Genomic DNA, 72,089 nt, shown 5'->3' on the forward strand with positions numbered 1-72,089 from the left:
GGCTGGTAGTACAGTCCACTTGTTCAGCATTGGGATTACTTTCTCTGCTCTTTGGCAACCCATTAGTGCCTTGCAGAGTGTCGGAAAGAGTATGTTTTCTCCTTCTCGTCTCGTTTTAGTATATATTAGTTCGATTACATGGTTGATCTTAGACGTATTATTCTCCCTTTATATTCTTAATGTCGAATTCATTGATCTGTGATGTGTAAGTGTGTGTTTATAGATCAATTATTTTGTTAGCGTGGCTGGGTAAACAGCTTGATTAAGTGTTTTTTGGATAAGTGTTTATTATGTTAGCACGTATGGAGTATGTACTTGTTGTTTCCTTTATCAACAAGTAGAGAAGACTAAGTTGTTTTCCTTAAGTTGTAAATTGTTTTTGTAAGTTATCCTCAAGAGCTTTTGAAATCAGCTAAAACTAAATTAAGCACGCATTGTCAGCTATTTTTATAAAGTTTTACAAATATTATATAAGTGCTTATGGCTTAAGAAAAACTCGAATAAGTTGCAAATAAGTTTCTCCAATGCACCCTTAGGTCCTGTTCGGTAGAGAGAAGATAAATTGGGTGAATGAAATAAAAAGAATGAGTGAGAATATGTGAAAAATAAAATAGAAATTAAAGGTATTTTTTGAAGAGAAATAGAGAAGATACGAGGAGAGGGATGGCTGGAAATAGGTGAAAAATAATATAGTGGGTGGGTTCCACCAATTTCAAAATTAATTGTCCTCTAAATCCCCTAAACCAAACTAGGCATTAATTGAAAGCTTCCTAAGAGAAGTTTGAAAAGAAAAAAAAAATTAAAAGCTTTGAAAACTCAGTATTAATGATTGGTTAACTTTTATTTTATGGTGTTCTTTCTTCTGCATGTTCCCCTTATTTTCAGACTTTGTTTGTTAGTTGTTCTCTGGTATTTGAGCCTTCGATGGTATGGAAGGAGTGTTCTTCTGGAATGGCTGATACTTTTAACTTCCTTTGGTCTTATTACATTGACACAAGATGTCCCATTAGTGAATGTGTTTTCGGTCTTTAGGTTTACTAGCTTTTTTATTGGCTAGAACTTCATGAAACATCAACTGGGGAACTTCTCTTTGGTCTGGGATTGTTAATGCATTCTATTGGTTTTTGCAGTTTTTGAGCCCTACAAAGACAATAAGGTGGAGCTTCTTGGACCTAAGCTGTTATTTATAGCCCTTAATTTGGGTGGCTTGGCACTAGGTGTTTGGAAGGTAATATATGTAGTCATTTTTTTCCTCAGTTGTCGTCTTGAAACTTGTATTTCAAAATTTCAAGTAAATATATGTTCCATTGTTGTTGTCAAACTCTTACAGTGTTGTGCGTTTATGATCCCTTGACACAAAAACAAGTTAAATTGCTTGTAAGCTCTTCTGTTTATATCTCATGTTCAGGCAAAATTGTTACAAATTTGGATAACTCTGTTTTACAAGCAAAGTTTGCAAGCCTAGATTTGTGTGGTTTGGCCTCAAAATGTATACCTTTGGTTGATTTTGTTTGATACTTGGATTAAATTGCTTGTGTTCTGTAATATATAATTTTATGTTTTCATTATTATTTTATTCTGATTTGTAAAACTACAACAAAAGTGTAAATGCCTGAATATAATATAATATGGGTCAAGTGTTGAGTTATGTTTTTACTTTGTTACTTATGTTTGCTTTTTATGGAGTTCAATTGTTTGATATTGATATGAATATGCTATTGAATTGCGTTTGAGTAATAGAAGCTGTCTTTTATTAACACTTTTGAAGATTGATTTGAGTTTACTAGGATTTCACAAGTTTATCTAGACTCTCAAGTTCGACAACCTTGATTTTATGAATTTTTTTTTAATAATTCTTATGTGATTATCCTGTTGTGCAGCTCAATGCATTGGGGCTTCTTCCTACACACACATCAGACTGGGTCTCATCCTTGCCACCTGCTCAGGTTTGATTTCTGTTTTTGATACATTACTTATGTTTGAGATATGATTTGATTACATTAAAAATAGGTAGATAAGATATGATTTGATAGGGAAATATCATACCAAATATTTCCCATTACTAGATATTGTGTTGCTTATTATTGTATCTCTTCTTCATTATAAATAAGATTACTCATGTGTAGTGTACCCAACACATGAAATGTTTTGTATTCCTTCTCGGTTTTTCTCTTTTCAACATGATAGCCGAGTGATACTGTATTCCGTGACCTGTTTTTCCACTAATCCTTTCAAAAACTTACAAATTTGTGTGTTTTGTTCTAGGCTTTGTAATATTTGAGCTCTGTTCAAACAATAGTTAAAACCTAGACATATTATCTTGCGGGCTCCATCGTATTATAACAAAAATCCTGAGCATGTTCTAGCTCCACTTCTGACTATTCAGTTAGGGAAATAGATTGTTTTAACACTTTGATGTTTTATCTCCCAGGTTACAGCAACACGCTTTAGAAGTCTGAATTTAATTTGATAAAAATTCATCTTGTCATCATCTCATGTGAAATTGGCGTCCAATGTTTTTCAAATTATGTGAAAAATAATGAATTTCGGTATTATGAAGATGCTTTTAGTGACAAATTCCATATCAAAGAGTTTATTATTCACAACCTGCTATTCAAGTGGCCTATGGGGATTTTATTCGATGAATCCACATTTCTTGTACACCTTTTTCTTAATATTCTTCCCATGATGAAATCAATAATCTATCGTTTTTATTGTAGCACTGCTGCTTACAGCCGTTATTGCTTCTGGTTCTTGATTTTTCCTAACTATAGTCCCTTTCGTACTTTTCAATTCTATAAGCTGGAATTACTCTTGACCTAGTATTTTTTCTATACTTTGGTCTCAAATTTAAATACCTGATCTTCCTATTTTTATGGTTTGAGCAACATTTCTTTCAAAACCATAAAGGAAAAAAGAAAGGCAATGATTTATGTTAGGTAGCCGTACACTTGAAATTGCACGCTCATTGATAATTCAAATCTATTCATTTTTCATTTATTGAACTGAAACTCGTATCAGAGGTGGCAAAAGAATCCTTGCAAGTCATTCTATGGTATTGATGTCATAGTAAATATAGAAGAATGTGTAAAAGAAACATAGTAAGAGTTAGTGCATTGGTGTTAGATTCTAACCAAAACACAAACATACTCTTTAAATTATCTTTGTAGTGTAAACAAGATACTGTGAAGGTTTATTTTAAAAATAATTCTACAACTGATTTTCACAGAAAAAGAAGAAAACATCTATAACTGGTTGACGTGTCTCCTGTTTTTTGTCAATTTAAAGATCTGATGATTGGTTGTCATTTTCGTAACTATGAGGCTATAACTTATTGACGTGTCTCCTACTTTTTTCTTATCTTCAGGAGGTGGAGTTTTCAGGTGGTGGTGTAAATTTGGGTTGATGTCCGATTTCTTTTCATGCCCAACTTGTCTTGGAGGCACTTTGAGTAAACATTGATACGGATTCAGGCTTAACAGCAAATTCTAATGGTTAGATGGACCACGTGAGGCATGACTTGTTTCCAATTTTAAAATTTGTTAGATAGCAATGCATTAAAGTTGGAAAGAGTTTGTAGTAGTAGACCGGGGGTGCTCCAAATAATCAAGAACCGTTATATTTTTATTTAGGATTCTAATATTTGCGCATTATAATTTTCTACATCTCTTTCATCAGGTTGGATATAAAGAAAAGTGATGTATAAAAATCTCCCTTATATTTAAGAAGCATTAGTTAATGATTTCTTTTATGTTCTTATGTTGATTCACCTTTCACCACTTGCATATATATAGGTTGTGTATTTATCTGTGCTTTCCTGCCTTTGCTATATAGCCTGCTTTATCCTGGAGGTTTCTGAAATTATGCAGTATGTTGTTAGTCGGAAATTAGCAAATATACTTTGTCTTTCTAAATGCGTTTCTCTATGAGGACTTCTAAGATAAAAATAAAAAATAAAAATAAAAGGAACTTTTGTATAAGATACAAAAAAAAAAACGTCATTGTGTCAGTTAAAGTGAGAGGATTCATCGAAGTGCTTTTAATTTTATGCAAGTAAACTCATAAGCTCATATTGAAGCAGTATCAAACTAAGCAATGATAGTACCTAAAATGGAGTCATGGGGTCCTAGTGATAGAATTTCGTATTAAAGTACTTTTTAAAATTTTGTTAGAAACAACTTAATGTTTTAGAAGGAACGAAAATAAGTTTTCATTTTAAATTGAGCTGATTATAACTTTCATTAAAACGAATTAAATTATTTAAATGGTACTTGATAAGTAAAAATATTACCAAAATAAAACAATATTAAAAATAAATAAATAAAAAAATCCACTGTTCTCATCCCCTCCAAATTAAAATTCATCTTTCAAATACAGTCTTTTAAAACATTACAAACGTACCATACTTTATTCCTTCAGTCATTTTCCTTCATATTTAGAATACAATCACCTAAAAAAACAAATTGTATGCCAACTTAATTCCTTGCAAAAAAATATTAGTTGTACAAAATAGCTTCTGATAATAGATGAACATACTCTCCAAAATGTGTATCATAGATGAACAATTGTGATAATAATATAACAAGGAGGTGTTCAAGGGCAATCTATTAGTATGAAAAGAACTGTACTACACAGCATATGCCATAGGAAACAGAACATGTAGACGTGATTCTAAGTTGAAACCTTGAAGAAGAGAAGAAATTGGAGTGCTCTCTTACATGTTAGTTGCTACATGCTTATCAGAAAATGTTCTCGATATTCATTTCTTTCATTTGGTAATGATTCCAAACTTAAATATAATATAGATTTTTAGAATTATTTTTATTTTGTCAATATACATATTTAAAGATACTAATAGGTGATTAGTTTAAATTGTATATGCTTAATTCTCCTTAGGCAGCAACTTCAAATGGATGTTTCATACTCAACTATACATTTTTTATAGCTCATAAAATATATTTATAGTCTAAACAAAACAACATTTAAATACACATAATTTTATTAAGTCTAGATAATTAACTGTTGTTTCACATTTTTGTCAGTATGTTGTCGAAAAATTTAAATAATCAGTGGACCAAAAAATATTTTAAATACAATTCTGTAAAAGTATGCTAAGGTGCATTGGTCAAAAGCTTAGCTCATATTTTGATACGCAATATGGTACACTAATCTCAAAAAGTATTGGATATCTTTGACTATATTGATTTAAAAAAATTATCAATCACAGAATCTCGTTTAACAAACACATGGGTTTGAGATTTTGAATTTTTTAATTGAATCTTTAAGTCAGTCCATGTCTAAAATACAATAAATATATGGTGGTAAACTTGTTTTGCCCTTATCGTAGGACAGATATTATTAGTAACTCCACTAGGGTTTTACAATAAGAAATCATACATTATAGAAGGCTGGTCATGGTTTTTTTATTTAGCTATATATGTTTGTAATCTGATTTAGGAAGATGGAAAATGATAATACGACACCCCTCCAAAAAAAATACCTATTTCTCAATCCACTTTAATAATATAATTGTATGTTAAAATTTTAAGTTAAATATAAAATAAATATAATTAAAATATAATTATTTAGAATTATTAAGTTGGTATTTTTTGTTTAGTGAGTGTCAAAATATATAACCACCCTTAAAAAGATAAAATAAAAGAGAAACGTGTTTCCTTAAATAATAATGTGAGTGATTGTTTATAATTTCGTTCAACCAGTTTCTTAGGTAATTTATCAAAGAAAAGTGGAATTAATTTTGATATGTTGATATCAAACAGTCACAAAGGAGTAAGTGGTTGAACTATGACACTTAGTTTAATTTGGTTAGTTTGACACCATTCAATTAATTTTTAGGTTTTTTATACTTTAAATTTTAAGATAATATTTAGAGTAAGTTTTTCTTTGTCTTTTTTCTTTACTTGTTTCATGGTTTTGCATGCAGATGTTTTCTAATTTGTATGTGATATTTCTTAGGTAAAAATAAATTTCTACTAATTTAGGATAGTAGTGGTATATTTTTTATAATTTTTAGGATTTTCTATAAGTATATTTGAGCTTCTAATATTAAACAAGACTTGTTAGAGTGTAGAAATAACTTGTTAAATTTTTTGTAGAACTTTAAGGTGGAATATCTTAATGTTTGTGATTTGATCACAATATTTATATTTAATGCAAGGATATTGTATGGTTAAAGATTACTTCATGTTGTGTTGTTGGTGGGTATTAGATTGATTTATATTGTCAATAAAAATCTTTTATATTTAGTTGAAAAAAATGGATAAAGCTATTTTGAATTGTTGTTTTAATTAACATTTGATATTATGAGTTCTTCTATTATGAGAGTTGTTCGGAAGGACCGAAGGGTTGATGGATTAAAGATTTATTTAGTATGTTTTACAATTTTGGTTTTGGATCAAGTTTAAAACTTATATATTATGTTTGATTGTAAGAGATAGATTTTATGTTTTAATTTGTAGATATTTTGTTTATTTTTATGTACACAAATTTCTATAAAAATAATAAATGTTTTGAATAAAATAGATTAGGTATATAGTTTTATGAGAAGTTAGAATGGTTATGTAAATCTTATGATAACTACTAAATTAAATTAGTTATGACTATTACATCTCAACCTCGATAAGTTATACATACTGATACTAATTCATTCTTTAGTACTTTAATTCATTTCCTTCGTGTTTATTTGTTAATTTTTTTTAATTGAACTTTTCATTTTACTGCAATAACATATATTTATATTGATAAATTGTATTTATTGACAAATAAATATTTGTTGGAAATAAGTTGTTGCTAAAGATTGTCGAAGGATATAAATATTTTTTAGTAATTATTGATCGTCTCAAATTGGTCGATAAAATACATGATAGGGTTTCTTCTTTCTCATCCTTTATCTTTTTTGTTTCTTTTCTTTTTTTAGATAGGTACTGGACAATCATACCATCACCACCAATACAAGTCATTTTCATCATTTGGATCTTATCCTTTTTTGTTTGTCTTCCTCTTTCTTCGTCTTCTTTTTTAACTCAGGTTATCACTATCATTATCATTGGCAACTCTCACCAGTTATGATCACCAGTCATCTTAAACATCACTGATGTGTATAACTAGCGAGCCTTCTCATGGATTATTACCTTTCATATCACCTTTCAATTTGTCCAACCACCACAACCTCTCCCTCTTCCTCTTTATCTTTTCTTTTTCTTTTTCATCTCTTTTTAATATAAATAAAAACTTTAGCAAATTAGACGAGAAAATATTTGTCAATTGTTATAGTAAGTTAGTGACTAAATAAAATCATTAGATAAAATATTGATGAAACTTTTCAATAAATTTTACAAACTTCCTTTTGAAGAAAAATTTAAATATAAAATATATTAGTAACATTTATTGATAAATTAGAGTTTATAAACGGAGTATACATCATCATTAATATTCTGTCAAAAATAAGTAAAACTCTTCTAATGATTTAATTTTTGGTAATTGATTTTGGTCTGTAATCAATTTGGTTTTTGGCACGTGATAATGATGATTAACAGAAAATAGATTTTTAAGAAGGGGTACGGTCCTAGGGTAATAAAACAAATTATTTCAATTTTTTTAAAACATTTTATTTTCTTAAAAATTCTAAATTAAGTTGTGAAACTTATTATGGTGTGCGTGTTTCTCTAAACATGGCTCATCCAAACATATATAACTAAAACTTATTATTGGCAAAGAAAAGAGAATGTTATTATACTGTGAAAACTATATTTGTACAATTGAACTTTGTTATTGGAAAAAAATGTTATTTATTAAAAAAAATCAAGAAAGAAAAAAAGTGAAAAAATGACTTAATTTAAATTTTAAAAACAAATTAAAATTTAATTGATATGATAGAGTAAAATAATACTTCTTAATCATAAAATTATAAAATAACTACATTATCTTTATAAAAAAAATTATATTTAATTAAATATTAAAAAATCTTAGATACTCTCATTTACATTCTGTCACGTACCATTTTATAAGAGATTATTTATTTTATACTATTAACGTCCGTAATTTTTGTATAAAAACCTGATAAAAAAGTAAACCATTTTCATATTTTTAAAATAAAAGGTATAATTTTTAGTATAAGCCTACAAACAATAAAGTTTAGTTTCATTATACGAGTGTTTAAAGAAAAATCTTTTGATAAAAATGCAGAAAAATATGTGATGTTATTTTCTAATGCAGTTTTATATTATTTTGAATGATTTAGTTGTTAATAAAAGGTTTAAATGTACTAAGAAAAAGTATGGAAAAAAAGAAATGATTTGACATGACCGTTATGGAGGAAAGAAGGTAGGGTTAGGTAGGTCCCCACTGATAAATATAGGGCAGAGCTGATTTGGCCGTACGATTGGAAGACTGTAGAAATTTACTCTCTCCGATCTCACATTCTTACTGTGTCTCTCTGCATTCAATCTTCATCTTCTTATTCCCAAATAAGACATAAACACGTCAATTTCAAACCGTCATTTCATTTATCCTTCTCTGCCACCAAATCTTTCGCACAAAATCACCAAAATCCTTCACTTTGACCACCTTTTGCTTCATCCATCCTACAAAATAAGCAACTCTATCATTTTACTCTGATGCATTCTTTCAGCTAAAAATGAGTGAAGAAGTATCTATGAAGGATAATAATTTTGGATTCGGCTTTCTGTGTGGATAAGAAAGCCAAGACATGAATTTGTGAGGATTTGATGTGCTTTGCATATCCTCAAAGCATCAAATGGAGAAGAAATGGGTGGATCAGAAAGCAGATGAAGTAGAAGACAAGTAAATAAGAATCAGAATGAATATATATTTTTTTAAATAAAAATAATTTGATTTAAGAGACACAAACATACATTTTAAAATTAATAAAAAAACATAAATATTTAAAAAGTACTAATAGTTAAACCAAAATTACAATCCTAAATTCATCTCAAACCACATATGACATATTTCATCCATAAATAAAACTATTATATAATCTCTAATTTGAATATTAAAAAATTTCAATAAAAAAAATCGATATTACTTATAAATTTTTTAGATTTATTTTTAATTATATGTATCAACTTCTTAAATTGAAAAATAGAAAAAATAAAAGTAATTAGAATTTAAAATTTATTATAGTTTCTTATTTTCCAAATCATTCATATAATTACAGTAATAACAATCACTTTAACAAAAAATTACATACAAACTACATAACCTAAACAATCAAATCCAAAGAGAAAAACTATAAATTCTAAAAAAAAAACTTCAATCATTCTTACAATTGTATAGTAATAGAACATTGAAAGAATAAATGAGAAAAAAATTCAACATTGTTTACACACAAAGAACACATAGAGTACAAAATCACACCCCTCTTTCAAACATGCAAATCAATTAGTAAACCATCATATAACAACTTTCAAAGCACTAAAGTTTTAGGTAGTGGCACAACATTCAACCAAATCAAATTCACCTTATCCATATATTTCATGTTAGAATAGTAAAAGTTTTTAGTAACTTTTTGAGAAAGTACACCCATATCATCTAGAATACAGACATATCATCATCCTCATTAACCATCAAAGAAAAATCACATAAATTGGAAATAAAAGAAGGATAATTAAATATCCTTAATTTGGTCATCGGTAAATATTCACCGGTAAATATCACAACTTCATCTTCCTCCTCCTTATCCTCTTTTCTTTTTCTTCCTTTTATTTCTTCTTTCTCCTTCTTTTTTCCTCCACCTCCATCGTCACCATTGTCACGTTTGTCATCATCATCGCCTTTGACTCCTTCTCCTCTTCTTTCTCCTCTTGCATCGCCACCAACTTTGCTTCTGCAACTGCCATCATTGCTACTACCATAATTGTCGTTGTTGTTGTCATTTTCTCCTTTTCCACCTCCACCTCCTCTTTCTCCTTCTCCTTCTCCTTTTCCCCCTCCTCTTGCATTGTCACCGAGTCTGCCTCTGTAGCTATCATCGTTGTTATTGTCACCATTGTCATTATCATCACCTCCTTTTCTTCTTCCTCCGATCTCATCCTCCTTCTTTTCCTTCTTCCTCCTTCTTTTCCTTCTTCCTCCTTCTCATCCTCCTTCTTTTTCTTTCTTCCTCCTTCTCACTCATTTCTAATTAATTATAACAAATATTTCATCAAACTTGATAAAAAAATTTGATAATCATTTTATCAATAGAATTAACAATGAATTTACCAATAAATTTTAAAACAAATTAAATAACGAAAAATTTACGAATGCATTTTCAAAAAGTTCAAACAAGTTTCTTGTGAATTTTAAAATAAAATATATTATCGAAGAAATTTCTGACATATCAAAATTCAAAGCGAGTACTTTAACATCCATTTTATTGATGAAATTTATCAATAAAAATATTTATTAGTGATAAACATAATAAAGTAACAATAAATTTTACAAACAAATATTATTAACTAATCCATTACTGACAAATATTTTTGTGGATAATAAAACTTCTAATTTATATTATAAACAAACTTTACGGAATATATTACCAATAAATATTTTGATTAATGATTAAAATTTCAAAATTTATAATAATAAAATCCATCAATAATATTTGTTTTAAAAATAAATCATGAAAAAAATTTGTAATATCATTGTTATGCTTGAATAAGATTCAATTTCTCCAACAATATTATTAAAATGGGTGTCTTTTGACAAGTCAAAATTGTGAAAGTTCGATGAAACTAATTATAAAATGGTGTGAGACACACATTTAAAAGTCTTCTCAGTGGGGTTGAAGTTAAGTGGTGAGTTCAATTTGACAATAGCTAGTAGTGGAACAACAACAAGAAAAGTATAATAATCCAATATCACAAAGTTGACAAAGTAAGAACATTAAAAATTTACAAATAAAAAGTATGTTGAAAATAATTATGATGAATCTAAGATAAATTAACGAGAGAGACGTATATTTTTTCAATTTTAAATATTTTCTATATTATTTATAATTAAAAACATTATTCGATTTTAATGAGACAGTATTATATATTTGTTGAAAATAGATAATATCAAATGTATTATTGAGTGTAATAATTAATTGAATGAAATTGAAATTAATTAATGGTGGAATTGTAGCTGAAAGGGTTATTGTTGAGTGTTGAGTTGTCCTCATTGCAGACAAGACTTTTCATTGTTGACTTGGTGATAATGCAGTGATGCCATGGCATTAGGAATCAAGACAAGTGGGAAATAGCAACTTGCGAAGTGACATTAACGTTTTTAATGGGTCTGTGCCAAGTGACTTTCACAGCACCGACATCTTACTGTCTATCTTCTTTTTCATACTATTTTCTTTTATCAATTTTATATTTCTGTATCCCTTGCTTAATGCTAAGTGAAGAAGATGCATTCAAAGACCAGAACAAATAAAGCAGACAACACTGTGACCCACATCAGTTTTCTCTCCGTCTCAATAATTACTCCAATCATACTTTTTCATCCATAATCTAATCATATGCTTCTACACAAATTTTTACTTATCAATTCTTAAAAATATTGCTTTATATAATTCAAATCTACAGTTTAAATAAATTTTACAAAGATCAATAAATGATTTAATATTTTTGGTTTGTTATTAAATGATATTTATTTATTCTTGTAATTTATGGTTGGAGTGGAACCCATGAGGAGTTAACGTTGAATACATTGGTTTTGAATGAGAATTTAGATAATGATAAATGAATAACGTGAGACAAAGAATGAGAATAATTGTTGTATTTAAGTATATCATGAACTTTGACGGATAATTGGAATGAGTGAGTGTTGGAGTTGCACTTGAGTGTGTGGTTGATGAGTATAAGAGTGAGAGATAGGTCCAATTGTTGTATCTAGTAAAGCCTGAGACTATCGATCGTCTGATACGAGATAACGACTCTCTTTGGCCTTGTGTGCAAAAAAGGGATGCTCGAGTATTGAGCCTTCTTTGTATGAGGGTGATAGTGTTTGCCTTGTCCTTGTGTGGAAACATGTTCCTTAGACAAGATGGTGGGACTACTCGAGTAGACATGTAGGGGAGGCTACACGGGACTTGTAAGGGAGGCTACAGGTTTATGAGGTAGGGTACAAGAGTGTGACTGATTCTTTTCACTATGGAGTTATGGTATTGTGAAAGCTCATGGTGTTATTCATGATGAATGATTCATGATGAGGTTAGTTTTGATGGAGGTGCATGTGATGCTGATTCGTGGTGATTGTGTTTGGAAATGATTAGTTAATGAAAATGTTAACGATGATCATGGTATACAAATGATTATGTGAATAAGGGTAGCACCTGAGATGAATGATTGTTATTGGATTTTACTTTCTTGTCATGTACATCATTACACACACACACACCCACACGCACACACACACACACACGCACACGCACACACACACATAAATCTGATAAAAGCATCATCACAACAAGTGAATTTTTACTCACCCAACAAAAATTATGTTCATCAAACAACTAACCATTAAAAGATTTTACAAACAACTTCTCAGAGTTGTGAATTCCTCACTTTAGGGCAAAAACTCCTAGGTTTTTACTTGAATGAATTTCATCTAGTGAGAGAATGACTCACCTAATGACCCAAACAAAGTCTTAGTTAAAGGCTCACTCAATGAGATTTTGGCTCCCAATATTCTTTAAGCTCTTGAATTTTTAAATAAAACAATTATCGTCGTCTAGTGAGAGATTGACTTGTCCAACAATTTTTCGTATTTTAGAAAATAAATTGGATAGATCAAGTGATCAAATTGGTTTAGACCGATTTTTCTCTTCAGTTTGTATGCCTAATCTAATAGATTTTGTTCTAAAATAATATCAAACTAAATCAATTCAACTCATTTAATATATTTTGATTGTCCGCTACTCACTACAAAATACTCTTAAGCATATAACAATGATAATGTTCTCATTTAACATTCAAAATATTCACCAAATACACAATTCAAACAATATCAAAAAACATGCACATAGACAAATATGGTGACCACATCACCTCCATTTTCAAATCTTCTAGTACTATTGGAAGTAAATTGGCTTCCTTTACCTGATTTAAACTTTTTGGGTCAAGTTAGATCTCTAAAAACTATCACTCAATCTCAAATAAATTACAGTTGTACACATAAAACTCTGATAACAAATTCAGACATACCCTTACGGTTCTTGACTAACAAAGATTTTTTTATGCCTCTAGAAGAGTCAAATGAAAACCCAGTCCTTTCCCATACATGAAAAACTCTTCAAAATTAACTAAAAAAAAGACAAAGAAAAACTTACTCAAAAGAAAAATTTTGATTAAAAATTGTTTTGTATTACATCGTGATCCCAACGATGGAGTATGTTCAAAATGAGAAATGTTAGGGAAAAAAAATAGAAAAAAGTTTAGAAGGAAGATAGTTTTCTAAATTAAAAATTGAATAGTCAGATTTTTCTATTTATAAGTTTTTAACTTTAATATTAGAATATTCATATTTCATCTTAGATATACAAATTCTATTCTTAAATTATTTTTTAGATAATTACATTTATAATGAAGGTGAGATAATTGTTAAAATAATTGTACCACATGACCATATAGTCGTGGAGTAGGTTTGTACGATCAAGATCACTGAAAGGGTTGACCGGTTCGAATGATCAATATCATTATGCATCATCTAATTAAGATTATCGGTAAGTGTTATTTATTAGTCAATGGACCATGATTAGAAGTCCGTTAATCATAAACACATTTTGAAACCGATTTTAATTAAAACCGATTTTAATTAGCATAAGTTAAGTCAATAAAGCTGATTTTTAAATTAATTTTTTTAATATTAGTTTAAAACTTGACAAGATCATCAACACAACAAGTGAATTTTTACTCATTCAATAAAAATTATTTTCGTCAAACGACTAACCATTGACAGTTTTTACAAACAATTTTTGGGAGTTGTGAATTTACTCACTCCGAAACCAAAACTCTTAGGCTTTCACTTAAATGAATTTCATCCAATGAGAAAATAACTCACCTAATAACCCAAACAAAATCTTATTTAAAGACGTTCAATGATTTATGATTCACAATATTCTTTAAATTATTGAATTTTAATAAAACAAATATAGTATAGGGAGAGATTAGCTTGTCCAACAACTAATTTAAAAATTAAATTAGATAGATTAAGTAATTAAATTGATTTAGACTGATTTTTCTCTTCACTTTTAATACCTAATCTAATAGATTTTATTCTAAAATAGAATCAAAGTTCATCAATTCAACTCATTTTATATATTTTGATTGTCCACTGCTCATACAAAAAATACTCTAAAGCACACTACAATGATAACGCTCTCATCTAATATTCAAAACAATCACTGAATACCCAAAGTTGAAACAACATAAAAAAAACCTGCACATAGTCAAATATGGTGACCACATCACCTCCATTTTTAAATCTTCTAGTATTAGAAACAAATAAATTTCCTTTACCTCATTCAAACTTTTTGGCTCAAGTTAGATATTCAAGAATTATGACTCATTCTGGTATAGATCGCACTTGTCCACAGAAAACTCTAATACAAAATTCAAACACAGATTTTTTTTATATCCCTAGAAGAGTCACATGAAAACCTCTCTTTTCCATGCGTGAGAAACTCTCCAAAATTAACTAAAAAAAAGACAAGGAAAAACTTACTAAAGAAAATTTTGATAAAAAAATTCTAATGATGGACTATGTTCAAAATGAGAAAAGTTAGGGAAACAAAATAGAAAAAAATTTAAAAAGATGATAGATTTTCTAAATTAAAGTTTGAATAGTCAGATTTTTTCTATTTATAAGTTTTAAATTTTAATATTAAAAACTTTAATATTAAAATATTCATATTTCATCTTAGATATACAAATTCTATTCTTAAATTATTTTATAGGTAATTACATTTATAGTTTCACTGTGATGAAGGTGAGTTAATTGTTACATTAATGTATTTGAATGTGAGATAAAATTTGTTTTACAGTTTCTTAAAAAATATAGATGTAACTTTTTTCTAATAGAAAAACTAAAGTCCTTCGGCTTTGAAATTATACACTTACAAAGTAAAATCATTTTCAATATCACAAAGTACTTTAATTTATTTTTATAATAATTACATTATTATGTGTTGATTATATATATATATATATATATATATATATATATATATATATAAAATATAAATAATAAAATATAATATAACACTAATATTACAATTTAATAATTAAATAAAACAATTTTATAAATTAAAATATTTTTTTTGAACTGATTACTCATATTCTATTTTAATTTAATTTTAATTGATTATATTTTATTTTAAATTAATTTCATCAATTATTTTTTTATTTTAAATAATAACCCATATTTTATTTTAAATTCATTTAAACTAATTAAATTTTGGTTTAAATTAAAGTAGAATTAAAATCTTACAATTTTATTGATTAAAATATTTTTTTATCTGTATGTCAAATTACTTAAAAAATAATTTTTTCTCCTTCATTTCTCTTCACGATCCACTCTTTTTTTCTTAATCTCTTCATTATTCTCTCCTTGTTATCTCATTTTCATTCTTTTCTACTCTGTAAAATTCATATTCAAATTCAAAGAGAGTTGGATTTGTAAAACTTATATTTGAAAGTTGGAGTTACATATTAAATTATCTCGTTTAAGTTTTTATTTAGCTTGCAAGAATATATAAATGAAAAAGTATTCAATTTTTAAGAAATGGTTAAGTTAACTTCTATCTAACTAAATTATACCAAATTAAAATATCTTTTTTAATTAGTTACTTTTCCGTGTGAAGCAGCATAGTCCACAAATTTGGAGCAGCCTGAAAATTCTCCCTATCTAATAGAGCGAATCTACGTGGTTTAAAAAATCAGTGTATGATATTAACAAAATAAATAATATAAATAAAGTAAAGATATTTTGAATGAGAAAAGTATATTTAAATATTTGGCATGAGAGTGATGAAAGATAAAGGAAAAGATAAAAGAAATAGTTAAATTAATACGGAACCAATCATTGTCTCTGGAGCAATCCAAATGTCTTATGAGTGGATGAGTGAGTCACTTCAAGATCGAAGGGTTGAGGAGGGTTCTCCGTCTGATTGACATCAACGGTTCAGATTTGTTTGGATGTGTCGAACACTTGAAATATCTTCAATCAATGGCCACATATGCGTCTGTGATTGGACACTCTGTCTGTCTGCACTAAAGGCGCACACAATCACAGATTCTCTTTTCTTCTTCACACCTATTTCTATTTCTACATCAATACAAACACGTCCAAATTATCTCTTCCATCAAAATAAAAAAGTAATTTTTTTATAATAATAATGGTAGAATAATGAATGTTAAATAATCATACAATTTTATTATTGACATATTAAGATATCATTGTTCCTTTGTATAATATATTTTAGAATTATAGCCGCATAAAAATGAAATTAAATTGGTATGATTTTTATTATAATTGAATAAAATAACTGAATATAAAATGATATCATGTTATATAATATTTTGAAATATATAAGTTGATAAAAAAATTTATTACACATAAAATAAATAAATAAATTGTTTCATATTAATATTAAAAAATAAGCATATCTTGAATAGATCTGGGAAATTTCTTGCACCATCTATGGATAAAGACATATCTAAGAACTGTTCATAAGAGATAACGAACACATCGTGTTTCTTGTACTTTCGGAGATTATTCCAGATTATACATCTTCTTCCTGACTTTTTTAAACCCTCGACGATTTATTTTTCCTGACTAACACAAATTCTTTTTAAAATTTATTAAATAATATACACAAATAACATAGTTTTTTAGATTATAATTCGATTCTGAGAGTCGAATTTTGACTTTCTTTTTTGGAGAATAATAATTTGAATATCAGTCAGGAATTTGGTTTCGGAGAATTTCTGAATTGGTTTTTTTATTTTTATTTTAATTTTGAATTTTATTAGAATGAGAAGAGAAGGAAAAATAAATAAGTTATAAGCTTTTGTAATAAGAAAATATTTATTTATATATTTGATTTTTGTTAAATCATATTCTTGAAATAATACTTTTTTATTTTCATTTATTGGAGATGAGAATGAAAGTTAAGAAATGAAAAATATATATGATGAAAAAAATTTGTATATCAAAATTTTATAATGAGATACAATGAAAGTTAAGTTGTATTGTTGTAATTGTTATTATTAAAGTTGGAACATGTTTTTAAAAAATTGGAACATAATACTTTAATTTCATAGTCTTAAATATCTACTTATTTAACATGTTGTGAGTTTAGTGATTGGACAGTTTTCCTTTCATCTGAATTAATTGATCGGACTAAGTTGATTACAAACTAACGAGCGATCTGACATGATAATCAGATGGATCAAAGTAGTCAAAATAACTGAAAAAGCTGAGATAAACAAATTGATAGGATAATTTGGATGGATCAGAGGACTGGTTTTTATTCCAATTTATTTATCCCGTTCATTTCCTTCATATCCTGTTCACATGCAACATGGAGGCCATGACCAGGATAAAATAACGTAAGCTCGTGACTTTGGCAACAACGAGGTTCTCGGAACAGGTTTTGTCCTTTAGTACGTGAAAATGTTTCTTTTCTTTCTTCTTCTTATTTTCTCCTTTGATCTTTGATTACTAATGGTGAATGTGATTACTGGTGATGGAGGTAACAAATCTTTGGACATTTTCTTCCTTTTTTTCTTCGACAAAAAATTGTTATTTTTGTTCTTCGATTGAGCTTTTAGAGCTTTTTTTTTTCATTTTATTATATCTATGTTTTGTCATTCTTGACTGGTGTTCTGACATTTGGCCATGGATGTTTTTCAGTTTTCCCTTTTTTAGAATGTGATCATGAGTGTCACGGTCAAAAAGCAGAAAAAGACTGAGAGGTTTTTTTTGTTTTGAATTTTTTTGAATATTATAGTGAGAATTTTAATGACAATACAAATTATTTCAATAAAAAAATATTTTTTTTTTACTATTTTTAAGTGTAAATTTTGTTACTAAGTTGAATTAGTAACTTTGTCACTTATAAATGGAAGAAATAATTTTAAAACTTAAAAAGTGTAGTGAAATTAATTAAAAGATAAAAGACCAAATTGAATTAAAATAAAAGAAATTAAAATTTGAAAAAATACTAAAAAAAGTTAGTTCAATCCGTTGTTAATAACAATAATTTGTCATAGTTCAAATTTATTAGTATATTATTCACAGTAAAAAATTTGTTGATAAATTAATTGTCAATAAACTTTTTTTTTATGAATGACTAAACTTATTAATAATTATTGATAACAGTTGATTTGTTATAAATATTTATCAATAAGTATAATTTGATAATTACATTAAGTAAATAAAATTAATCAATAAAACATGTGATTAGGTATTTATTTTTTTTCTTTTTTTTTTCTTTTCTTCTATATCTTTCTACTTCTCACAGGATCATTATCATCGACGGTTACTTTCAACTCATCCACCTCTTTCTTTTTCTCTTCTTATTTTTCTTCTTCTTCCTTTTTCTTCACCTTATTTTCTAGCTCTAAGAACCACCGTCATCGAACTTTCATGTCAGTAACATGCCTTAGGTTACCATCGACTGTTTTTTTCTTATTTTTTCTCAGTCATCTTTCTTTAATATAAAAGTAATAATTAGATTTAAAAAAATGTGTGTCACCCAAAATATTGATAGATTTATCGACAAAAAAATACCATTAGTAATTATAAATATAAACTACAACAAATTTTACTGATAAATTAATTAGCAACGAAAATATGATATATTTAAGCTTACTAACGAATTTATTACCATTAATATTAAATTGTTGATAGAATACTATTTTTCTTGTAAATAAATATACAATAGTGTTCATACCTTATATCTTAACATCAATTTTTAAGATATGAATAAAAAGAAAAATTAAAGTAAATAATTTAGTAAATTAATAATAATATTAGTCACTTGTTATATTTTTTTTTTCTTACTAAATTTGCGTTACAAAGAATATATATTATTTTAGCCATATTACACTTTTCCTCGATTCTACCATAAACACAATTTAATATTTTTTTCATATAACGATTAATATGCCACTTTTTTAAGACATTTTTGCCAACATAGTTATATTTTTTAAATTAATGTATTATTTCGATTAAAAAAATTTGAGATTAAATTAGTTGACAAACTAATATTTAATTAAAAGGCGACAAACTTAGGTAATTTAATTTTTCAAATAAATGATAGTAAATTTTGAATATTACTTAATAAGGATCGACTTTGTAAGGTTGGAGACATATCTTTCATGAAGTAGGTAAGCATTTCAATTATTGACTCTTCAACAAGTTTCATTAATATTATGTTTAGTTGAGGAGATGAATTATGGAATGATTTATAAGCGGATGGAAAATGAAGTGGTTTGATTTAATGGAAAGAAAGTAAATTTGATTAAAAAAATCTATGGGCATATGATATTAATTTGATTGAATTAACGAAGGTTGGTAAGTTTTTTCTTAATGTAATTTCAAATTTGTCGTTAGATATATTTTTTCAACTTTTTTTTTTATTTTGGATAAAAAAAACCATTGAGTAGATAAAAATAAATTATTCCTTAAAAATATTATTTATTAATTTTCAATGATATTTATAAAAAGAAATTAAAAAAAATCAAATAAATGAAAGTATGTAAAAAATATATATTACATATAAGGGTAAATTAGTAGTTCACCACAAATAAAATATTTTCTACTTATCTCATGCTTCACTCTTTCTTCAGAAACTCTTTTTGTTCAAATCATAACAACTCACCTTCATAGAATAAATAATGAGTTATATAAATTTTTTTCGAGGCGAAGAAAGTAAGTAATGAATAAATAAGTAGAGAAAAATCATAGAATACATATATGTGTAAAAAGAAAGAGATGGAAATTTATATAATAAGTTATATTTTCAAGATATAATTATTTATTTATATATTATATCAAAGACGCTAATAATATTTTATTAATATTTTTTATGTTTATATTATTTAATTGGTTACAAATTTAGTATAATAAATTATGTTATTAATATTTATATTTTTTTATTATAGTAATTAAATAATAAATCACTCTCTACTCTCTTTTTTTCTTTTGATTCAAAAAATTTTACTTTTACTATTCTTTTCGTTTTTGGCTCTTATAACTTCTATCACTTAACACTTAAAATACAAGGTATTATAAGAAATTATATATTTTTAACTAATAACATAATTAATATATATAAATATATATATATATATATATATATATATATATATATATATATATATATATATATATATATATATATATATATGTATAAAGATTCTTCTTTTTGTGGACACGATTGTTTTATAGTCTTATTCTTGATATAGTCTTTTTTAATAAAATAATTATTTTACAAATTTATTCTTTGTGCCACAATTTTTAATAATTTTATCCTTTATGACATCAAGAAGATCAATAATCGCATTTGAGTTGTTATTCAATTTGGAATCTAAAATTTTATCATGATTTTGTCCTTAAAATGTTTATAAAAAGATGGAGAAAAGAAGATGTATTTAAACTGCCATTAGGCTTGACTTTTTAGCAATGTGAAATTATTTGGTGTATTAAAACAAGCTTCCATAGTTGAGGGCTAGGAGAGTTTTTCATCTTCATAGACAACGTGAGTATTATGATCCTAAGTCCGTCTAATGACATTGTCAAGATCAATCACTACATATAAGATATTGTTTATTTTAGAACCTTAAACTCTATCATGATTTTGTCTTTAAAAAACATCTCAAAGAAAAAAAATAATATTTAAACTGCAATTAGTCTCGACATGATGCAAGATTATTAATATACTAAACCAAATTTGATCCTAAACTTAAAAATAAATGAATATAATCCTTCTAACTCAATAATTTTTGTTTTTTTGTTAAACAATAATTTAGATTGAAATTCAAAATGAAATATGTGAAAAGGTATAATAAAAAAGGACAACATCCTGAAACACCATTTGATAGTTTAAAGGTATTTTCACAATTGAATAAAAATGTATTTATTCAATTTTAAAATTTAGAATAGAAAATTTTTAATATTACATCAAAATTTAAAAACTAAAAATATTTTTAATTATAATATATATATATATATATATATATATATAATATTCATACTTTAATATTACAAAACAAACAATAGTTATAACTCTTAAAAAACATGGATAACATTTATATATAACTAAAATAATAATTACAAAGAAAAACTCCAATAGAATTTGCATATAGTTAAAAGATAATTATAAAAGCAATATTATCTTATTGGATTATGATACATTTATTAATGTCTACCTCATTATTTATCTTTGTCAATTGTGATTATAATAGTTACGGCGTACGTATAAAGTAAACAAACATTTTAAAACTTTGACCCATGGAAAACAATATTCAAATACATCACAACTCATTCATTCTACGATATTTGAGCAATTTTAGTTTTTATATATACCAAACATAAAATTAAAGTAATGTAGAAAACCTCGACTATTTCCTTCATATTTATCGGATTTTTTAATTATAATAAAAGGTAAAATAACCCTTTTATTATTTATACACTTAAACTGTAACCAGCACGAGTAAAAAGAAAGATCAGAGTAAAATATTTAAAAATTTATCACATCTATGGTAATTTTTTTTTTTTATAGAAACCTTAAATGAGATACAAAAAGAAACAGAAGAGTTATTGTATGGCTAGAGAGCATTAAATGAAGACAATAAATGAAAGAGTAAATGTGCGTTGGAAATAGAAAATATTGAATTTAATTCTCACCATACAAATGAAATAAAGAAGTAGTAAGAGGGTGTGTTGAAGAAAGATTTAAAGTTATCGATACGAAGGGTAATGTAGGGCAAAAATAGAGTGGGGTAGGATGAAAAAAATGAATAGTTAGAGAGAAATGAAAAAATGAAATAAGAGATAAAAGAAAAAGGTTAACGATGATTTATGAGTAAATAAGAAGAAAGGATAGATATGTGTGGACAAAAGCTTTGTGTTGGTTTTATTTGTGTTCCCAAAAAGAGAAGAGTGAGAGAGAGAATGGGTTTGAAGTGGTAGAGAGTGATGATAATAATGATAATTTTGCTAGCGTAAGTGGGAAACTCAAACCCCATTTTCTCTGAGTGTACCATTAAACTACTATATATCTACCACTCTCTTCCACACACTTCACACACCAAAACCAAAAAGGCTGCTCCATTTCAATTTCCATTTTCATTGTTAGGATAAGATCTTTGCCCTTTTGCTGCTCCTACACACAAAAACAAATTGCACTCCTCATTTCATTTCAACTCATCACTTTTTCACCTATTTATTCAGTTTCTCACACCCCATCATGCATATAGATCTGTCACACCCATCTCCCAAGCTTGCTACTTGTCATCTCTACGTTTTGCATGACTCTCTCTGACTCAATGTACAGAAAGTCAGACATCGAAAGAGAGAGAGAGAGAAGGAGTTTTGTGTCTCCCAACATGGTTTTGGTTCCAGTTTATTTTATGGTGTTCATACCCTTTTTCTTTCTTCTTTTATCTTCTCTCAGAACCATTTCATCTTCTTCCTTATCTCTTGATTCGTCTTCTGGGGTTTGTTTTTCTTCTTTGTGCCCTTATTTGTCGGACCGAGGTTGTTGGTGACAAACCCTAAATTCTCAGAATTGTGTTCCTCTGAGAACATGCATGTCAGATCCTAGATTTTCCACCTTTTTAGCTCCAGATTTCGTGAAGTTTTCCTTTAATATGGATGTCACATTTTTCCTCCTCAGATCTGACTCAGTTGTGTGGCTTTTGTTTTTCCCTTCAGATTTTTCCAAACCTTTTGTCTGTGAAACTTTCCATATTTGGGATGCTATTGTATGTGTACTTAGTTTCTTTTAATTCCTTCTATTTGGACAGAAATTGACAGAAGAGAGTGAGCACAAAGAGGCACATGATATAACTCTATATCACTGCTTTTGTGTGCTCACTACTCTTTCTGTCGGTTTTCGGTGCCAGAAAATTCTCCGACTCTCCTTGCTCCATCAACCAAAACCAAACCACATCATCTTCACTCTCTCTCTCTCTCTCACTCGCTGAAACAGTTCAATTACATGGTTGTTTATCTGTTTCACTATTATTCAACAGTGAGTAAAAGTTATATTATGGCTTTGGTGTTTTGCTAATATGTATGTTTGTATTTTGTTTTATTTTATCTGCTACTATAATCAGTTGAAACAGGCTCATACGTGTTCTTTGATTGTCTTTATTATGGTTTATAGTATATTAGTCCTTGCAAAACGGATAAGTGTGACTTTTGATAGCATTACCTTGCACAAGGTGCCCTGGTTATTGTGCAGACCTTGAGGGGCACCGTTTTCTATCTTTTTATGTGTATTTGTATGCTAGCGAGTGGGAGGGACCATACATGCTACATAGTATGGTCCACACTTGTTGTTGTTTTCACTTTCTAGCATCTAGCTAGCTATTATCGTTTTTCTGATTCCATAGCCTTTCATATTTTAAGTATATAGAGTATGCGGGCCATCAACTTGTTCATTGCTGTAATGTTCTCACCTGAAACAGTGTTTGGCTTAATTGGTTAGAATCTCCAAAACAGTACTATTGTGTGGTCTGATTCTTAGCAAACAACCCTATACTTAGGTTCGTCAATATAGGGTTTATCATTACCCACCAAAACTTGTCAGAATAATAACCCATTTAGTGAGCACTGGTCAAATGATTTTACTTTGCTTTTCTTTTTCTGGTTTTTTCTTTCTGATATGGATTCTAATACTGTGTTAAGGTTCTGGTTAGATCTTGATAAACTGATAAACATGCATTTTATATGAACAGTTTGCAATCTTATTTTTCTTATTGAGTTTGATGCTTAGCTGATAGAAGCATAAACTGAATCTTCTTAGTTGTCACTGTTATATGGACATTACTAGCATATTACCTTTCTTATAACAGTGAAATATCCACTTGTTGTGATTGCTTTTTATCAATGGTATTGAAAGAGTGCTGGTATTTCTCTATCGTGGCTGTGTTGGACAAGAAGCACATATCAATTTCTTACTGAAAAGGTTTAACAATCAAACTCTTTATTCCAGTTGTACGTGCAATGGTTAGACAAATTCAGCTTGTTTGGTCCTACATCTACATAAATATATAAAAGTATAGCTATAACAGCTTTGCAAAATTAACAGCCTTAAAGATATGTTTGGATAAACTGTCTATATATACCTCTCCAACACACACACAAAAAAAAAACAGCTTCTTCATAATCTATTTGTTAAAATTATAACATGCATATAATTTTAATTTAGCCATCTTTCACTTTTTTTCTCCTGTATGTGATTATAGAGAAGTTATCCATTCACACCCTTATTCTCTTCAGATAAGTTTAGCTTCATGATAATGTTGAAATCCATCACTGATTGGTTTTTGGATTTCAAGTTTTCATATTTTTTGTTTCCAATTCTTAAAACAAATATCAAAGACCAAGTCCTTATGATGCTTTATAGTAGATTTTTCCTGAGACCATCCCTGCAATCCCTGAAAGTATTTATTTTACCAAATTACAGACCGTAATAGATTTAGCACATATATATATGTAATTCACAATGAATAATATTTGGGGCTTTGTCAAGTTTTATATTAAGTATCCGGAATGATATTAAAAAATAATGATATTCATTCAGTAATATGTATCTTGTATTTTTGGATATTCATTTAGCAATGTTACTGCAGTTTTGAGCAGTGCATCAAATTATCTTATGATTTTAAGTTGGTTGAATTCATTGGAAATCGATCTTGTTGATACTAATAGGCTTGGAAGAATTTTAGATGCTGGCGAATGAATGACACAATCTCCTGATTCTGTTAAGGTATACTGGCTAATTTGTGCAACTTTTACATTATTGTGATTTGATTGATGGTCCATAATTCTGTTTGGTTTATGTACTTTTTCTGATAAATTTGTAGTCGTTAGTTTAAATGACGTAAGACTAATTTTGGTATATTTTTTCTGTAGTTACCTTTTTTGCACTTCTTTCTGTAATATATCAGTTTATAGTTATACTGATAGAGACAATATATATGAATACACACACCTCAGTTTGCACAAAGACAACCCAAAATAAACTTGCAGCAGTAAATGGTGTATATATAATGGAAAGGTTTCACTTTGTTGGAAGTGATTAATAATTATGATCATTTGTTGTTATGGATTAATCACAACCATAATTTAGATGAATAGATTGTTCTTAAGAACTATATCTATGACTTTTGAATACTGATTAAGTTATTATATTTACAAAAACATGTATGTATGTATATGCTGTTATAATATATCTGAACAAGACAACAATAAAAGTCTTATCCAATGCATCAAAGGGCTTTAGGCTGAGTATATTATAGACAATTTCCTCTAATGTCTTTCTTCATCTCCTTTTGTCCCTTACTTTTGCAGATGCCTAAAAACCACATAATCTGTTCTAATCACTGGTGTGCTTACAGGAATCTTCTTTGTAAATGTTTATATGAAGGTGAATAATTTTCTCCAATACTGCTACAGAGGTGTTGTGACTGCATAATGAGTAAAGTTTTGCATAACTTATAACTATGTCTTCAAGAGCAGTTATTCTTTGAGGTACTGACTCAAACGAATGTTAGAAGGCCATATTATATCAATGGAAAGAAAATTAAAGGGTATACTTGCTTTATGCAAGACACTTTTTTTTTTAACTTTGATATAAAATAACTTCCAAACTGTAGTTTGATCTTTTAAGGAGGTTTTTTTTTTCTTGAATTTGTGTCCGTAATGTTTTCTCTACATGCTATGAAATATTGTGTTTTTACATGTTTGGAGAATATGATCTTATAGTGGTCATTCTTGATTATTATGCCTGCTGATATGCAAACTTCATAGTAAATTTGCATCTTTAATGCAGACAGCTTTTGGAAGATGCTTGTGATGCTTTGTATTAGTGTCTGCCTTAATAATATATGGCTAGGAGTGATATATATTTTCATATAATGTTTTGAGTTCATGTGCTAGACTTGAAAATTGAATACAAATTTATGATATAATTTGGGGAATATTTAAACTCCAAATTTGAATTGCCATCATAATTTGATTACTCAATCGATTGAACAGGGTGGGAATGTGAGTTACTGAAAACCTTTACATGTTTTTATGAATTTGGATGAAGAGGAGGAAACATTTTGCAGATGATGTTTTAGCAACCTTCAAGTTAAAATTTTTTGGAGTTCTTGGTTGATTTTTTTAATTTTATTTTATAGTTTAATACTTTTGCTTAAATTATAACTAATACTGATTAGTTATGTATTGATAATTTTTTTCAAATTTTACTATTTATGGGACAAATTATTCTCTCTTTTTTCCCTTGCATAAATACTTATGCTTATACGTTTTGGAAGCTCCAGTTTTCAATGAGTAAATTAATAATAATAATAATAATAATTTATTTTAAAAGTTCGATTATAGCATGATATAAGTCAACTATATATCTGTGGGGTATATTCTTTTGTGAATTTGGAAAATGTGTGGCTGTTAATTAAAGTTGGTCAATTTATCTTCTTGGGGGCATTATCGAGTTCAATCCATTATTATCAAGATTGAGTGTATAAATATAAGTGCCATAAGTTATTACAAGTTTATGTGTAAAATAAAAATATTATTTTAGAGAAACTAATTCAATCTTTGTTATAAATTTCATGTATCAATTAATTATAATTTATTAGGAAGCATATTTTATTTAATTTTTCTGCTTTTGTTGAGTACTTGTAGAAAAATGTATGCAAACAATCTTAAGCTGTTGTATAAGAGTGAAGTATTTACAATGTATATTTTTTGATGATTTTAATCATTAATAATGTTTGCAATGTCTTATTAACTTCTAAAGAATGTGTTTTAACATTATATATTGACAAATAGTTACCCGTTTGTCAGTACTCATCAAATTTGACTTTGATTTTTTTTTCATAAACACTTTTTAAAAATAAAAATAAGGAAATTTTCCAAAATCAAATTAGTTAATATATAAATTAATTTATACAAATGATACTATTTGTTCTCCTAAAAGTATGAAAAGTTCATCAAAGAGTATATATGTTATGATTATTTTTTGGATATTAGGGTATAATGGGCACTTTTGATGCAGAGATTTGATTCTTTGATTCCTTTTTCTATTCATAATATGCATCCCTTAATCAAACACGCTTCCTCCACACCTGACATAAACCACTTATGTTCCTAGTTTTACTATTAAACAATTATTACATGCTGCAATCTAGTAACTAAATAATGTGTAATGACACTCTAACCTAGAAGTGGATACAATTATTGAAGGTTTTATGCTGTCTTAATACATATAATGTTTGTACAGTAGAATCCTAATGCAAGGTTTCTTTTTCATGTAATATTTCTTTGAGTAAAGGGCACAAGTTCCAAAATTTTAACATCTTTTTGTAATATATATATATATATATATATATGCGCACTATATGAAAAATCACCTTAATTAAAAAAACTAATACCGTTTAGTGGTACCAAATTTTATTCAGAAAATATTTAAAAAAACGACTAACTAATGTGGTGAATTTAACTAAAATGTAGTTGAGATCAGCACAAGAAATATTTGTGTTTAAGTTTCAAAGCGGAAGAAAAAATTGATAGAAATCCTATGGCATTGTTTGGTGCAAATCTAATTGTTGTGAACATTTTTTCACATTATGTGGACATTGTGCAAGCTTAAAAATTTAACTGGTTAAATGATTGCCAGTGACGTGAACTTATTCACAACTGTTAAATGTAAACGGACGTTTTATACAACAATTAACAAAAGATAAATACTCTATTTTGGTATATAATACTTTTTTCGAAATTACTCTTTTGTGTATATAATACTTTTTTTATAATACCTTTTTCACCAGAAGATTCTATTATTTTGAAAATATTCTTCCATTAAATTAAAGATGCTAAAAAAAATAGCATTGTTTAAATAAATCACTCACATACATGTCTCTTGTGTCCACAAATAAATCACTTATCTATGCTTAATTATTAATAATATAAAACTAAAGTTAATATAAACAATAATTTTAACTTAATAATAAAATAACATGATCAGAATGCAAATACACGTTGTCGCAAGTTTTAGTGACAGCACTAATCATAAACAAGGGGTACCATTCCATGTTGCTATAATGGTAACATTACTTCAATAATCAAGGCAAAATAATATCTAGTTTTGAACCTAGCAGCATTCAAAGCTAGGGGCAGCAATATTAACAAAATATTAAACAAGGTCACATATAAGGATGTAAAGCAGCAAATTGAGCATTAAGAGTAATTCATCCTATCTCTGAATAATTTTACAATATATATCATACATTTATGAATGGGGAATTATCAAATTGTATTATCAGAACTTGCCGAGGGAATAATATCAGTTCAATTTACTAATAAATTTACAAATAAAAAATATTGTACAACACAACATTAGGTTTTTTTGGTGTGACGTCAGAACTGCCACTTCAAAATTTGTTGACATACTAACAACCACTTTTTGCAACAGCTCCAGCTGCAAAAAGAAGATTCCTGCGAGAAAACTGCTCCGGAGCACAACACAGTTAAATCTTTATAAAGTTGAATCAAGACTAACCATGGGTAATGAAACAAAGAATGGGTAATTAGTGAATGTACCTGGAGAGAGTAAACTGAAGCAGATTTGGTTGGCAGGCTTTTTAATGATCTGAGTCTGTTAGCATTTCCACTTCTACTAATGTGAAAATTACGAGCTCAGTTTTTCCATTAGAAAAGAAAATTCCTAAAGAGATGGTTCGTCAGATAAACTACTTACTTTTCTTCATTCCTTGGAACCTTTATACCCGTAGTTACATCCCAAAATTTGACTGTGCAATCAGCAGATCCAGATGCTAGAAGAGAACCTTCACAACTGACACATCCAACAACAAAGAACAGAAGCGATGTTAAGACTTTGATAGCAACCTAAAATACCTGTTGATTTCCTTTCTATGATCAAGAAAAAATGTTGAGTGGGGATGTTTGTGGGGATCACCTGAAAGCGAGTGACCAGACACATGAAGTGTGACTGACAAGAGGTGTGACACAACAGCCACTAGAGAGGTCCCACATCATGATTGTGCCATCTTCATCACCAGATGCCATGTAGCGACCATCAGGGGACATTGCCAAAGACAAAATCATACTTCTATGACCAATGAAAACCCGAACACATTCCCCGCTCTGCACATCCCACAGTCGAACTGTTTTATCACTGGAGCCAGTAGCAATGTAGTTGCAGTTGGGATGCCACTGCACACACTAAACGAGATAGAAGAACAGGTAAACAATGCATGATTAATAAGGATTCAATAACTGAAAATATTCTTCAAGTGACTTAACATGATTTTTTGAGGAAAAAAGTAATCCATCTACAGACAAAAGAGGGGAAAGGGAATGAGTAAACAGTCAGCACAATCATGAACCCCTTCCCCTATAAAAGAAAATAATAAATAAATGCAAGATTGTCAATTGGTTCAAATATCTAGGAGCTAAATGTTAAGGAAAAAGTTATCACACAACTAAGGTATGCATGTTGCGTGGAGCTAAATGTTGGGTGGTAAAAAACCAACAAAAGAACAAACTAAACATACATAGGTGAGAATGTTGTGCTGAATGAGTGAGCATATGGGCACGACCAGATCAGGAATGAATGCATTCGAGAAAAAGTAGCACCTATTGTAGAAAAAGATGGTAGAAATTCAGCTTAGGAGGTCTGGACGTGTGGAAACCAATTGCTAAAGGTAGAGGGAAGATAAGAAAAACTATAGGAAAAACCATTCAGGATTTCTTTAAAGTGTTGATTTCTTTCTCTCTCGTTTTATCATCTTTGTAACCGTAAGAACATCCTTGATACACTTGTTTTAAAATATATTTTTTTATAAATTCTTCATTTATCTAAAACAAAAGCCAACACCCCTCTATAATTATTTTACTCATAATTTTACCCCGGCAACAAGGGGAAGAATGCAGAATTAGCACCTCTATTCATCATCATCATCAATATTTTGACTATTATCGTGGTAACTAGGGAGTTGTCATGTGAACTCAGGCTCGCCAGACATTTTGATGATTATTTTATGCTGTATTTCCTTGAGAAGCATAATAAATTACATAATTGAACCAAAAAGGCTAAAAATGTTTGTTGAGTTGGCATACACAATTTTTATTTTGATAATCTCCCTTTAATTTGTAGCTTGAGGGCCTAGGACTCGGACACAACAAATTGTATGGATAAACTCAATTCACACTTTAATTTAGTATAAGGTGTGTTACTCTAAAAATGCAGTGCGTCGCACATTAACATAAGGTAACAGAAGTAACTTGTCTACGTGTATGAACTTCTGGAGCAATCATTGCGTAAATAAAACAATTGTAATCAACTAGCGGATGATATAAATATGAAGAAAATTAGGACAAGCACAATTGGAATAAAATTAACTGCAAGAACTTACATCAACGTCGGACAAATGTCCTGCCATTATTCTTAAAGGTTTTGTTCTGTCCATAGACCAAATCCTGGCAGTTCTGTCATGTGAACAGCTGGCAAAATAATGCCCTGCAGGACTAAACTGCACCAGAAAAAAAAAATAATGTAGTAGTCTAGAATGTAAATGCAGACAGTAATGACTCAAAATTAAATAGAATGAGACAAAAGGAAAGAAGAGACACAAAATATCCATTGGATAGGGAAGAAAATCTTCATAAGCTTCATAAATAAAACTTGAGAGAACGAATTCCCAAAGATACGCTCATACTTGTATTGAACAAAGATGCAGGGTGTATATTGGGAAGAGAATACACTGCATATTACTTTAAGAATATTACATCTTTTACATTTTTTTTTCACTTTCTCTCTCTTCATCCCATCAACCATCTCGTCCCACAGTATGTCTCTTCTCTTCCTCATCTCTCGTTGTTACATAATTTTCTGTAACAATACAACTTCTCTAAAAATCATATGGCAGCCCCACGTCAATTACATTTAATTATCCCTAGAGTATATGGAGAGTTGTTCAATGTCATGACATCCATTACAATTATAGGCGTTGAGCCTAGATAACCAAGAATGTTATATATTAGGATGTTTTAAGTCATTCCCATATCATATCTTTATCATTAAAAAATATCAAATCTCCTCTATTATTGTATTGACTACTTTTTCTCAATATAAATAAAGTACTCGTACTGTTTAAGAAACACAGTTTCAATATTTCTCTACCCTCGAGTTTAACAAGATCCATAGAAGTTAGAAAGATTTAGATGATAAAAGTTTACCTGAACATCCCAGATAGGGTAATTGTGACCCTTGTAACAAACAAGATTGGCATTAAGCTTTGTACTCCATAGTCGAACTGCATTAACGTTCATGGTTCAAAATAAGACTGCAGAATTAAAAATACAACAAATATATAGAGACCTTAATTTCTATAAACTTCCAATGTAAACTATTTAACATTGTCAATTGATAAAAAACTACTTTTAGGAGTTGTCAAGTATACCCTATTTTCACGTACTTGAATGTGAAACAACAAAGTAAACTGTCAAAGGTGAAGACAGAATTCTGAAAGAACAATGGATCACTCAAATGGGATCAAATTAACTTACCTGTTTTGTCTGCTGAAGAGGAAAGAAGAAAATCCCCGGCAGCACTAAAAGTGGCGGCATAGACTGGACCTGAGTGACCTTGATACAATGTATACTGTCTTCTCCCACTATTTTGCCCAATAATTTGTTCATTCTGTGACATGTCATTCCCTCCCTGCGAAAAATCTGATGATAGAAAAACTGAACTATTATAGCAAGCAAACAGATAAACTCATATTTGAGCATATTGAATTCCTAAAGACTTAAAAGCTTGCCTCAATCAGTTTAAATTTAGCTAAACCGGAACTCAGTGTAGACTTCGTTCAACTACAACAGTTATATTTTTAGACACCCCAATGTTTTAACATTTGACATGATATTTGAGTTCAAGAAGCCAGTTTTATGTGTGGGTGGACAAGATTGATCAAGATTATAATCATATTAGTGATGGATTTCATTGCATACAAATTACAGTGGCATCACTCAAGCAATATTTAAGATCCTCTACACAATCCAGAAAAAAGACCCAGAGTAATCACATAAATCCCCTAAAACTTCAAGAGAACATTTCCAATAAAAAGATATTACGGGGCCAAATAGTGCACCCACACTCTTTTACATCACATTCTCATGCCAAAAGTTTTTTCCCCTAAAACTTTTTAAGGAAAAATCTAAAAGAAAACGCACCATTAAAAGTTTTACTTCACGTTTTATACCAAGTTTTGACCCCTTACAAATTCTTAATATAAAAAAATCTAAAAGAAAATGCACCATGAGGAAGCTATGCTACTGTATATTTTGCATACACTTTTACACATACATATACATATAAGAAATTTAAAAAAGTGTGTTTTTTTATAAGTCGTATTAGAACCTTGGAGCACATTACAGATAACCATCATACTCAATTAATAGTAGTGAGTGAAACTTGTTTATAGTCATATTCAAGTTTATAAAGCAAAGTATGCAACAAATTTACTCAGCTTGGTCTAAACAAAAGGATTTAAGCAACGAACTTACGAGCAGTGGATTGTTGCTCAAGTTTTGCCATATCCCAGACCTGCAGACACAAGTCACAATAATAAATCCAAGTTCACATTATCTTGTAAGATAAAGCTGTTAAGGGAAAAAGGTTGGAAAGAGGAGGAGGATGAAGAGAAAGAACCTTTAGGGAAGAGTCAGAAAATCCTCCAACAATCAATGACCCATCGTGGGATATTGATGAACAGCTTAAACTGGGTAGTTGGGCAAAAACTTAAGTGTTACCCAACAGAAAACCAAACATAAATAAACTTGTTCTGCTAAAGTGTAAAAGATTACCCATTATGTGTATTTACAAATGTGTAGAAGTTCACTGAAGGGAGAGCAACACTACTCAATTGTACACGATTCCTTAAATCGTCTAGGATAGACAGTTCTACATCAGTTGAACTGCAAGAATAACATTACAACATTTAACATAATAGAACTACAAATTTTTAATGAATGTTTTTCTGTGGTTTCAATGTTATTTAATAGAGCAAAACTTTGACTCAGCAGTTCTCACTGTAATAAAATATATAGATAGGATGATCTTCTAGTTTAAACAACAACCAACACAGAATATGTAAAGCCAATTATACAGAAAAAAGACTTGAGAGAATACACTGTGGGCAAGGGTATCTCTGGTTTAATGCGAGGTGCTGCAGATATAGTGTTAGCTTCTGGCTTAGCATTTTTCCCTGTTGCACTGCTGACCTTGTCCTTTTTTACCTTTTTTACTGAATTACCTTGCTTTCCTACATCAATTGACCTTTTCTAAAAGAGAAACAAGTGAAAAACAATTAACACTTCTTGACAATAAAAGAATCTGCAGTATTAAGGTGATCAAAGTGAATTCAAATGGAACTCATGCTCAACTTTTTTACAAGTGCATAACTTCTGAGAAATGTATATCAGATCATCCAGTAAAAGCATTCATGAAAATAAAGAGTCAGGGGTGCATTTTAATAACAGATGTACCTTACTCTCATCATTGTCTCCCTCTTTGCCTTCGCCTTCACCCTTTTCTGTGCCTGAAAGCAAGGCCCCAGCCTTATCTATGTGGTCTTCCACAGAATCTTCAAACATCTATGAGGAAATAATAGAGATTGAAATCAGACCATAATTATTTAAATCAGAAAAATATTTCTATTAAAGAATCCAATGAAGAACATTTTTAAACTGGAGTTTGGGGTGGATGATTGGCACTAGATGCGAGTCACACAGGCTTTATCAACACAATACCTCTCTACTCATGCTTGTTCAATGATGGACTATCCTATCCTTATGCACATTTCAGTTAGGTAATCCTTATTTTGTGACAATGATGTCAACTCTCTCGAAATTATCCATTGTATCAAGTATCAATTAGGAAAACATTTCGTAGTTCTTTTGTGACTCCTACTTTAGTCCATTTTATGTTCCGTGTCCTAGTCATACTACATGCACATTAGGGCCAAGATATTTTATCACATTCATTAATGAGTTATTCTCAATGTAGTTTCTAATGATGATACATTGATCTAAGTATGTCAGCAGCTCAAAATACTCAGCCTGGCCCGCACTGTTTCTTGCAAGCTGGCCTACATGGCCCATCCCGCATTGTCATTCCTAGATTATACAACTTCAAGTGTTAAAATTTGTGATATTCAACATCTGAAGTTGTATTTTGACAATCGAACAGTTTTTTCATGTTTCCTTCAATCCAATGTTCTATGAAAGAAGTAAGCATATATAGAGATTAACTATCATTTTATTCGTGTCTGGAATTTTCTACCAAATTTATCATCTCAAGCGATCAACTTGCACATGTTTTGACCAAGTCTTAGAAAGGGCCTCAAATTCAACTTATATGTCCAAGCTTGGGAGATATAACTTATGTACTCTAGTTTAAGGGAGAGTGTTAGATTTATGTTTGATGTAATATTATTTTCCTTAATGTCTATACAATTCCTATTTTTGAGCCTCTATTATGATTGTAGGCTGCAACCATAAATGCCACAATGTGTTATTTTCTTCCTCCCAGTGTACTCAGTTTGACTTTTTCACAAGACACATATATATACATGCATATATACATACATAGTCTATGAACTGAATGATAACTTTTAGAATATGTAAAATATGTTATTATGTCTTAGGTTATCCTCTAGGATTAGTTTCCTCATTACCAAGTAGTTAGATTATGATAAATAAAAAGGGTTAGTTCTCTAGGTTTCATGAGCATATGTAATGAATCTTGTTGGAAGTTCCCCATCGACTAGAGATAAGACTAATTTATAGTATATAAGTGGATGCAAACTTCATCTTACAAGTCGGTTTTGTGGAATTAAGTTAGCCTTAAAGTCCACTTCTTAACATGGTATCAGAGTCAGGTTAGAGTCTATTCTAGCGATATTTTTGTGGACATATTACTTCACCCACTATTGAGTCATTGTCAGACCACCCATTAATGTGTAGTGTCACGTTCGAGATGTATATACCTCGGCGTGAGGGGAGTGTATTGGAAGTCCCAAATCGGCTAGAGATAAGGTCAATTTATAGTATATAAGTGGGTGCAAACCACATCTTACAAGCCGGTTTTTGTGGAGTTGAATTAGGTTTAAAATTCAGTTCTTAACAAATCTCAATTAAAATAAATTAGTGTTTTATTCCTTTGTAAGCATACCTACGCTGCATGGATAGTTCTACATGGTTGAATAGCATATTAGGTACATATCCAATAATCAACTATCACTCAAAAACAAGTCAGTTGACCTAAAGGACCTTGCTTTTACCAAGTAATTTTGTTTACTATTAAATGAAACTAACAGCTACTTCAAACCCCTTCAACACATCACAATAAAGAAAAGGAAAGAAAAATTGTGTAGTTTTACAAATTTTGGAGTCATTGCTCCCACTCTGGAAAACAAGTCATGACTCTAAATATGACCCAATCAAAGTGTCTGTTCATTAAAACTTAGTATTCCAGAACCCAAGTACACTGATGAAATTATGACAAAGGATGTAACAGATGTCAAAGTTCATTTGATTGTTTACAATTGTGAAATGCATAAAAGTGAGCAATTTTTAAGTCTTTGAAAGTTTAGGTATAATAGATGCTATTATAATACACTTTTTATAACAAAAGCTTGCAAAACTAAGAAACTGGAACGCATTGAAACAAAAAAGAGGAAGATAATTTTATAAAATTGTCTAGCTTTGTGAATATACTGAAGGACTCACCCCCCAAAGGATTTCTTTCTGATTTATCTGGTTTACTGCATCATGGATGCTTCCACTGAGGGTAACAGCTTCTGGATCATCAGAAATTGAGCTCGGTTGCCCAGCTGTAACTGCAGTGTGACAAGAATGAAATTTATGCAAAACTGAAAAGTAAATGAACAGAATTAACACAACTTAAAACGAGGAAAAGTACCTTGGAAGCTAATATGCTCATTGATAATACCAATTATTGTGGTGGATTGCATACTATGTAGATGTTGCAATAGAAGCTCATAGGAATACTGCCAGAAGTCCAACACATTAACTATCAGATTTTTCAATGTATAGAGAACGTAAACGTAATGACCTCAGTGATGAAAATTCTTAGCAAAACTATAAATAAAGCCAAAACTGGTTTTTACGTATATGGTTCTTTTCTTTATTCAGAAGCTGCAAATCAAAATGCTAATAGCCAAGCATTTTTCTGAAGAGAAAAGCATCATCAATATTAATAGAAAATAAAATCACAAGAGTGTTGGGTACAAACAAAGTCCCACATCGGATAAAATACGAAATAGACATGGGTTTATATACACATAAGATACCTCATTTGGTAAGAGGCCTTTTGAAGTGGTATCAAAAGCAAATCCATGAGGTCTTAGCCCAAAGCGGACAATATCTTACCGGTGAGGTCTGGTGAACAAAAAACTTCCGCTATAGGGGAAGTAGAAGAACCATAACCCTTTGTTTGAGGGGAGGTTGTTGGGTACAAACAAAATCCCACATCGGTAAGAGACCTTTTGGAGTGGTACCAAAAGCAAATCCGTGAAGTCTTAGCCCAAAGCGCACAATATCTTACCAGTATGGAAATCTATGGATATGTGTGAAAACAGTCAAATACAGAAAAACAATGCCCAAAAAGGGCACAAAAGTTCTGCCCAACTTCTCATGGATTATGAAACTAACTGAAAAATATACTTAATCTGATGACTACTGAAACGAGTTACCGAGAAACAGTTCAACTAAAGAATATTAACAAACTAATCCAGGTAAATAAAGGCATTACCCGACATATCTTTATGTTGAACTTACTCTGCCTAAGGGAATGAGCGAATTCCATTTCCTGAGAAAAAAGAATATTGAAGGATTATATATAGTGCTAGCAGTCTAATAACTTCAAGAAACATATAAAAGATATCAATTTCAGATAGCAACTAACCTCCAAATGAGTAGGAGAAAGAACTAGTTCCAATTTCTGAAGGTCTCGTGAGTGCAACATTTCATGGTCCTCACGAAAGGTATTGAAAAAGTTCCAAGCTGAGTATATCAGACAGAATCATAAATCATGTGACAGAAGCATAAAACAAATGATGCATTGATTGCCACATAAGGAACTTCAAAATCCATAAAAAATAATATTAATAATTATTGTTAAATGTCTGTGTGAAGAAATATTTCATACCTTCCTGAAGATGCCCTTTTGCCACAAGATCCATGAAGCAATGGACGAATACTGGATAAAGCACACGCAGTAATTCATGCTGCAAAGAAACGGCAAACCATGTGTAAGAAACTGAAACATAGCAATTTCGTGAATGAACTTTAAACAAGACAGTAACCAAATGCCATGCTACCTTGTATGATTCAAGTGACCTATATGCCCATGATCTCAGTCTGCCATACCCGTTGTGGTATCTAGCAGAACCTCTCTCCAATCTGCAAAATAAAGGGTTTCAATTCCAAAAATAATCCTGAAATATTTGAGTTGAAAGTATAATCTAATATAGAATTCGTGCAAACTAATGACTATATTCTAAGAAAACACATAAACCTCCACTTCAGCCTACATACTTGATACTGTTTATAAAGGATAGCAATAGAATTTGAAATCATATTTGTGGAATAGTTTTCTTGTGAGATGCTAAAAAAGTCAAGAACAGATAAATTTGTAGCTTAAAAACACACTTTAAATAGGCCAAGTAAAGTAACTGTCGTTTGATCCTCTTAATTAGTTCAAAATACTATATTTCCTCCCTGAAAAAAATAAAATATTGTAAAATCCTAACGAATTTACTTTGTTCTGTCTCATTCACAAAAGTAAAAATACACACCTATCCTTTTAATTGAAGCTCACCCTCTAAATTGACATTGAAGAGCACAGGAAAAACTGCTTACGGCCAAAGGAATTAGCAATGTGTAGCAATGTGGAACGATAACTCTATAGATTAAAAATGCACCATCGGTTCACAAATCTATAAGTTTTCCATAGCACACAATGCATCTTCAAAATATGAAATATAACCCAAATCTTAGGCACTAAGGTGGGCAACTACCCCCGCTGCAATTTCATTGACATTTAAAATTTTAAAACTAAAATTTACAATTGAAAATTTTGTGTTTTTTTTTCAGTGAATGCGGAGTATTCCTTCCCAATAGTTGAAGACTAATCACTCAAGATACTGCTATCTATAAAAACTCAAGTGCATTAGAAGTCCTACATTCAGTTTATCTCTCCTTGTTAAAATTTAAGTGCATTAGAAATCCTATATTCAGTTTATCTACCCTTGTTAAAAACTCAAGTGCATTAAAAGTCTTGCGTATAAAATTTCAAGTGTATTAGAAGTCCTACATTCAGTAAAAAATAAACAAACTGAGCAATATAACATAAGAATGACACAAACTTATTGTCTTTAGGATAAAAAGATAATCTCCCAATCATTAGTGTCAAATCTCCCCTGGAAAAACCCAAAAGTCCTAACAATTCTTTTTCTGTTCAGACAGGCCTAGAAATCAAACTCCTAAGCACATGCTTGAAGGACAAAGACATCTCTCAGCCATCCCATAACATACCTCAGCAAGATTTAAGCAGTGAGTATACTCAACCTTAATCTGAAACGTGTCAATAATCAAACCATATACCTATATCTATCTATACATATTATCAAAGTAATTTGGTAAATGCTTTGATTATTGACACCTTTCAGGAGTGAGACTACTTTAAACTCTGAATCAAGATACCTAGCGACTCAAAGGTGTTGAAGTACTACAATTTGATATAAATTGAAAACGAAAATTGAAGCGAAAAGAGATAGAGAGAGTGAATACTGAGAGCGATTGAGAGTGTCGGGTTGAAGAGAGGAATCGGCTTTGGAAAGTTGAAGTTGGTCATCGTTTTGCGCAAACCCTTTCTGCTTTAGATACCCACTCACACAACCTTCTATTTGATCTTCGTCCATGTCCACACCGCAAATCGAACTGTGTTCTTCTGCGTCACTATTTCCCTCTCTCTCTCTCTCACACTCTGCTGCAAATCAGTCCAGCCGGATAGACTTCACTCAAAAATATTGGTTCCCGATTTTCTTTATATGATATTATATAAGATTATAATTATTTGGAAAATAATGGGTTCAAGATTTAGAATATTGATATTAGGATAGTGAAAAAATTAAATATTTATTTATTTCCATACAAATATTTTATTTTTCTAAATTAGATCTGTCTGTATCTATTTAGAAGAGATTTTTTGTTATGTCCAAACTTTTTTTTTAATTTTATACTTTAACTAACTTTTATTTTAAATTGAAATAATTACATTTTTATTTTCATATTTTAAATCAAATTTAATTATTTTAAAAATTAAAATATTTTTTTTATTATTTTACTTTTTAATAATTATTTATTTTTAATTCAAATAATTATTTATAACAAAAAACTATTTAATAATAAAAATATATATAAATTATTTATTTTTATAAAATTTATTTTATAATTTAATAAATTTTTACTTGAATAAAAAAACGCACATATGTGTTTATACTAATTATAAGTTATTTTGTTGTTCAACTTTACATGAAATATATCTAGTGAAGTATTTATCATGTTAAAAAAGTTATAATATAACTTCCCTATATAACTTTTAAGATTATGTAACTTTTATAAATTCAAAAAGATGGAATAGTTTATAATTTAATTTTAGAAGAAAAAAAATATAATGTTTAAAAATAAAAAATATATTTAACTTTAAAAACCTATATTTTTTAACATACAAATTTGGTTAATTTTGTGTGAGTTCAAATAATAATTAATATAGTTTGGTAGGAGTTTATTGAAAATAAATAAAATTTATTTTTACTTGTCTTTACTCTTTTAAATTTGAATTTGTTGTTCTCCTAGTTGCATCCATTTGTTGCGTCGTTGATCTTATCCTCTTTTTCTCCTTAATCCTTGCATTGTTGCATCCATTATTTTGACTCTTCTCCTTTGTTTTGTTTTCTCTCATTTTCTCTTCTACTCCTTCTATATTTTGTTTTTTCCATATTTTGGTGTGTTGCTAGTGCATTGCCTGATTTAGGAAGGTTTTGACATCCATCCTTCTATTTCCTTACTAAATGTACACCATTCTTTGTTCTCATTGCATCAATGGGAAAACATTAGATTTGAATTTCATTTTGCGATTGAGATGTGTGATATTGATTTGAATTAAACACTGTAAATGGCTAGAGAATAGGAGATATGTATGTTGGTGGTTTGTGGGTGATGGAAAACAAAAGGCTTAAATGAATTAGGAAATAGTTAAGTTTCTGTTGGATTTTGAAATTTGTTTAAGCTTTGACAATTTTTGAAATCTATTTTTTTTAAAATTTGAATTTTGAATGTCTTTTTTCGAATTTTTTTTTGCTTTTTAATTTTGAATGTATGTGCTTGAAATTTTTTTTCTTAGGTTTATTAATTTTTATTTTATATTTTGTTGTTTTTTTTATTGTTTGTATATTTTGGTGATCACAGATATGGCTAGAACAAGAGGTGTATCTACCTATCGTGATAAGAGTTCAACACGAGGTGAAACGAGAAGAAGACCTACAACATCAGCTCGTAGAGGACGGACTGAAGAAGTTGATGTTGATGTTCATGAGGAACATGATGTTACTAAAGAGCAGTAAGAGCATGTTGTTGAGAATGAACATGTCGATCAACATGAAGAAGAAGTAGGTGAACTTTCAGGAGGTCCATAGGACACATCATTACTGACTCATTACACTCAGCATATTGCATATGATTTGTGGCAGGGTCGGACAAGTACAAAACTTGAATTTTAATTGGTAATGTGTAGTTTGAATTAATTTTTTTATAAGTTATTATTATGTAGAATCAAGGAAGGATCTCCCATAGGAAAAAATAAATAAATTTGGCTTGTATCATAATTAAACCTTTTATGATGAATTTTGGTCTAATGTCTCTAGTAAATATTTTGTACGATTACATCGACAAAGGATTGATATTGACATTTGTTGAGAGATGACATTTTAAGACCAATAGTTTCCATCTCCCGGTGGATGAGATGACCATCATACTAGATGACGTGTTGTAGCTAATTCACCTACTTATTATAAGGCAATTTTGTGAGATTGAGCCGTTTGAATTTGAAGAAGTTTGATCTGTGATTGTCGACCTTTTGGACGTGAATCGTGCTAGGGCTAAAGCTAAGATGACACTGGCACGTGGTCCCAAAGTTAGGCTGAGCTGGTTGAGGGATGTCTATCATGAGTGTTGTGAGCAACAACACTAGGAGTGCGCGCACGGGCATACTTGTTGCATCTTATTGGATGCATTATTGTCACGAATAAAAGTGTCACCCTTATACATGATCGTACCTGATGCTGTTTAGAGACTTACACACCTGTGACATATATGCTTAGGGCGTTGGTGCACTTGTCTATAGCAGCTCAGGATGCCAATTTTGTTGAGACAAAAAAAATGTTAAATATTATACTTTTTTTCAGGTAAACATTTCTCTTACATTTTGATTTCATATATTTTTGGAATGTATAACACACTTTAATTAATGTTTTTGCAAGATTGGATTTATGAGCAGTTCCATGGGATGGGTAGGAGGCATGTGATGCCCACCTACGATGAGAACAATCCTTGTATGGCACGGTGGGTGAAAGGGAATCGGGCTTGGAGTCTACTTGAGGACATGTCATATTTGGGTGGAATGGCATACGATAGGGTCATCTTGTGCCTATATGAGTCACATAGGGGTACTCGTCCATTTATGGTGATTTATATGTATTCTAGATGGATCAGACTTGGTGAGATGCTTCACCAACATTTTCCTAAACGTGTATTGAGACAGTTTGATTTTGAGCAACTGATCCCACGATCGCCACAAACAATTACAGAGGCAAACACAATAACCATTGATGGTACTAGGTTGTGCTATGTAGACCATGTTATAACTCATGTCGTACCAACCTCATCTCCATCTGCTTGTGTTGCGAGATACCTATAGTGGTTTAGGAGGGTATCTCATTTGTATGTTATTCCTACTCCCAACGACGACCAATTGAGTCCCATACCACGACTCCGTCGACACATTCCAAATGATGTCTCAGTTCGTAGCAGATTGCCCTTAGATTCTAGTTTGTTGATATGTAATGAAACTTTGTGTTTTTGTTACATGATATTTATGATTGTTTATTTATGTTGTTTGTTACCGTCAATGCAAGGTTCTACGAGGCGTGTTGTGAAGATCTTACAGACCGTGATATGTGTCGTGATGTGACCAGGGTACTATAGTGTGGGATCAAACTAACAAGGCCTTGCAGATAGCTCATACGTAGGATAACGAGCATTCATCGAGCAATAAATAACACAATATTCTGCTATGTATTTTGTTTATTGGACTATTTATGTAATATTTTTATTGACAGCACATTTATTATTTATACAATTAAACAATTTAATGATTTTTTACATACTTAATATATTCATGGAGACGATTTGAGTATACATATGCATGACAATTTAATATTTTGTGATGATTTTAAAATAATTTCATTCAATGGTCATATGTACATGTGGTCACATTACAGAAATGTCAACCAAGTCTATATAATTTGTAGTAACTCCCAATAACTCAACATATATTTGCATCCTACTTGTATAAAAAGAAAAGTATGCTCACGCCTGAGGTAATGATGGGTTGATGATATGATGTCGACCATGAGTAATAGACAACCTTCTGCTAGGCAAACCTACAAAATTAGTTTTAGTAAATAAATCTTAATTTATAATGGAACTAAATAAATATAACTTTACCGGTACGAAATGACATCCATTAACGTGTCTGATGCATATCAATTGATGTTGTTTGATATCAAAAGGCGAGTTTGCATTAACCTATAAGGAATTTGTTGAATCCATTGAATCATTAACCAACTTTCGAAAGCCAACAAACGAATTTCGAGAGTTGGTTGAGAGTTCAATGATTTTTTAAATCCATAATACCATACTATAAGGTAGTTTTTAGTGAACTTACCAACACCACAAAGCTCACAAATGTACTCTATGAACACCATGAACAACAATTACGCAAAGGACTACCATAAATTCAGTAATGACAAGTCATAACACGAACACAACACCAAGAACTACTAAAGTGAATAAATTAAGAGGATAAAAAAAAATGAAAGCCAACAAAAAAAGATAATGAAGGATCAAAAAAAAAAAAAACAAAGGATAAGAAACAAAAAGTACATGAAAGAACAAATAGGGGTGCAAGTAAATATACAATTTACATTACATTAAATTTAGTTAGTCAAAATTTAATATGTTCGGTAACATTTAATTACTTTTTACCTATGTTTTTTTTATTTTATTACAAGGATAGAAATGTCTTTTTGGAGTTGTAGGGAAAAACTCCAAAAATATAATCATATTAGAACGACTTTCAATATAAAAAAATCTTCTAATCTTTGAATTTGTTTTTTACCTACATACTCGTATGGTCATTAGGAAAATAATTATCCTTTTATGATTTTACGGACTCAAACTTCCATATCAAATTCAACAAACATTCAATCCAAAAATCTCAAAATAATAAAAGATTTATAAATATATTTTTTTTCATTTTTATGTAAAATAAAATGTAGTCTCCAAGTTTTTAGATTTTCAAGACAACCATTTTAATCCTTAGAATAAATTAAAATATCAGTCTTTCTTTTTTTCTCTTGTATCCCTTTCTCAACACACAATTTTAGTCCTTAAATTAAAACTAAATTAACATATCTCATCTTTTCTCTTGTATCCCTTATACATAAATTAAATCATTGTTATAAATATCTTAGTTTCCCTTTAATGTGAAATTAGAAATAAACACAAAATTAGAAACTGATGCAATGAAATTTATGTGTTAAAGGATACAATGTTACGAGAAAAGAAAGGATGAAAATTGTGTATATTATTCCATCATATAAGGAGAGAGTACAATTGATATATATAACTGTTTAAAACAATATAAAAATGGAATATAAATATAAAAACAGAATATAAATATATGAACATAAATCCACATATATGAACGGAAAATAAATTAAATCCAATATCCCCTCAAGTTGCAGCATATATATCCTTAATGCTCAGCTTGGACAACAAAGATTGAAATTGTGTTGGATGCAAAGCTTTAGTATGAATGTCTGCAAGTTGGGCTGAAGTAGAAATGAGCAGGAGTTTAATTACACCAGCTTGAACTTTATCCCTTATGAGATGACAATCAATTTTAATATGTTTTGTCCTCTCATGCATGGCTGGATTTTGTGCAATTTGTATAGCAGATTGATTGTCACAAAACAGAGGAACTGGTTGTGGTAGAGGTTGTTTCAAATCATGTAGCAAATACAAAAGCCATTGAATTTCACATGTTGTGGAAGCTAAGGCTCTATATTCTACTTTGGTTGATGATCTAGATATATTACATTGCTTCTTGGATTTCCAGCTGATTAAGGATGCACCATAGAACACATTAAAACTAGTCACAAACCTTCTAGTGTCAGGGCAAGTAGCCCAACCAGAATCACTAAAAGCCTTGAGAGCATGTTATGTGTTGGAGGGAAAGAATAATCCTTGTCCTGGATTGTTCTTGATATATCTCAGGATCCTTATTGTTGCTGCATAATGATCTTTCAAAAGATTGGAAAGAAATTGACTGAGAGTATTAACAGCAAAACATAAATATGGTCTTGTGTTGGTTAGATATAATAACCTACCAAGAAGTCTTCTATAGGCATGCACATCTAAATAGGGTTTCCCTTCTGTCTTGGAAAATTTTGTGTCTGGCTGTGTGGGAGTAGAAACAGGTTGACATCCCAACAATCCTGCATTTTTTAGTAACTCTAGAGCATACTTCCTTTGTGATAAATTAATGCCCTGTTGAGATCTTGCAATTTCTAAGCCCAAAAAAATACTTGAGTTGGCCTAGGTCTTTAACCTTGAACTTTGCATTCAATAGAGCCTTCACATTTTGGATTTCCTGGATGTCATCACCTGCCAAGACTATATCATCTACATAAAAAAGTAAGATGGTGATATGAGCAGAATCACTTTTGACAAAAAGTGAATAATCTGGTTTTGATTGTATGTAGCCCAAAGAAAGTAAAGTAGTTGTCAACTTGTAATTCCATTGTCTAGATACCTGCTTGAGTCCATATAAAGACTTTAACAACTGGCAAACTTGCCCTAGTTTTTCTGTTTTGTAGCCAAGAGGAAGAGACATGTATACTTCTTCATCTAAATCCCCATGTAGAAAAAGATTATTTACATCTAGTTGATGTAAATACCAATGTTTGGAGGCTGCTAAAGCCAGAACCAATCTTACTATTGTGTGTTTGACAACAGGTGAAAAAGTCTCAAAGTAATCTAAGCCTTCTTGTTGTGTGTAGCCTTTGGCTACTAACCTTGCCTTGTATCGTTCAATACTCCCATCAACATGCCTCTTTATTTTGTATACCCACTTACATCCGATAGGTTGCTTTCCATAAGGTAGATCAGTCAAAGCCCAAGGTTTGGAATTTTCTAAAGCTGTAATTTCTTGATCCATGGCATTTCTCCAACAATCATGTTTGATGGCTTGGTTATAGGTTTTAGGTTCACTAACATGGGAAAGATTAAGGACATATGATTTATGAAGAGATGATAATGCATCATAAGAGAGATATGAAGAGATAAGATATAAGGTACCTGTGGATGACTGAGTGGCGGAAGAAGTAGATAACATGTTGCAATGATAGTCCTGCAAATAAGATGGTTTATGATTTGGCCTAGTTGATTTCCTTTGTGGAGTAGTAGTGGCAGGTTCAACAGAAACAGGTTGAGAAGAAAAAATAACAGGGTCTGGAACAATAGAAGGAGGAGATGTAGGTGGTAAAGAGGGTTGATCAGTAACTTCTGAGAAAATAGGTGATGGAGAGGAAATGATTTTGGTGACAAAATCCAAGGAATTTTGTGTATCAATAGGTGAGTGTTTGTCACTAGTAATAAAAGGAAATATGTTTTCATAAAATACTACATTTCTTGATAGAAAAATTTCCCTAGAGTTTAAATTTAACAAAAGGTAGCCTTTCACTCCTTTTTTAAAACCAAGTAAAACACATTTTCTTGCACGAGGTTGAAATTTTGTTATATGAGCTTGAAAAGTTGAAGCATAGCAAAGTGAGTCAAAAACTCGTAAGTAAGTAATGTCAGGTTTAACATTGTGTAACAATTAAGATGGAGAAAAATATGCCAAAACTTTGGAAGGTAAAATATTAATGAGTTGCACAGCATAACGAACAACAAAAGACCAGAAAGTTATGGGCAAATGGGATTGAAACATTAAAGATCTAGCAACATTGAGAATGTGTTGATGTTTTCGCTCAACAATTCCATTTTTTTGAGGTGTTTCAACACAAGATAATTGATGTTGTATCCCTTTTTGTCTATAAAAATCTGTCATTGCAAACTCATTACCATTATCTGATCTAACAACTTTTACATCAATGCCAAATTGTGTTTTGATATAAGAAACAAAGTCAATAAGTTGTGATATTGTATCTGACTTACTTGCCATCAATTTAATCCATCTGTGTCTAGACATATCATCCACTATAGTTAAGAAATATTTGAAACCATCAATAGAAGAAGTAGAATAGAGCCCCCAAATATCAACATGAATTAAATCAAAAGGAGCTTTTGAAACAATAGTACTTAATTGAAAAGGAAATTTCCTTTGCTTAGAATAGTGACAAGTATCACAATGAGTGTATTTTGTATCAGGTAAAGTGGCATACATGGTGCGTAATTTGATATAACAAGAAGAAGAAGGATGTCCTAGTCTAGAGTGCCAAATATCTATAGAGTTAGGTCTTATTGTAGAACAAGCAATGAAATTCTCAGGAGTAATAGAAGCTGGTGAACCAAGGGGTGTGGATGTAGGAACTATCATGATATACAAGCCATCTCTTTCTTCAGCTTTCCCAATCATCTGCAGGGTTGACTTGTCCTGTATTTCACATGAAAATTCAGAAACGACAATTTTACAAGATAGAGACTTAGTTAACTTTGTGACCGAAATAATATTGACTGAAAAATTAGGAACAAACAAGACATTATGTAAAGTAAGGTATGGGCTAAGAGAAACTGTGCCAGAATAATGAGCAAATGAAGAGTTCTTGTTGGGTAGTGATACTGTAATTGGTGAGATTCTATGATAAGAAATAAAATGAGACAAAGAACTGGATATATGATCAGTAGCACCTGTGTCTAGAATCCATTGGGAATAGATATTACCTTGATCCTGAGAAGAAGTGGAAACATTATGAGAACTCACTAGATCGGTATAATGTGTGACTGTGGGATTAAATTGAGGAAGAAGTGCCAATAGGCCATGAATTTGCTCTTGAGAAAGTCTCAGAGTTGAGGAATGTGGTTGCGCCTGAGAATTAGTAGAAGAAGGAACAACTGTAGAAGCCATTGAATTTCACAACCTCAAATTGGACAAAATATTTCACAATCCGAATCTCCAAAAACTTCTCCAGATTCCTCAAAAATCAATCCAGGGCTACGAGTGATTAAAGCACACAATTGTTTCTCATTGAAAACCCTAGAAAGCAAAGTCAAAACATAAAACATAACGATGCGAGAGTAATAGAGGGAGTAATCATAGAAGGAGAAGAAATTGTAGGAAGGCCAAGAACAAAAGGTAGAAGATGAAGATCTTGGTAGTAATAGAATTGGTTGCGGAAGAACGTGAGCAAGAATTAATTTTCTTCTGATACCATGTTAGAAGTGGACTTTAAGCCTAACTCAACCCTAAAAACCAGCTTGTAAGGTGAGGTTTGCACCCTTATAAACTATGAATTGGCCTTATCTCTAGTCAATGTGGGACTTCCAACACACCCCCTTCACGCCGAGGTATAGACATCTCGTGCGTGATAGTAGAAATTAGGTGGTCCGATAGCAGCCCGATAGCGGGTGAAATATAAACAGAAATGTTCACTTAGAACTCGCTAGGATAGACTCTAACTATGACTCTGATACCATGTTATGAGAAAAGAAAAAATGAAAATTGTGTATATTATTCCATCATATATAAGGAGAGAGTACAATTGATATATATAATTATTTAAAACAATATAAAAATAGAATATAAATATAAAAAAAAAAAAAAAAAATATATATATATATATATATATATATATATATATATATATATATATATATATATATATATATATATATATCGAAAATAAATTAAATCTAACAGGACCATAAACTTGCAAAACCAAATGAAACTCAAACTGGTCAAGCAAGTTAGAATCTAACTTCGAGGTTGTTTTTCTTAACCTATATATGTTCATATATTTTGCATTTTTTATGATTGTGTAAATAAATGCTAAATTTTATTGTGATTATTTGTATGTGCAAATTAGAGGATATTATGTTAAGGTTTTTTTTTTTATGCCCAATTTTAAGAGAATAAATACTTGGTTTAATAAGTATTCATCTATTTAATTTTTAATATAATAAAAAAACAAATTGCAATCTTATAGTACAAATTTTTTTATTCTATCAATTTTATTTGAATTCTACTAATAATAAGGAATTTTTTCAAAGGTTTATTTTTTAATAAATATGGATGAAAATTACTACAGATTAGTTAGGTGTTTACTTACTTTAACTATTAAGGGAGTGCAAACATATAGAATTAATTTTTTTTTTCATTAAGATTAAAATCTTTTTCTTGTTGTATTATAAATAAATATACTAATATTTGTTATACTAAATCAATTATTTATCATCAATATGGAATTTAGGTAAGGAACCATGATACCACTATATATTATGAATATAGAATTTAGGTAAGGAACCATTATATATGTTTGGAATATATTCTATTTTGAAAGAGTTGAAAAAAAAATACTCTCTTGTTAAAAGGTTTGATAATTTGACATTTCTTAATGCAATTTTGTAGACAAAAACTGTATTTTTTCCTATTTTTTCAGATGGTAATATTTTTTTTTAGAATTAAAATTAAGATACTGATACAAATTCATATTTTGAATAAGATATACTTATATTTGAAAGAATTAGATAATAAAAATTTTCAAAATAAATTATATATCTGCGAGTAAATAGTTTCATAAAGGAATGAATCATATTGAATTGAAAAATAGAGAGATCTATAAAAATTATATATTTCGTCGTTACATTGCAAGAAATAATTAGGTACTAATGTATTTGAAATAGTATCTATTAATATATTAATTATAATACGGTATCAATATGTTGGGTATCTATTCTACAATTTTCATTTTATCTTTCATAAAGTGACTTTCAGATTCCAGAATAAACTTTCCAAAATTTCTAAAGTAGGATTTTTGGAACAAGATCTCCGAAAAAAAAAGAATAAAATTTCCAAAACAAAATTTCTAAACATGAAATAAATTCTAAAACAAGTTTTCCAAATATATATATATATATATATAATTCCTCAAAAATGAGCTTTCCAAAATAATATTTTGGGAACAAGCTTTGATCTTTCTAGAAAAAAAAAAAAGAAAAAACTTCTGAAACAAGCTTTCCGGAGCGTAAATGATAACTTTCAGAACACATTTTCCAAAATGAGATTTTTTAGATTGAGTTTTTTTTTTCTTTCTAAAATGAGTTCTAATTTACTTTAACAAAAAGATTTCAATGGAGAACGGAAATGCAGTAATGACGGTGCAACAACGGTGGTGGCAGGGTGGCATGGCGTAGTCAGAGAGGATATTTTAGTCCTTTTGTTTGTTCATATGGGGCTGTAGTTAGTATTAATGGGGTGCAGAGAAAACAAGACCTTGTATTAATTGGTGTGTGGAAATAGATGGGCTTAGTACGATGATGGGCTTGATTTGGCTCAACCTAAAGGAAATGATTAGAGAGTGAACCTGGTTATTCTTTGTTCTTATTGTTTATTCTTTCTTTTTCTTTTTTTTTTCTCGGTTTCAGAAAAATCAGTTGGCTAATTTCATTTTAAGAAGCTTCCTCTTATTATAAAGCTAAAATCTTTGAAAGTTAAAGATAAAATCTTCTTGTTTATCTACCCTTATTTTAAGACATGTATGTCAACTTTCTATGGAATTAGGGTTTAATATGGTTAGGTTTTTGAGTGGATAATACCTCCTTTTAAATACTTAATATTCCTTATAATATAAGAATATTAAGGTAAATGAAGTTATTTTAATTTTTATTTTAAAATTATAAATAAAAAAGATTTAACTTGAAAAAAACATTTTTCTATACAAATATATGAATGTGATTTTTTTTTTAAAATGACTTAAAAAAATTGAGAATCTTAGTTTTAAGATAATAATATAAATTGTATTGTATTATTATAAGTCGGAAATAGATAATGAGACTTAAACTCAATTTATATAAGATATTGAGATAATCTTTTATAAAAATAATAAATTTGTGAATTTTTAATTTTATATAATGATCAACTTTCTGATTTCTAATAATATAATAATTAGACTCAATATGAACCTAATAGTTTTATTACCTATTAACTAAAATACTCCTCTTTTTGAATTAAATATTTTCCTCTTATGCAACTTCCTCTATACATTAAAGAAACTCAAAAGCTTCGAACTTAGAAAATCACTTGGTGATAACTCATAACCAACCAAACATACAACCTTTTTCACCAATATAGGTAACGTATGAATACATATTTAGGTGTTTTCTATGAATTCAATATTAAGATGGGAACGTAAGTGTTCATTCTTTCAAAGAATGGTTACAAAACTATTTAAAGCTTTATCTTTCACGTTACACACCTAAGAATCATCCAAAAACTTATAGCAAAAAAAAAAGGTGGCATTATGAGTATCGTGGGGCTCGTGGTGCCGAAAATTATATAAAGTGCCTTGAAACGAATTTGACCTAAAACCATTTACATGGTCATTTTGTGGACCATCACCATTTAACAAGAGGCACTGATAAAGGTGACAAAGTAAGGACCCCACCAAACTAAAAGACATTGCCTTGTAAATTTAAAATCACAAAGCAAATATCACTATATATCAATAACAATTTTCATAAACACCTTTTTATTATTTAAAGTTTTCATACTCTTTTCCTCCATTTCATAAATTTTTTATTAATTACTTTTTTTCTCAACAATAACAAATATATTGAAAAGAAATAATAGGATCCCAATCCTTATAAACAAAATGAGAAAGAATGAGAAAAAAAAGAATTAAAAAGTAATCATCTTTTCCTTAAAGTTGTGTTCCTATTGAAAGATGAATTTGGAGAAATGAAATTGATGGATTTGAGAGGTGGATGGATTTGAGGAGATTTGAGAATAAGTTAATTGTTGTTTTTTTTATAGGGATTTAGAGTTGAGTGAAAAGTGAATTTTGAAATAAAGTTTATAAAAATTAGTGTAAGATTTGATTAACGTGATATATAAAAAATGGTTTAATTGGTAAAAGTGAAATATTATCAAAATATTTTTAGTGGTAAAAATAATATTAAATGATAATTTTTAATAATATATTTAATTGTAAAAATTACTATAAGGAGGAAAAAAATTAAAAACTATTTTTTAAAGGAAATAATTAAAACAATATTTTTTTAGGATTATTATTACTATTATTATTATTATAATAATAATAATAATTATAATAGTTATTATTATTATTAAGAAGCATGAATGAACTTTAGAATGAGAAACAATATAAATATATATATATATATCCAACAAGAAACAAAACAAAACAATGTAGTTTGGAATTGTTGGGACTAAACACGAAATGTTGAAATCGAATATGAATGCTGAAACCGAATGTGTGGCTTAGAATCGGATATAAGTGCTTGGAATTGGATACAATGTCGTTGGAATCCACTCTAAGTGCGCAAGTGGAATCGGTTCCACCTTCCTCTTCAACCTCTCTTTTCATGTAACCTTCATGTTCAATGTCTTCATCCCTCTTAGTCTCCATGTTCAATGATAATTTATGAGGACAAATTTGAAATTTCATATGAAATATCTTCCAATCCAAGCAAAGATACAAAGATTAATAATTTTAGTCATTCCACAAATCATCGCCTTGCTTCCAAATATCTGAAAATGAACATCATTTATCTCGCAAATCAATTTCCACAAGTACTTATAAAGAGTACATATTTGCAAACAAACACGTTTACATAAAAAAACATTTGAAACTCCTGAATTCATTGAACTACGATAAGTATAGTTATAACATTAATCTTTTGTCAAAACCACAGAACATATATAGATATCCTTAAAAACAAAAATTTTCAAGGCGCAAATATACTAAAAAAGTTAGTCATCTTTAATTTCTTGATCAATAATTTGGATATTTATGTCACTTTTCACCTATATTTCATTTCTTTTATAATTATAACATTGAATTCTAAATCTAGGAAATTGTATCAAACTATCCTAATTAATTCTATATTATACCGAATTAAAATAACATTTCTATTTACAAAAATTGAGAATTTAACCAAATTTATAACATTTAAAAATTAACACCAAATATAAATAAATAAATAGCTACAAAATTAAAAGTGACCAAATTATAATTTAGTCAAAATTTCTAATACAAATATAAAATAATTATTTTGAAAAATTAAAATTAAAATCAGTTTTTAAATAAATGAATATGAACAAGTTGTTATATAAACTATTTTTAACTGTAGAAAGAAAATCTTTTTCGTTCTTTATTTATTTATTAAAAAATATATAAAGTAGGTTCTACATATATTTTGTACAAAACAAATAGGAAATTTCCTGGAAAATTTGCGGTAGAAGAGCTTGAATATTAACATCACACGTTTGAGCATGTTACGTCATGGGTAGTGACCTCACATGTTTAGATCACGTTCATACTGTCAAACCTGTTTCTCGTGTTCAAAGTAATGTATTTTAAAAATTAACAAAATATTCAGACTATTTATGAATAATAAAATATATTATATTTTAATGTTTTCTTTTACTTTCTTTTCATGTGAATTTCATGAGGAAATATTATATAAAAAATGAAACTAGCTGTGCTCAACTTACTAAAAAAATTATGAAATTTCATCTCTCATGTTAGCTTCACCTGGTTTTCAATCAAATATTATATAATAATGAATTCATGGTGAAAAAATATAATAGATTATTCTTTCAAAAAGAAGAACTGATTAGGATTGCTAATTTACATTATTTTAATCAGTAAATTAGATGACAATAAGATCTTAAGGTACTATACATAATATTTACTTTTAAAGATTATTTAGTTTAATAAGAAAATAGAGTGTCATTAATATTTGGGTTAAATATGTTTTTCGTCCCTTAAATATCACTGATTTTTTGTTTTAGTCCCTATTCAAAACTTTGATGGCTTTTAGTCCTCATAGTATTGAAACATGTAACATTAATCCCTAAAAATGGATGGCGTCAACTTTTTGTTGATCTGGCAAACGACGAGGCCACGTCTTCTGCCAGCTTCCGTCTTAAGTATCTGTCACGTTGCTTGTTTAATTTGTGGAATGAGATTAAGTGATTGGCACGTGTGTGGGTGATTGAAATCAGATTACGAAAGTTGGGTTCTTCTTCGTCATCTCAGTTGGGGGAAAAGTTGGGTTCTTCTTCGTCATCTCAGTTGAAGGTTGGAGTTCGTCTTGTTGAGGAGGTAAGATGATACGTATTGTTTTGCTCTTTTGCGTGTGCATATAAGTATTGGGGATTTAGGGTTTGGGTGGGCACGATGAAGGGATTTCTTTGTTGTAGTGAAATGAAAGGTGACAGTGGAGGAAATGGTTGGACGCGAAGGACCATTGGTTCGGGAAAGTCGCAAAGCTGTGGATCATCTTCACGGTTACCATCTAAAATATGTGGTTGTGGTGAAACATTGTTTCTTTTGAAGGCAACTACTCTGGAGAACAAAGGAAGACTATTTTATAGATGTAGAAATTGGGCAGTAAGTGATTAAATCTTTCAGTTCATGTGTTGAATTTTCTATTAATGGTGTGTTATTTTGATTGTAGAGTAATTCAAGTTGTAATTACTTTGAATGACATGATGAAGGAGTTTCTGAAATTGAAGGAAGCTTTGAAAGAAAATTGAAGAACTTGAAATGTGTTTGGAAAATGAAAAACTTGTACTGGATCTAAAGAAGAAGAATGAGAAGCTGAAAAGGAAATTAGAACAAGAGAAGAAAGTTGGGAAAATGATGTTGTTGTTGTTTGTTTTGTCATGGGCGTTAACAATTTTCTTTTGTATTATGTTTTTGTTGAAGATGAATTGTAATTAAGAATTATGGTTGAATAAAATGAGGTACTTGAGTTTGTCTCCAAATTCTGCTTGAGTAAATTCTCCAAATTAAGGTCTTTAATTTGCCTGCTAAAATTGACTAAGTAGAGTATCTGCTTGACTAAGCAGCCTGCTGATTTTCATAGTCATTGAAGCTGCCTGTGACGTACCAAATACTGATTGACTGAGCCAATACTAATATCCAGAAGATGCATCTGTTGCAGGACTTGGCAAATAACTATTATAGTACTGCCCATTTGAGAGTGACTTATCCCCATAAAATAGGGGCCAGTCACAACTGCTTGATTCCTCATTAAGATCTCTCATTGAGTAATATAGTAACTTTTTAACAAAAATTGAATTCCACTTGGAATGGTTTAGTAAGCTTCTCAATACACAAAGATGAACATGGTGACAATTGGAAAAATCTGATTTTTGCACTTTAGTTCAGTTTATCTTAGAATTGGACTTTACAAGCATGATGATACTTGAGCTAATTTTTGTGAAATACACTACCAATCAGAGGTACTACATTTAACATTATGCATCAACTTTTATGGTAAAGAAAATGTGTATCAGAGATACAGTGTTAACAGTGCTACTCTTACTCAAATTTGAGAGACACAGAGCTAATAGTGATATCAGTATTGTTTTAAAATAATTCAAAGTCATTAAAAGCAATTGAAGTGGTCCCTTACCACTGACAAAAAATATTGTGCAAGCAGTACTAAAGTAATTAAAGTGGTCCCTAACAACTAAAGCAGCCACTGTACCCACTACTATTGTTCCCTAAGTGGGTGAGTGTCAAAAACAAAATACATTAAAATAAACGTGTGGCTACAGTAAGTCTTCAACTGGTACTAGCTTGGGACCCTAGATCTTCTTCTTCTAGCTTGGTGACATGATGCAAGTTTTGCTCCACTGAATGATGTTCCAGGTTGTGATGTTGTTGGAGGTCCTCCTAGTTGAGAAGTCTCCCACCTTGTGACGTTCATGAAGGTGCTTCTGCTTGAGAACCTCCTGCAGTGGAAGTTGTCGTCCTACTACCAGATCCTGCTGCACTTGAAGTGCCTCTTGTCTTCTGTAAATAGAGTAAGTGACATTAGAATCCATGTTGTGAAAATAATTATTAATGTGTAATTAAGTGAAGTTGTAAAAGAGTGATTTTGTACCTTATTGTTGTTCTTTCTCCTTTTACATGTTCTTACATTATGACCAAATTCTTTGTAGCTGCTACACTTCATAATAAGATTCTTCTTTGACAATTTTATATGACTCACATATTCATCTGACTCACATAATAATGTTTCTACGAACATGGTCCACCCTATCATTCTCAACACTAAACCCATCATCATCATTAGTCATTCTTTCTTCTTCACTCTCATCTAGACAATCTTCAGTTGAAGCTTCTACTTCCCCCTCAACCACATTCCCCCCTTCCTCTTCTTTATGAAGATAATCATGTTCATCACCACCATCACCCTCTTCGAAATTAACATCTTCCTGTTCCTCACCACCATCACAGTCAACCTCTTCCTCACCAATATCAACCTCTTCCTGTTCCTCACCACCATAACCTTCTTGTTCGTCTTCCTTACCCATTTCAACCTCTTCATGTTCCTCAGCACCATCACCCTCTTCCAGACCCATTCCACCATCTTCTACAATCTCAGCCACTTCCTCCATGTCCTCTATGTTTCCTTCATCTGCCTCTTCACCACAACTAAGAAAGTGAACTTCCATTGCCTCACTGGGAACATGTTGAACATAGATTTCTACCTCTTCCTTATTCTCCTCTACATAGTTAGCCGAGTTCAGTGCTTCCCTGTCATCACTCAGTAATCTCAAATTATTCATCAGCCTTTCCTTGGACCCCTTCCACCATAGTTTAAAGTCTGCATCATACTTAAATTCTTTAACAATTCCAACTGCTTCAAAATAAGACCAACGATCTGGATCAAGTCCTTTCATCATGTGTACCTCTCCTCCAAGATATTGTAGCCCCTTATTACTAACAAACTTCCCCATGTGATGCAAACAAACTTCGAAAACCATTTCTAGACCTACATTCAGACATTAACACTTTACTCACATATTTTGACCAACCAATGATAACCGAAAAACAAAAACTTACCTTGATACAATGCGCTTGTCTTTCACACCCACCATTTCTTTCACGAGTACCGCAAGGAGCACCGCAAGGACCAACGCAAGGACCACCATAACGACCACCGCAACTACCACCTTGATACAATGCTTCGAGTGGAAGGTTTCGAGTACAATGCTTCCAGAAACTAGTTTTCCCTAATTGGAAGGTTTCGAGCCCTAATTCGTAATCTGATTTCAATCACCCACACACGTGCCAATCACTTAATCTCATTCCACAAATTAAACAAGCAACGTGGCAGATACTTAAGACGGAAGCTGGCAGAAGACGTGGCCTCGCCGTTTGCCAGATCAACAAAAAGTTGACGCCGTCTATTTTTAAGGACTAATATTACATGTTTCAATACTATGAGGACTAAAAGTTATCAAAGTTTTGAGTAGGGACTAAAACCAAAAATCAGTGATACTTAAGGGACGAAAAACATATTTAACCCTTAAGATTTCTGCAATTGGGATTTATGTAAGTACGAAGACACTGGGTTTTCATTTTTTTCATACTTGATTTTTAAAAAAAAAAATTCATCTCCATTTTTATATTTAATGTATATAAAATTTTTGTTTCATCACTATATAAAAGTATGTACATGTGCTTCATATGATTTTTTTTTTCAATACTAATTGATTAGTTTTTATAAAAAAATAAATTTTTTTATATTATTAAATATTCAATATTAATTTGAGTAATATTGCTAAGATCAATTATCATACATTTAAGGTAGTGGAAGGTGAAAGGTTCAAATTATCACAAAATGATCGATATAAAGAAGAATGAATATTTAAATTGTCTTAGAACTAATTTCTAATTATTAAGTGTATATATTCTCGTTTTTTCATTATCAAATATTAGAAAGAAATTATAATAGTATATATTTCAAAATAAAGTAAAATGAAAATTCATGATAATAAAAACATTATTAATTTTGAAAAAATGAAATAAATTTGATAAAATTAAAAAATAGTTTAAAAAATTATAAAAATAAAAAATATTGAAGTTTAAAAATATTTTATATGTTTTTTACTTTTTTTTTCTAAATTCTTAAAAATATCTTTTTTTATACAATGATAAAAATTATAATATACCACTTGAAAAAATAATTAAACTAATAATAATTAAAATTTAACATACATCTTTCATCTTTTGAACTCCAATTTAGATTGAATGGTAATAAACATGATTCATGATAATGATATTAAATTATTATATTATAATGAATAAAATGTCTTTATACCACTCCAGTGATACAATTACACTTAAAATAATGAATTAGAAAATAAAATATATATAAAATCACAAAAAAATATTAAAAAATAAATGATCAAATGTGTGTTACATAAACAATTTGATAAAGAAAAATAAATGTATAATAAAGATAATGATAAGATGAAAAATACCTTGCGTTTCTAAGATAAATTTTAGATATCGAACTACTAAAAGATAATGAAAATTGTTTTAATAAAACAATTTTTTTAAATGAAACAAAAATTAAGAATTAAAGAAAATAAATTAGATAAGTTTTTTATATTACATAGTAAATGAAAAATAATATATATATATATATATATATATATATATATATATATATATATATATATATATATATATATATATATATATATATATATATATACCTTGGTAATTTAAATGGAATGAAGATCAAAACGAAGATAGGTATGAGGATGTGGATAAGAAAAAAATGTACATCCTCATATTCGTCCATATCCAATTAAAAAAAAATTGAATATTATTCATACTTATATCTAATTAATATTAAATTTCATAATGAAAAGTGATTCAAATAATTTTATTACAAGTTTATTTGTCATTCCAACTTGTGATAATTAAATTTTATTTTATACTTATTATATGCCATTAATTTATTGTTGTTGAGCTATACAAGTTCATGAATCTCTTAAAAGCAGTAGGATGAATTGTTTTATTTTAAATAATAAATATTAAATTTTAGTTATATTTTAAATATATAAATTATTTATGAACATCTTTTTTATATAAACTCTTTTCTGGTTATATATAGCTTTTAAAGTGAATTTTATCCGTTTTAAAACCAAATTCTACCGTTTAGGAGGTGATTAAGTCTAATTAATTTCTAACCAATTGACATATGATTTGGAATGATTTATTTTTCCTCTAAAGATTTTCACATTTTCTTTTTCTTTTTAGTTCTATATGGGTGTGTGTTTTGGGGTCTCATAGGTTCAATCAAGTGAAAAATTTGTTATATCAACTTGTCCAAAAAGTTTTATTAGGATTTTGGTTTGTTATTTGAGATTTTGTAGATGTTTTTCAAGATTTTGATTTAATTTTATCTTCTTCTCTTGTCTTTGATGGTTATTACTTGGACAGCAACCAATTCAACAATTCATATGTAAGGAAAGATAAATAAATTTATGAAACTATAGTATCTTAGTCATAGGTTACTGAATTTGAACAGTTGGTCTATTAAGAATTTGATATATATATATATATATATATATAACATATATTATAAAGAATATCATAACATATATTATAAAGAATATCACGATTATATTTTTATAAAAAAAAACTAATCCAGTAAATTGAATTAATTCAGTCACATATTAAATTCAAATTCAAAAGCAGTTTATGAAAATTTAAGATAGAAACAAAACATACCTACCCATAAGTACCGTATTCTTCCAACAGCTAATGAAGTGTGGTGGCAAGAGTGTACGTAAGTAAGAGTTTAATAATTGAAAAGTTTGGAAATTAAATTAATAAAAAGTTATTGACTGAAAAAGCAAGTGCAACACACTTTCCATTTTCATCAAAGATATGGAATTTCAAGCACATCACTATTCTTTGATTTAGACACGCCATTAATGGAGGATAAAAATCAACGTCCAAGAAAAAAATATGTTTTGTGTAGAACAAGATACTCAAAAGAGAGAGAGAAATTTCCTTTGAGATAGGAAAATATGAAAAAGACTGAGATATTCGTTGGAAAGAAAAAGAAAGAACAAAGAAAATTCAAAATTTTCAAAGTTTGGAAATTGAAACATGTGGAAAAAAACCCTAGGAATAGTTAAAGAACGTACCCTGACGTAATCGAATGACGTTTGGATGTCTACGGTGGAATGAGGTGTCATCCAGATTATCTTAAAATTATGATATTAAATTGTTAGTTCAGAACGCGTATTGATCTTCATTAATGGCATCCAAAACCATGTTTGTTGTCGCTTCAATAATATAATTTCCTTAACTAATGTCTCTCCTTTATAATTAAAATAAACTCGGATGATTTACTTGTGAATTTTAGGTTCAACGTGTTAATCTAAGTTCATTTTCTAAAAAAACCATTATTTCTTTAGTACAATGTATTCTTTCTTGATTCATTTACAAGAAAATAAAAACAATATTTTATAATAAAAAACAAAAAAAAAATTTATGCTATCTCAAAATCCCTTCAAATAATTGAGATTTTATTCTGAATTGCCTGTTTTTTTTTTATTATCTATGGAAAAGTACAAAAATCTCAATAAATTTCTTTCCCTTAGTGAAAAATCCCAATTAATGATATTAAGCGTTAGTGCAAAATACTTTAAATAAGGAATTTTAATTAGTGATGCTAAATAATATTAAAATTTTATTAGTAATTTAGTTTGTATATTTAAATATTTGATTTGTTTTTATTTTTATATTATTTTTTTGACTTAATGTTAAATTTTTATTAAATAGAATAAACATGTTATCTTTCGTTAAATTAATATTAACATTATTTTGAGTTTTAATAAAAGATTTAATTAATAATTTAGTTTTCTATTTTTCTTGTCATTTAATTCAGTTTTTATATTTTTATATAAATATAATGTGACAATTTTTTCGTTCACATCATCCTCAATAAATCCTGAAAACAGATCAAAAAGTCAGTAACTGAGTTCCTGTGTCTATTTATAATTATAGAATGGACAAAAACAAAAATATTGAATTTGAAAAAAATAATTCTGATAGAATTGTGTTGTCAAATAAGAAGGTGTTGAAGAGAAAGAAGAAAGTTCAGAATCACATGTGATGCTGATTACACAATAAATATCACAATGTCTTTATTTTAAAAATTATATAAGAATTCTAAAAAAAAACACATTGATTCACATGCCTAACTATAGAAATTAAATTATTAATTGAAAATTTTATTAAACTGACTGGTTATTTTCCAAACAAGGTTAAGTCAATTTAACGTATAAGATTATATTAACTCTATTTAGAAAAATTGAACTTAATTAAATAGGAAAAAAAACTAAAATGAATCACATATCTAAATATAAAGACACAACTTACTAATTAAGCTATAATATTAACTAATTGTTTATTCGTATGAAGTTTGTTAATTTTTCTCATAAATGAAATATTGTTTATGAAAAAAAAAGAATCCTATTATGATCAAGTCCGGATATTTAAAACATTTGTACATATAATTTTTTTAATTTAAGATAATTCAGAAAGTTAAAACAATCATGCGTAATTTAATATATGTAGTGGTGCATTTAAATGGGGTGATTAAATCGGAAAATGTCATATTAAAAAAATTACATAGAAGAAAAATTCAAATTTTCCTAGGAAATAATTAAAACTTCTTATTATTTTATGGTGCTTTTGACCAATTTGATTTGTTACAGAAAAAATGTGGGTCTAACCAATTTAATGTTAATCATGACCACGTGTGAACTTAACATATAAAATTAAACTCATTAAATTTATCAACCAAACTAAGACTCTTGCACAGACAAATGATTAGTTATTAATACTATCAGAAATGATAAAATTCAATCACCATATTTAATAGTTAACTGAAATCATCTTTAAAATGAGTTAAATAAGATTATAATTTATAACAATAGTTTATTAGATTGAAGAGGACTACTTTAGAAAAAGTATATGAGAAACCTAATTAAAGGCAAGATTATATTCAAAACTTCATGCATTTATTTAATGTGAGTTCAGACATTATTTAGAAGATTATTTTATTTTGCTTGCATGAGGTAATCAAAATTGCTTAAATATATTTGACTTTTTATCACTTCATACTTTTATTACAATAATTAATTATATTTCTATTTTACGTTTATTTATTTTACCCTCATAATTAATTATTAATTATACAAATACTTAGTTAACTGAAAATGAAACTATAATAAATAGGAGGTATTTATATAAGAATGATAACGGATTAGATTGAATATAAATAGTTTCTATTTATTATCTGACCCGAAAAAAAAATATTATTCGTCACTTGCCTTTTTTTTTAATTTACACACATAATATTATATAAGAGTTATATTTTTAGTAAATTAGTAGATGATAATACTTACATTTTCAAATATTTCAAGAAATTTATTGACCACTCATAAATTGTATAAAAAAAATATTTTACTAGGTTATTTGTTAATTCTTAATTATGTTAGACGACATTTGTGACTTGCAAAGAGTTCTTCAACCTAAGACTTCTCCCATTTCAATCACTTATTGTTTGATTGATTTTTATTCAGACACACCAAACCTACTATAGTTTTCGTATGCTCTCTCTTACTAAGCTATCATAATTACTTATTTATGATACAAGAATTTTATAAAATTCATAAATAAAGTACTCATTAATATGCATTTTTTAATGGGAAATTCTTTTTTAGCCTTATAAAAGGTATACAAGTCCTCTCTTGATATTGAAAAATAAAATAAATATTTGTTAACCTAGAAAGAGTGATCAAGTTAAAAAAAGTAGATGCATTAATGTTAAGGAAAAAAAAATACTCTTAGCAAGATGACCATTTTTTTTTTTGGAAATTAAAATAGTGTTTTGTTTTAATTATTTCCGTGTTTGACTATTTTTTTATTGAATTTGTTTTATATGAATTATTTTTTTAATAAAAATATATTTTAGGTGTGAAACTTTTAAAAATGTTTCAACATCTAAAGTGAAGTTTGTTGAATCGTATGAATAAAATTAATTCTTTTCGACCTCAATTCTTTTAAAGCAAATTTTGACATTAATTTGACCATAATGTAAATAAATATCAATACAAATGAGTTTAAAAATATTGTTTTAACAATATATATAGTCAAATGAATTAATTTGATATGATTTTAAAAAATAAATTTTAAATTCAACTCAACTTTATTAAAATAACTTTAAGATGAAATTTATTGACGTAAAATAAATTTGATATCATGTGAATTTAAATTTAACTTAATTAAGTGAATTTAAATTTAACTTAATTCAATAAAATTTAATTTTAAAATAATATTTGAAATCACTTATAAATTTAACTTTATTTTTTTATACTAGATGGGATTATTTTAGATTCATTAAAAGCTAACATTAAGCTGAAAATATGAAATCAATATTCGAACTTAATGATGAATTTCATTGATTTGTCTAAGATTTACCTATTCAAACATATATCAAGTAGTATTTAATTATAATTTCGTTAAATATTTTGAGTTCACAAGTTAGTTTCAAACAATTTAATATTTCTATTCCAACCACAACTATGTCCACGTGGATTTGGCGACTCCTCGAGCTTCTGAAAAGTGACTGCAGACAGTTGCACGATAGTCATGTTTTAAAAAAGCTTTATTTTTTGGGCTAACTCAAAGTCATGTGTTGCATGAAATAGTCTAAGAGATTGATTTGATACTTAGGTACCAATTATTTTATTATTTACTCAAATAATAGGTATTTTTTATTTATTTATTCATTGTTAGATATTATATATATATATATATATATAATTTAATTTTGTTATTATTTTTTATTTATATTTTGGGTTTAGTTTATATTTTAATATAGGAGCTAAGTGTATATTCAAAGTAGGAAATGTAACATCTCAATATCTCACGCCGGATAATTCATAATTTATATATTGTAACATTACATTTACGGTAATATCCCGTAATCTCACACTTATAAATTCATAATTAATATATGTCTACACATGTTTTAAACTCAGATTTCAACTATAAACTCATAAATATAATTCGAATTCTTCTAACTTATTCTTCTGTCTCTCTCTTCATTGGCATTGGATCAGACGACAATCCTTCGTCTGCTCCCGTATAACGAATTATACGATCATCGCACATACCCAAACACAAAACAAACACAAACAAGTAGGGTGAGTTAACATGCAACAAATCATTTAAAACATGTATAATTACCTTGATATAAACATCATATAATAATTATGTTCGACACCCTCATACCACAATTCCTATTAGACACTCGTCTCACAATACCCAATAGACGCCACAATACCCAATAGACACTCATCCGGATGATACGTTGATGAGCGGTCACGGGAGGTTATGCACTTGGAATGACTTCTACTTCTTCTTACAAATACACTTCTAAAATACTTCATACCATTCACAAGGTTAGTCCCCTCACTATGTCCAAAACCGGCACATAGACCAGGACCTCCTGCTCCTCTCACCACATAATTCATCCCTCTCTACTTGAGACTAGATGATTATTAGAGTATCAGGATAACCTCCAACTACGGGACCCTCAACTTCAACATATACACAAATACCATAATATTACTGAATCTCTCCACGAGACTCATGCCATACTCATATTCCTCAACTCACATTATACCCCTACAAAATCTCCCCATAATACTCATAACATGTTCAGATGCATAAATTCAAATGCAATATAATAAAATACAATCATCACATAATCACACAAACTCAATATATTGCATAATAATTTAACAGTACTCAATCTGTTCAATAGGATTTAAGTTAAAAACTTGTCGAGTAGACTTCCAGGAAAGAGAGGTGCGTCACAATGGACAACTTAAGTACCAAGTCTTTCCTTAGCCAAAGTGTTCCTCAACTAGTTTTTAACAAATTTCTTATTTACAGATTCAAAACAACAGCATATAATATTTATACCGAATTTCAACATAGATAAACATACAGTAAACATTAACAATATTCACACAGAATTTCAAGACATGAATAGTAATAAAACAGTACTAATTCATAATATAAAAGCTTAGAAAAGTTAGCTCCCCTACCTCTATTCCAGGCGTCTCTTGCTCTGAATTTATTTCTCCGAAACCTTTCAGAACCTCTACCCTTCTTGCAACTAAAAATTTATCTCTAACTTTCTCTCACTTGATTTCTCTTCTCTTGGTGCAGAATACCCTTCCCTCCCATGGCTATTTATAGTAAAAAAAATTTACTATTCATTAATATTTTAATATTATTTATTATTTTAATATTATTTAAAAATAATATTTCAATCATTTTCTCACCAAATCTGATCATAATTTCTACCTACTACTTTCTTCCATGCTAAGAAATCTTAATGCTGAAAATTTATTTTTACTATTTACTTTTTACTATTTACTTTTTACTATTCAATTTAAAAAAATTTACTAAATAAGTTACCAAAAATTTGAACCTCTCCTTCTAAAATTACTATAATTTTATATCCAAAATTTACAATTTTCTATCCATTAAAATTATTATTAATAATAAAATACTAAAATTTACTACTATATATATATATATATATATATATATATCTTTTTTTTTCATGAATCTTACATTCTCCCCAACAACAAAAATTTTCGTCCCCGAAAATTCTATACTTCAAGAAAATAGTTGAGGATATAATTGCTTCATCTCTTCTTCTAGTTCCCATGTAGAGTCACCTGTCCTCTTATCCCAAACTACCCTGACTAAATTAATAGTTTTTCCTCTAAGTTCCTTTGTTTTAGTATCTTCTATACAAACAGGTTGTACTTCTACTGAGAGGTCCTCTCGGATTTGAATCTCCTCTATTTCTATAATGTGAGAAGGGTCAGGTACATACTTTCTTAGTTGGGAGACATGAAAAACTGAATGAAGATTGGCCAATTGAGGGGGTAGCGCAATCTCGTAAGCGACTAGCCCAATTCGTCTCAAAATTTGGTATGGACCAATGAACTTAGGAGAAAGTTTCCTGGAGCGAAGTGCTCTTCCAACACCCGTGGTTGAAGTTACTCGCAGAAAAACATGGTCCCCAGCCGCAAACTCTAATGGTCTCCTCCTTTGATCTGCATACGATTTTTGTCTACTCTGAGAAGCCTTCATTCTTTCCCGTATCAATTTTACTTTGTTGGTGGTTTGTTGTAGTAGCTCAGGTCCTATTAAAACTGATTCACCATCTTGATACCAGCATAACGGAGTTTGACATCGTCTGCCATACAGAGCCTCATAAGGTGCCATACCTATACTTGCTTGGAAACTGTTGTTATAGGTAAATTCCACAAGAGGAAGTATTTCATCCCAACTACCAAGATGATCTAATACACAAGTTCTCAACAGATCTTCTAATGACTGGATAGTCCTTTCAGATTGTCCATCAGTTTGGGGATGATATGCGGAACTCATTCGTAATTTACTGCCCATAGCTTCCTGTAAGGTTTGCCAGAATCTAGAAGTAAATCTTGGGTCTCTGTCTGACACAATGCTAGAAGGTATACCGTGCAATCTCACTATTTCCTTTATGTACAATTGTGCCAGCTTAGTCATTGACATTCTCAGATTTATTGCCAAGAAGTGAGCACTTTTTGTCAATCGATCAATGATGACCCAGATGGCATCATTACCCTTCATTGTTCGTGGTAAATGGGTAACAAAATCCATAGCAATGCTATCCCATTTCCACTCTGGTATGTCTAATTGTTGTAGCATTCCTCCAGGCCTTTGGTGTTCCACTTTTGCCTTTTGGCAAGTCAAACAAGCTGCTACAAACTGTGCTACTTCCTTCTTCATTCCTGGCCACCAAAAGGACTCCTTAAGATCTTGATACATTTTAGTCATGCCGGGATGCATGCTAAAACGACTCTTGTGTCCTTCTTCAAGGATTAATCTTTTTATTTCTGCATTGTCTGGTACACATATTCTACTTCTAAATTTTAATACTCCATCAGGTCCTAACCTAAACTCTTTAGTTGATTCTGTTTTGATCATTTCTGCTATCTCTTTCAGGTTAGGATCCACCAATTGTTTCTCTTTGATTAAAGTTAGAAAGTCGCTAGATATAGTCAAATTACTACATCTAATGAAATCTACTTCATATTCCATATGTAGCTTCAGATCTCTGAATTTCTCCACCAATTCCAATTCTTTGATCATCATATGAGAAACATGTACCATCTTCCTACTCAAAGCATCAGCTACTACATTCGCCTTTCCGGGATGGTACAAAAGTTCGAAGTCATAATCCTTTAAAAACTCCATCCACCGCCTTTGCCTCATATTTAGCTCTTTTTGGTCAAATAGGTACTTCAAACTTTTGTGATCGCTGAATACTTGAAATTGGACACCATAAAGATAGTGTCGCCAAATCTTCAGAGAAAATACTACTGCTGCCAATTCTAGATCATGAGTAGGATAATTCTTCTCATGAACCTTTAATTGTCTTGAAGCATAAGCCACCACCTTCCTTTCTTGCATAAGCACACATCCTAACCCCTGGTGTGAAGCATCACAATAAATCTCAAAAGATTTACTTGGATTTGGGATAATCAATATTGGTGCACTTGTCAACCTATGCTTTAATTCCAGGAAGCTTTTCTCACACTTATCCGTCCAAACAAACGGTTGATCTTTGCGAGTTAGCTGGGTTAAAGGCGCTACTATTTTAGAAAAACCTTCTATAAATTTTCTATAGTATCCAGCTAAACCCACAAAGCTTCGTATTTCCGTCGTAGTCTTTGGTTTCTCCCACCGTAGCACTGCTTCCACCTTGGTTGGATCCACTGCTATGCCTTGAGCTGATATAACATGTCCCAAGAATTGTACCTCGTGTATCCAGAATTCACACTTTGACAACTTTGCATATAGTTTCTTTTCTCTCAAGATCTCAAGCACAATTCTTAGGTGCCTCTCATGTTCTTCTCGACTTTTGGAATAAATAAGTATGTCATCTATAAAGACTACGACAAACTTATCTAAAAAGGGTTGAAAGATTCTGTTCATGTAATCCATGAACAAAGCTGGAGCATTAGTTACCCCGAATGGCATAATTACATACTCGTAATGCCCGTATCTTGATCTAAAAGCAGTCTTCTGTACATCTTCAGCTTTAACCAAAATTTGATGATATCCAGACCTTAGATCTATCTTTGAAAATACTTGAGCTTCATGCAACTGATCCATCAAATCGTCAATCCTAGGCAAAGGATACTTGTTCTTAATGGTTAGCTTGTTCAACTGCTTGTAGTCAACACACAATCTAAAGCTACCATCTTTCTTCTTCACTAGCAATACCGGTGCTCCCCATGGTGATACGCTTGGTCGGATGAATTGTTTTTCCAATAGCTCTTCAATTTGCTTCTTCAGCTCTGCCAACTCTGCGGGGGCCATTCGATATGGAGATATCGATACGGGTCCAGCTCCAGGTATTAAATCGATGGAAAATTCTACTTCTCGTTGAGGTGGTAATCCTGGTATTTCTTCTGGGAATACATCACTAAACTCATTAACTATGGGAATATCAAGATTTTGTTTATCTTTCTCAATTTCCACATGAGTCAAGATAATGAAACACAGAGATCCATCTTTTACTTCCTTCAACACTTGTTGTAATGACAACAACTCCGCTTCTTCAGGATCAGGGAAAATTAACTCCTTCTTGTTACAGTCTATAAGGATACGATTGGTAGATAACCAATCCATTCCTAGGATTACATCTAAACCTTGTAGAGGTAAAGATATAAGATGTACTTTGAACCTACGTCCTTCTACAATGATTGGACATTGAGGACACATCCTTGATGTTTTTATCAATTTAGAGGCCGGTGTAGATACTATAAGATCATACTGCAGCTCTTTTACAGGTAGGTTCAACTCTTGAATAAGAGTTTCAGACAAAAAGGAGTGTGTCGCTCCAGAATCAAACAATACATTCAAGTCTCTACCAGCTATATTACAACATCCAATGATGAGAGTACCTGATTTGGCAGCTTCTGCTCCCGTTAAGGCATAGACTCTCCCAGTCGCTTGTGGTTTATTGTCAGTCCTTCCCTGTTGAGGCGGTTGTTGAGGTTGAGTTGTTCCTCTTCTGTTAGAGAGACAATCTCTAGCAAAATGTCCTTCAGCTCCGCAAAGAAAACACTTGTTGCGCAGATTAACTTGTGGACAGACGCTTTTTAGATGAGGTCCTCCGCAGACGAAACATTGGATTATTCTCTGTTGGTGTTGTTGCTGATGAGGATTCCTCTGAGGTTGTGGTCTGTCATAAGGTCGATTCCTTACATGTCGTTCAACTCGTGATCTAGATGGTCCTCCTACCCTTGGTAACTTCTGAACTTCAATCTCACTTATTAACCTTTCCACAGCTTTGGCATGTTCTACTAAAGCAGCAAACTCCTTAATAGCTAAAGGATTCACAGCTAGTTGAATGTTTGCTCTCAATCCATTTTTGAATTTCCTGCACCTCCATTCTTCATTTGACGGTTGGGTGTAGAAACGAACCAAGTGTTTGAACCTGTCTGCATATTCAGCTACGGATTTGTTGCCTTGCACCAGCTGCAAGAACTCCACCTCTTTCAAATGTCTCACACTGTCCGGAAAGTACTCAGCATAAAATTTACTCTTAAAAATTTCCCAAGTTATAATCTCACCACTTTCCTCTAATACCAGCTTTGTGTTGTTCCACCAGTGTGCTGTTTCCCCAGATAGCTGATACTCAGAGTATGCCAACCTAGTTTCGGGTGGACACCTCTTTGCTTCAAAAATATTTTCCAAGTTCCTTATCCAGAGATCAGCTTCATCCGGACTCGTTTTCCCATTAAAAATAGCTGGACGATGTTGCAGAAAATTTTCTAAGGTCCATTCCTGAACTCTCTGAGGTTGAGCTTCCACATGGGTGCCATTCTCGGCTAGTTGTCTTAAGGTTTCCGCATGTTGTCTTTGGCTTGCTTCAGAATTTAGTCTGGCCGCTTCTAACTGTTGTAGGGCCGTTGTGTGCTGTTGCATTAAAGCAGCTCCCTGTTGTTGAAGAGCGGATGCGATAGATTCTAAAGCCCTTGCAAGGCTAGGTACCTCAGGGGTTTCACGATTGGGTTGTCTACGAGCCATTTCTCTCTGTTCATACAGAGAATACTCTTAGGTCGTCTTAAGGACGAACCGCTCTGATACCATCTGTAACGCCCCGGCAACTCGCAGGGATCGTTGACTGCCCCCACAGATCACCACCAGGCTTTCCAGTGTGCTTTGTCCTCACTCGCACACTTTCCGGGAAAACTTCCCAGAAGGTCACCCATCCCAGAATTACTCCAAGCTAAGCACGCTTAACTATGGAGTTCTTATGAGTTAGGCTACCGAAAAGAAAATGCATTTTGGTGATATGAGTAGTCAAATAAATTCCTTTAAGCTATCCTTCAACTGTATAGTCCCATACCTATACAGTCTCCAGATCCCTCTCATTCCGGTGTATGTTCGATTCATCCATGTACCCCTTCCACCCGAAGCTGCCAGGAGCCGCTCCTTGTCTGTGCCCCCTGCACCATGCTTCTTGCACCGGCGTCACTCCCCGCCCTCGTCTTCGTGCCCGGGTGTCACATGCCCACCAGCTTCCGCTCTGGTTCGTCCTCGAACCACACCGTACTGGGAGAGGCTAGGCTCTGATACCATTAATGTAACATCCCAATATCTCACGCCGGATAATTCATAATTTATATATTGTAACATTACATTTACGGTAATATCCCGTAATCTCACACTTATAAATTCATAATTAATATATGTCTACACATGTTTTAAACTCAGATTTCAACTATAAACTCATAAATATAATTCGAATTCTTCTAACTTATTCTTCTGTCTCTCTCTTCATTGGCATTGGATCAGACGACAATCCTTCGTCTGCTCCCGTATAACGAATTATACGATCATCGCACATACCCAAACACAAAACAAACACAAACAAGTAGGGTGAGTTAACATGCAACAAATCATTTAAAACATGTATAATTACCTTGATATAAACATCATATAATAATTATGTTCGACACCCTCATACCACAATTCCTATTAGACACTCGTCTCACAATACCCAATAGACACTCATCCGGATGATACGTTGATGAGCGGTCACGGGAGGTTATGCACTTGGAATGACTTCTACTTCTTCTTACAAATACACTTCTAAAATACTTCATACCATTCACAAGGTTAGTCCCCTCACTATGTCCAAAACCGGCACATAGACCAGGACCTCCTGCTCCTCTCACCACATAATTCATCCCTCTCTACTTGAGACTAGATGATTATTAGAGTATCAGGATAACCTCCAACTACGGGACCCTCAACTTCAACATATACACAAATACCATAATATTACTGAATCTCTCCACGAGACTCATGCCATACTCATATTCCTCAACTCACATTATACCCCTACAAAATCTCCCCATAATACTCATAACATGTTCAGATGCATAAATTCAAATGCAATATAATAAAATACAATCATCACATAATCACACAAACTCAATATATTGCATAATAATTTAACAGTACTCAATCTGTTCAATAGGATTTAAGTTAAAAACTTGTCGAGTAGACTTCCAGGAAAGAGAGGTGCGTCACAATGGACAACTTAAGTACCAAGTCTTTCCTTAGCCAAAGTGTTCCTCAACTAGTTTTTAACAAATTTCTTATTTACAGATTCAAAACAACAGCATATAATATTTATACCGAATTTCAACATAGATAAACATACAGTAAACATTAACAATATTCACACAGAATTTCAAGACATGAATAGTAATAAAACAGTACTAATTCATAATATAAAAGCTTAGAAAAGTTAGCTCCCCTACCTCTATTCCAGGCGTCTCTTGCTCTGAATTTATTTCTCCGAAACCTTTCAGAACCTCTACCCTTCTTGCAACTAAAAATTTCTCTCTAACTTTCTCTCACTTGATTTCTCTTCTCTTGGTGCAGAATACCCTTCCCTCCCATGGCTATTTATAGTAAAAAAAAATTTACTATTCATTAATATTTTAATATTATTTATTATTTTAATATTATTTAAAAATAATATTTCAATCATTTTCTCACCAAATCTGATCCTAATTTCTACCTACTACTTTCTTCCATGCTAAGAAATCTTAATGCTGAAAATTTATTTTTACTATTTACTTTTTACTATTCAATTTAAAAAAATTTACTAAATAAGTTACCAAAAATTTGAACCTCTCCTTC

At 30.0% G+C, this 72,089-nt stretch overlaps 2 protein-coding genes and 1 long non-coding RNA gene across 4 annotated transcripts in view; 2 read left to right on the forward strand and 1 right to left on the reverse strand.

Annotated features, from left to right (window-relative positions):
- The window catches only part of LOC108337114 (uncharacterized), a 4,383-nt gene extending 632 nt beyond the window's left edge, over nucleotides 1-3,751 (forward strand). The window contains exons 3-6 of the mRNA XM_017573572.2: nucleotides 1-89; nucleotides 1,131-1,228; nucleotides 1,881-1,946; nucleotides 3,368-3,751. The exon at nucleotides 1-89 is cut by the window's left edge and continues 65 nt beyond it. Of these exons, the coding sequence (XP_017429061.1) occupies nucleotides 1-89; nucleotides 1,131-1,228; nucleotides 1,881-1,946; nucleotides 3,368-3,406 (292 nt within the window). The 3' untranslated portion in view covers nucleotides 3,407-3,751. The remainder of the gene's footprint in view (nucleotides 90-1,130; nucleotides 1,229-1,880; nucleotides 1,947-3,367) is intronic.
- An 18,412-nt stretch (nucleotides 3,752-22,163) lies between these two features.
- LOC128197685 (uncharacterized) lies at nucleotides 22,164-25,917 on the forward strand. The gene is made up of 2 exons (XR_008250315.1): nucleotides 22,164-25,015; nucleotides 25,600-25,917. It is a non-coding gene; the product is annotated as an uncharacterized LOC128197685 (long non-coding RNA).
- Nucleotides 25,918-28,491: 2,574 nt separating this feature from the next.
- LOC108338718 (transcription initiation factor TFIID subunit 5) lies at nucleotides 28,492-39,394 on the reverse strand. Of its 2 annotated transcripts, none has more exons than XM_017575772.2 (19): nucleotides 39,154-39,394; nucleotides 37,683-37,764; nucleotides 37,511-37,589; nucleotides 37,268-37,365; nucleotides 37,115-37,171; nucleotides 36,263-36,350; nucleotides 36,070-36,179; nucleotides 33,826-33,933; nucleotides 33,470-33,621; nucleotides 33,145-33,255; nucleotides 32,990-33,059; nucleotides 32,845-32,884; nucleotides 31,846-32,010; nucleotides 31,516-31,592; nucleotides 30,693-30,809; nucleotides 29,234-29,499; nucleotides 29,015-29,110; nucleotides 28,858-28,933; nucleotides 28,492-28,763 (listed from the first exon to the last, which is right to left on the reverse strand). In XM_017575772.2, exons 1-19 carry the CDS (start codon nucleotides 39,282-39,284, stop codon nucleotides 28,707-28,709), a joined length of 1,980 nt encoding a protein of 659 aa, XP_017431261.1. In that variant the 5' UTR covers nucleotides 39,285-39,394; the 3' UTR covers nucleotides 28,492-28,706. The 2 variants fall into 2 exon arrangements, with proteins under 2 accessions (XP_017431261.1, XP_017431262.1); XM_017575773.2 differs by having other exon boundaries at nucleotides 28,858-28,930; nucleotides 39,154-39,383.
- Nucleotides 39,395-72,089: the final 32,695 nt, after the last annotated feature.

The sequence above is a fragment of the Vigna angularis genome, chromosome 7, assembly GCF_016808095.1.
Source record: "Vigna angularis cultivar LongXiaoDou No.4 chromosome 7, ASM1680809v1, whole genome shotgun sequence".
NCBI classification, from domain to species: Eukaryota; Viridiplantae; Streptophyta; class Magnoliopsida; order Fabales; family Fabaceae; genus Vigna; species Vigna angularis.

What these genes read in the sequence shown, in the direction of transcription:
- LOC108338718 (XM_017575772.2), bottom strand. Translation starts at nt 39,284, where the DNA reads ATGGACGAAGATCAAATAGAAGGTTGTGTGAGTGGGTATCTAAAGCAG. An exon ending in GGTCACTTGAATCATACAAG is followed by an intron (nt 37,590 to 37,682) that starts GTAGCATGGCAT and finishes GTTTCTTTGCAG; the next exon opens with CATGAATTACTGCGTGTGCT. An exon ending in CTCTTCAGCAGACAAAACAG is followed by an intron (nt 31,593 to 31,845) that starts GTAAGTTAATTT and finishes ACGTTAATGCAG; the next exon opens with TTCGACTATGGAGTACAAAG.